Source organism: Scleropages formosus, chromosome 4 (assembly GCF_900964775.1).
Source record: "Scleropages formosus chromosome 4, fSclFor1.1, whole genome shotgun sequence".
Taxonomy (NCBI): domain Eukaryota; kingdom Metazoa; phylum Chordata; class Actinopteri; order Osteoglossiformes; family Osteoglossidae; genus Scleropages; species Scleropages formosus.
In genome coordinates, this window is record NC_041809.1 from 6389260 (window position 1) to 6460702 (window position 71443).

Below are 71443 nucleotides of genomic sequence, written 5' to 3' on the forward strand. Positions count from 1 at the left end.
CACACCCAGGACGGGATGCCAGTCCACCGCAAGGCACCCCAAGCAGGACTCGAACCCCAGACCCACCGGAAAGCAGGACCCGGTCCAACCCACTGTGCCACCGCGCCCCCTTGTTTTAAAATATCTAATGCAAAAATTAATCCATCGTGCCATTGAAAAGTCCAGCCTTCACAACGCGGTCAACATAAATTTTGACATCCAGGTTCAAAATGGTTCATAATAGTTCGAAAGCGCAAACAAAGCGATCATTTCAGAGACATCATGCAAGAGAGCGATGGAAACTCTGCCACTTGAGCACAACTGGCTTGATTTTTACGAACCCCAGTTCTTTGAAATCTAACTTTTAATCTGTGAAAGGGCTCGGTCCAGCAAGCAAAGCTGCAGAACAATGAGGGAACATCTGCTGATCTGGACCCCACTGCTGTTCTGTTAGGGAAAAAAACGGTCCACGGAGCCGACAGAGCGTCGCAGTGGCGGCCCTCAGCCGCTGGGGGGCGACAAACACAACATTTGAGCTCTCGCACAACAATAGTGCCATGAATGAGCCATTGAAGTCTCTTCAACAAGTAACAAATTATGTTGCCTTTTGACACCAACATCTGTCGCTTCCTGCTTTGTGGGCTTCTGAATTGCGGCGAAACGAGTTGATTTCAGCAATCCTTTCCACCCGAAATTTCAGGAAGAAACACGGCCGAGCGCTGCTCGACGCACCCAACAGCAATCTCAGCCTAGAAATGATTTTAGACACGCTGGGAACCGTTAATATGACGAATCCCAGGCTTCACGGTTCAGCAGTTGACCTCTGCCTGCTGGAAGCTCCATTATCAATCGCGGAGCTGAAAATCACACACAGCAGGTTGGCTGAAGGTGGGGGACCCCGCTGTGAGTGACACAGTGAAAGGGGCCGGACCAGATGGAGAGGTGTGAGAACCCAACTCCGGGTGACCGATCGAGGCCTGGATGCTGGGAGGTGGGGCGGGTGGGAAACGCCACCACCCCCCAACTGCTGAGTCACATGAGGAGCCCTTTTGTTTGGAAGCCGATGCACGCTTGGTCCTTACAGACGGACGGGCCGACCGAACGGCGGGGGCAGAGCGAAGATCGCACAGACGTCGATCTCGTTCGGTCTTTAGAGACGCCTTATCGAAAACGCCGGCGTGAACGACTCGCGACCGGCAGCGTCTTGTTTCCTGCCAGCCGACACACCAGCTGCTCTGGAACGCAAGCCCCTCCAAACCAGTCCACTCAACAGCGGCACATTATTCACAGACCCCCCCAGTCGCCCTCCAGCTGATTATCCAGCCGCCTAATCAGCGCTGCAGAGATGTCTAAATCCCACCCTCAGCGCATGGGGAGGCTCGCAAAACTATATTTACGCAATTTGCAGGGGATTAAGGGTGAACAAGGGTCCCTCTCTACGTCTCCCTTTCTGGCTGCCCCGGGCAGATAAGATCAGCTGATGACACAGAGGTGTGGGGGTCCCCGGGGGATTAGGGGTCCCGAGCCCATGATTACAGAATGCCGCCATCTGCCGCCAGGCACATTCATGCACTCAGCAGAAGGCCGCGGCATTTGTTTATTTAAATGGAGAACTTAACTTTCCCAGGACAGTATGACCCCGGCCTGCCTCCCAGGAAAAGAAATACTGTCTGCGCGCGAGGCGGTGAACCAGAAAGCCCAGGCGAATGTTAATTGCTTGTGTACGGAGACCATCTTCACATACGGACTGGAAGGTGGGCCGACGGGGCGCCCGCGAGGGTGGGTGCACGGTCCCAAGGGGAGTGACTGGGGTGGTTTGGGCTTGCAGCTGATGGGCCAAATGCTAATAAAGGGAGCAGGGACAGGGACGTGCTCGAGACGCAGGCCTGGGAGGGACGAGGTCCACGCGCTGCACAGGCCTGCCTGGTTAACATGCGTGTGCCTGCGGCCGTGCCTGCTGTCGCGCTGGTCCGGGCCATGGGAAAGTGACAAGGGCTCACGTTGTTTCGGGGGGGTGGGGGAGGGGTTGTCGGAGCATGTTCACACGGTGCTGAATCCATTGTGGCTCACATGGTGCCATCGAGCGCAAATAACCCCAAACAGCAGCACTTCGCAAATGGCACAGATGTCCACCTGGAATGCAGAAAGAGCTCAAACTTGACTCTGGATGCAGTTTAAAAAAGGTATTTACACTCATTTCAGTTCACACTGATGAGGAGAGGCTCCTTGTCTACTCTGCACCATGACACCATCATTATGCGTACGTGATACAAATACAACCCGTTTTACTCATCTGCTCTTAGGGACAAGGGAACGATGTTCATTTTGTGCCATTTCCCTGAATGTGACAGTTATATTCAGTTATACATCCTCCTTGAAATTTTGCTGTAAAGGCTAAAAGCTTTACCCTCCCGAGTCCCAGATGCTCATTTTTGTCCACTCTAGAGGATACATATTTGTTCAGTGTGTCTCACAAATCGCGCATATCGCAGTGCTTACTCATATTTCAAATTACAGAGGACATTGCATGGTTGCAAATAATACCACGCATTCGATGGTGGGATTTGAACGACTTTCTAGAAATCTAAGAAATATACCCAAAACCTTTTTTTTGCAGAGTCTCATAGACTCCTGGATTTTTTGTTCATGTTTGAAAGGACGGTCAGAGATGCACTACTATACATCTTGTTGTGGCCACAAAAATTTTAAGCGTACATTCAAATATCAAGTCTCAGTGAAGTAACCGTATCCAAGAAAACCCAAGTTTTATTTTTGCCTGATGAGTCGCGTTTGGCAGTAATGAGGTTCTCCTGTATGGAAAGACTTCGTTCGCCTAGTACCATAGTCACATTCTATAGTTTAAAAAAATCAACATGCAATTCAGTTAATATCATTAAAAGCCATTCACTCCCGTGCTAATTAAGTTCTTAACTTTTCCACATCCATAACCAGAGGAATATTGTTCTTCAGCCAAGAGCTCTGATTCATCACTTGTAGGCCTCTGTGACTCATGGCTGTGCGGGGCCCCGTCCCTTTGCGGTGGGCTGGCCGGTCGGTGGGGGGCCACGGTGGTGGTTCCATTTTCCATTTAGGAGAACCCCTGCGGAATGTGCCTGATGCGACCGCATCGAGACCCTCTCGGGCAGCGTGAAACCGCACCAACTCGTGGCCAATGCCATTTGGCCGGTGGCGGATTTAGGGCCATTTTGGCAAGGGGGGTGGGGTGTGACAGGGGTGTGCACACATGTGTGCCGCACGGCTTTTGTGTCCACTCTGACCAGCTGTCCCGGGCCGGGGCCGGCGTGAGAACGCGCACGGCACACATAACGCTTCATGCTAATCATGCACGCAAATTAGCCACAATGAAATCAGGAAATGAATGCAAATGTTCATTTGCTCTGACGACTCAAGGCTCTTTGTTGTGCTATAAAATATAAATGTACAATAGCAAATATAGTGACATGATGATCATTGTAGCCTTTATGTTTTTAGATGTTTCTTTTTGTTGAACACTTTCCTTGTCTTTTCCTTTTCAACAAATGACATAAAGTACTGAAAAGTGAAGTATTTTTTGTCTAGACTTGTAAGGCCACTTTTTACACGGACACCATGACCAATTCATTGACGGTGTTGGGCTTTGGTCAACTTAGATTTCTTTGCTTTCCCTCAAAAAGGGTCATTTTTCAAACACCTCGGCCAAAGTTTATGGTAACGGCAATCATATCACGCTGGTTTTCTTGCACAGGCTCCTCTTCCCGTCTCGGAGCAAAGCTGAAGAACGGGAATATGTGCGTGACACTCTTTCTGAAGTAAATACAGCGAGATACCTCACCAGTCTCAGGGGTAAACATATTTACTGGTTTCTAGTTGTTTCTTCAGCCTTCACCGACAGGTGATGCCGTGTAATTGTGAGGTACGAGCTAACTGCAAAGTAAACGTTATTACAAATTGCAGTAATTGGGAGGTATTAAATGGACATCATTCAGAAGAACAAGTGAGCGTCACTGTGAGGGAAAAGCCCTCTTATGTGATGAACATCGGTGCATATGGTGGAAAGAAACAAACTGTACTTAAGAATCGCACGTCTGCAGCTATGTCTTTCTCCTAATGTAATGTACAAATTATATTTTCATATGAGATGTACGTCACTTTGGAGAAAAGCGTCTGCTAAATGAATAAATGGAAATGTAAATGTAAGCCGAAATGATTAAGTGCTAGTTAGTTTTATTATGCGGTATCACATCAATCTAACTGCAAAGCAGTGTAAAGGTGACCGGAAAATTTGTGAATTTTCAACATCTAAGTTAATATCTCTGTGTGAATGGTCCCCTTCCACTGTACCACAGCTCCAGGTTGCACCGGCGACATGTTGCTTAATGAAAATTCTCCTAATTCTACCCTGTCGACCCATTGCTCTCATCCCATCAACTTCATGCCCTTAGAGGTTCTGATCCCGCGAAACACAGCGAAAGAGCAGAGACAACATGGCTGCCCGTTCCTGCGACCACTTCCTGTTACCACTTCCTGTTTCCTGTCTGTCAGCTAAGTACCTTAGATACAATATATACTTCATATTACTCACCTGTTAGCAGCTTAATCATGTGTTCATCATGTAACCCGTATCCACGTTTACAGTCTTTGACACACGTACACTGTTCTCGTGATCAAGAAATTATTTCAGAACCACATATTCACAGAATTTGCTGGTTGACCAGGAATAACACAAAATTATACCTACATTTACGTTTACACATGTAGCTGACACTTTTCCTGAAAGTGATGTACAATTTTAAGATACGTACACCGATTTACCGTTCGTACAGCTGTGAAAATGTGTTTGAGAACCTAAGGTTGGATTTTAAACTTTAGTCACTCAGTGATTCGGGTTTGAAGATCTTTAACACAAAGTTTGATTTATCCCCTCTACATACCTGTCAAACCTAAACCTACATTTTGTATTTGAACTTACGGAAAGCTGATCATTCCCATGTATTTTGGCAGAAGGATGCATCTTATTGTTGTGCTCCACATTACAAATCCCCTCCATAAATATGTGTTTGACACAAGAATTTAACTTCCACTTAAAATGTTAATGTTTGATTTGTATCCAAAATTGTGCTGTTTTCTGGAAGCTCTAGTCACCTTTTTTAGTACGTCTTAGACAGAGGAGCCTCGAAGATGACTGTAGCCTTTTGCCCTTGTGCTGTATTCACCTGTATCTTTAGGTATTTTTATATTTTCAGTGTCCTGACGTTGCTGTTGTGGCCCAACTTTGTTCTGTTCGGTTCTTTATGGAACAATAAATAAAAGCATCTTACACTTATCTGGAACTTTTCTCCAAAGCAACTTCCAGTCTTAAGGTTACAATTTTTTACTAGAGCAATGTAGGGTAAGGACCTCGCTCAACAGGGACCTTGGGATCCAAAGGCAGTAGCTCTAACCGCTACGGTACCAGCTGCCCTTATAATATATTTTAAACACTGTTCCACAGAACATCCTTCTTCAACATGAGTGACCCGCTCACCCTACATCCACAGGTAAGCTCAGACTGGTGTGATACGTTGCCCTTATGGGCCTCTTTGAATCTCTGGATCAAAACGTTGCTGGTAAAAAGCGTTGAAGGTTCGAGGAACCTAAGCTGGGTGGCCAAGCAGAACAAATGGAAGCAATTCTAGCCTGGCACTTGGAGGCTTTAAACCTGGTGTGAGGAGTAGTCCTCTCTGGAGGCACCAAATAGCCCCACTGCTGAGGCCTGAGTGTTGGCCTGGGAACCCTAAAGCAGAGAACCATTGGGGGCGGGAGAGCTGCTGTGTGAAGGGTCTAAGAGGAGATCTTGGAGGGGATTAAAAAGTGACAGTATGGAGGGTGTGCTATCAACCCTGGCTGACGTGAGGAATGCATGGGCAGACTTAGGGATAGTGATGAGGGATTTAGGAGCGTCGATAACCCTCCCTCCTTTCCCTGCCGCGCCATTTCCCGTCTCTGCTCGTCCCGCGTGCGACAAGTGGCCGCCGCCAGACGCGCAGGTGCGAACGCAGATCAGGCTACGCTTCACAGAGGAGAACAGATTGATGATTGACGGGACGTTGGCCTGCTCGCCTTGGGCCTTGCCCGTTGGCCTGGCTGTTGCTGGGGGGGGGCTCTTGGCTTGACACGTTTGTGTGTTTGAGACCATCTAAGCGAGTCCATCTGGAGGGAGGGGACTCAACACTCCAGATGCCACCAAACCTGAAAATATACAAGAGCAGACAGAGCAAAAGCAAGTGCGGGTTTTGAGGGGAGGGGGGGGGTGGGAGTGAATTATTGTAGGGGAATGAGATTTATGAGCTGGCTCAAGTAGCCCCTTCGCTGCCCCTCCTCCCGCCCCTGTCCGCCGTTGTTGTTATTGTTGTTGTTTCCCTGCCCTCCCTCCTTCCCCCACCCCTGACATCAGCAGAAGGGGGTTGCGGTTGGCGTGACGACGGGAAGGGGGTGATGGGGATGGACAAACGGGACAGCAGGGTTGTGTGAACCGATCCGAGCGGATCGATCTAAATCAGCCCGGAGGAGGACGGGGAGGTGGGGGGGGGGTCGGCCGCTTGCCCAGCTCTCCCTGAAAAGGGCCGTGCCCCACCTTTCCCGCCCCTATTCTTACTGAGCCCTTTTCCGCTCCACACAGACCTTTATAAAGGCCTCAGGCAATTCATCAAATGAACCCCCAACCTTTTCTCACACGGCGGTTTCCCTGATAAACTCTCTCCTTGCCGCACGCCTCTTAACGACCCAGGCCGCAGTGCGCGCGCACATCAGGAGCGCTCCTTTGATGGGTTATTTATAATTCGATTGCCGTTTTTGACAGGAAAGGTAGCCGAGCCCCAACCCCAGGATATCCTTTCCCAGACCGGTCCTGAGCGAACCTGCTCCGCACAGGTTCCATCGCTTCACCTCTCCCCCCTCAGCCCATTGTTTGGGGCAGATTGATCACTTAATGAACTTTTCTTTTCAGCCAGATGATGATTCATAAACATCAAAATGCTTGGAGGGCAGCAGCGCCGAAAGGGGCTGAATGCAGCGGCCATCACACACACGAGCTGATGCGGCCTCATGGCAGTGGGACGCAAACACAGAGCTTTGCTCTTGGCCCCCTGTAACCCGCCTCTTTCAAAAGTGACGTACAACTAAACGGAAGTTCATTTAGCATCAGACGAAGAGCTTCAGATACAGACACACGGTTGGGAAAGCGCAGCTTTTCTCTCGGGTGCCACTGTTTCGCTTGAGCACATCACTCAAGAAGTGAGATCCAGACAGCAAATACACAGATAGTCATAGCAGATCTATCTACGTGTTTATTTGTATGTACCTATATCTACATTTATGTGTCTGTCAGGAATTCAGGATGGGTGCAGAGAAAGACTTTTGAGACCCTTCTTGAATGCTGGAAGGGATTCAGAAGCTGTGAGGGAAAGGGGGGGTTGTTCTGTCACATCTGGGCCAATACTGATGACTGTGACAGACCTTTGATTTTGGGCGTATGAGACCACCTTCTCTGAGCTGGAGTAATACAGTGCTCTTTCTGGGCTGTGGGAAATGATCAGGTCCTGTAGGTACTGCGGTGCTAATTCTTTCAGTGTCTTACAAATTGCCTTCTAATTCCCAAACTTTGTATGAATGGCTACAGGATGGACACAACTTGTGCCACGATGTTCTGGATCATCTGGAGAAGATTGATGCGAGATGCCGGACGGCGAGACAGGAGGGAACTGCAATAGTAGGCGTCACCAGCGTGGAGTGCGCTGTGAGGAAGGGGTGGATTCTACAAATGTTGCAGAGGAGATGCTTGCTGAGATATAACGAGAAGCAGGGAATCTAACTAATATCCACTGAAGGCTTCACTGGTCAAACGTTCGTGAGAGATGGACTCCAGCAACTGCCAGTCCAAGCTGCAGACAAGATCGGGAAGATCTCAAGTGTCCTCAGTTTCAGCGTCAGAGGGACCTTGGGAAGGAAGGTACTGTCCGGTGGGGGTTGCCTTCGCAACCAGGACTCACTCTCTCTGCCCCATCCCCCCACCGTGCTACCAGCAAGGTGCTAATTCCTATGAAACGACCCTAAAGAAATGGGTTTTGATGTGTGGTGGTGGTGTGGAGTGGTGGTGGGGTAACAGTGCTGGAATGCTGCCCCATCTCCTCTAATGTTACCCCCCATCAGTGGTCAGGCTGTATCTGTTATCTTTCTACCCCAGATGGGGGGGTGTTAAGGCTGACGGGCTCCAGTGAACTTTCTCAGCTACCGTGTGGACGTCCATGGTCCTCCATCTCCGGTCGGAGTCCTGCGTGCCAGTGACGGGTTTGGTGGGGGCTTAGGAAAATATATCCCTCCTTTTTCATATAACAGCCTTATCATTCTGTACAAGAGCATTTTTCCCTTTTAGATGATCATTTAATTTCCTCATCGGACATTTTATTCTGTACAACAGCATCGCTGCTTGTATCAGATGCTCTGGGACAGAGATACACACTCTGTGTCTCAAACCCAGTAGGTTTCTGTCCCTCAGCGGGGTCAGTCTGGCTGTTTTCCAGCTAAATCCAGTGTACAAACCTTTACATTGCTCTGGAAATGATGACTGCCAGAGTCAATAAAGCGTGAGATCAGATGAAGATCTTCTATGCAATTCAATTCAGTTCAATTGAATTTATTTTTATAGAGCGCGCTTCTCACGCAACGACAAAGAGCGCTTTAACACAGGCATAAGGCAAGGAAAACAAGTACATCAGAACAAAGAAACGAAGAAGACAGTTGACTAGAGACTATGCTTTTATAGAGCTATAAGTACGTCTACTAGCCACACTGGCCTTCTGGTCTTCTAGAGTCAGATCATCTATTAGATCAACCACAGAAAAAAAGATCATCTATTTATTAGTAACGCTGTGCAGTGTTTCTAATTGCACAGACTCCATGTGCTTTGCAGAATGAAAGACACGGGCAGTGATCTTTGGAACCTTACACCTGTACTATGAACACACAGTCTGAGATGAAGCAGTCTAATCCCCCTCTTATTATTATATTGCTATTATATCTCTTTGTAATCAGGATTTACTAATACTTTAGCATAAAGATTTAAAATGGATTATTTTTCAGTTTGTTCAGAACTATTTTATTTTGTCTAATTTTTTAATTTTTGATTTAAATAAAAGCAGTTTTATATTTCTCTGCCTTTGTAGGCTTTCCGGCTACTTTTAGCTCTCCCTTTTCAACCTTGTTAGGGGTTATTTTGATCATCTGGCCCATGGATGTTTATGATATTACGAGTTTGCTCTTGCACTGGCTTTATCATCTGGTCTCAGTCCTCAGAGCTCTCCCAGGTCTGCCATGCAATACGTACGATCACGACCCACATATGAAAACCAACACACGCCGTGCACCGGGTCCAATCTGTCTGCAGGAAACACACCTTTTTTTTCTACTCTACAATATGAGCCATTGGGAACAGAAGCAAAATTCCTTGTATGGAATCGGATCATGATTCTGATTCTGATCCTCCCGACCCTGGATTGTAACTACACTGCTGAACTTCCGCTTTGCAGCAAACTGTTTGGAAGTTATGCCATTATGCAAAATGGCTTCAAAACTAACCTCATTTCCCAAATGATCTCTCTGAAAAATAAACACATGTAACTCTATCATCCACCCCTGTACATAGGCAGACTTTGATTTTTTTATTTTTTTAAAAAAAACAACATTCAAGAAAATCTTGCATGTTATGCAAAATGAAAAATAATCTTGAGTTAATCTCTATGAGAAGGACCTTGCACATTTTCCTCTTTCAGTGAGGAAAAATGTTTGAGCACTTAGTCTCCCCCCCCCAGCTGAATGTAACAGATTTTTCAAGTTTCCCTCCAGACTGATGGACACCTGGACAGGTGGTGATGGACTCAGGACTCGATGCAGTTGCGCTGCTCGACCACCAGGGGGCGCAGGGCATCAATGACAGCACCTCCCTGCGCCCAACAAACAGGGAACCTGAAATGTTTCCAAGTCAGTCCCATCCATTCAGAAGGGTTTTAAGCAGATGCAAAAGACGTGAGTCCATGAATGGCTGTTTACTGTGCCCTCTCTTTATCTTTCTCTCTCTCTCCTTCCCTCACTCCTTTTTTACATCTGATTGCTATGGTGTAAAATTGAATTACTCTTTACAATGTGCGCCATGAGCTATGAGCCCGGCAGCCTTTCCCACAGCAGCGACGGCAGAGACATGTCGAATGCGTGCAGCGGTCAGCAGCTTGTGGGAAAAGGAGATATAATTCAATCAGAAGCCCAAATGAGCAATTTGATTTCTCTTCAAGCATGGCCATGGTCCTGGGTAAATTCAAAGTAGGAAATGGATTAAACAAAAAGGAAGTGGATGAATAGTTCATTGAGTTATCCAACAAGAGGGATGAGGTGTGACCAACAATCAAATAAAGAACCAAAGATTTAAAAAATAAAAAAAAAAAAAATCAACATGCATGACGCAGGAGATGAAATCATTTGCTGTCATCCTTTTTTGTTTAATACAAAAGCACAAGCAACATGAGCAGATTATGTTGTAATAGATAAATAGAGGAAATCATGGAGAATGCATTAGGGTCTTCTCCTTGCACCAATGCTGAGCAATGCGAAAAGGCCTGCACGGGTGCGAGAGGGACAGTGATGAAGCCAAGGCTGTAATTAACAGCAGGTATAATCCATCCCTCTCGCACAGATCAACTGACACCATGTTATCAGCCACAGACACAGGTCATTATGAGCTCAGGATCCTCAGCACTCGACCTGAGGTGACGGAGCAAGTGATACACTTATCAGCGGAGGAAAAGACGGCGGCAGCGAGAGAAGAAGGGTCCGTGTCTAAAAACAGAGCTCAATCAAGTGATCTGAGATAGTGACAAACCGACTCGTACACTGACAAACGTCCAGGGCCTCTGACAGCGACCACTCCTGTCCCCTCCACTCGGGTTTGGTACCAATACATCATAATATTATTTATTATTTATAACCACAGTATTATTTACTATTCTTCGTTCAGCTGATGCCTTCGTAACGGGTGATTTGAAATATTGGATGTGCATCTTTACAGCAATTAACCCATTTATACAGCAAAGCATTTTTACAGTATCAATTTAGGGTACCTTCACTGAGGGTACAACTTTAGGATTCAAACTTGTTATCTTCTGATTGCTAAGAGTCAGCACTATCCACTCCTGGGACAGCAGGTTGCATGTTCCAATCAAACCACCTGCTGTGGTATCACTGAGCAAGGTATGAGCCCTAAAATTACACTAGTAAATTTACCCAGCTGTATAAATGGGTAAATCACTGTAAGCCACCTTGGAGAAAAGTATCAAGTAAATGAATACGTATAAATGTACCACGCCTACTCCTGCTGGAATCACATCCATTTTAAAATGGATAATTTAACATAACTATCGGATTGACACTACTGGATGTCCTCAGTACTGTAGGCATTCATTCATTCATTCATTCATTCAATCCTTTGATTATTATGGCACTGCTTTTCTCACCTTAATAAAAAAAGCAAGAGGGAACGCTTCACTTCTGAAAGAAAACATTTCTATTCAATGTCATTGTGGAGGCGTTACCATGTCATACGTGACCCTGAATTAGAATGAATCAGTGCTCGTTTGTGCTGCTGATCATCAGAGGGTGAAAAGACCAGCGCCAAGAACACGGATCCTGTGAGGGTCCCAGTCCACATCCTTCCTCCTCTGGCAAAGTGATCAGCCATTTGGTCAAATGTGTAGATCCTTAACTGTTATAACCACCTGCCTCTCGGTTCTCAAAAGCAGTATGCATGTGAGGCCAGGAGTCTGAGAAGCCTAAGAACAGCCTCAAATCCAAATCCTACTTCCGAGTGAAGGCCAATCATACGGTATCATCGATCACCAAGTATCAGTCCAGCGAAGACGGAACCCAAAGTCCAGTTGCTGACGATCAGATATACAGATTTACAAATATAAAGGCAGACTACTGCAGAAAAGTCAGAACAGTCAGGACAAGAGCAGTGCCCCTGACAGAATGGGGTACCACCCCTCTACCATCCAGCCTGTATTGCGGAGGTGCTGCTTTGGCTCCTTTTCTTCCCCGGCTCCGAGGAAGTGACAACTCAGCAAGGTCTTTACACCCCAGCGAAGATCCAGGGTAAGAATCGAACTTATTTGCACCATGGTGCGAGCGCAGATCTGGTCTCAGAACATCCCCCTCACACACACGCCTATTACCCCTGGTGTGCTTCATTAGAGCTATCTGGCAATAAAGACAACGGCCACGACCCGGCGCCTGCCAGCGAAAGTGACGAGAGTGACAGCAGGATGCAGTTTGGCACGGCCTTGTGAAAGGGGAAGCTGCTCTCCCTATCAAAGACGTGACATCTTGTCACGTACCTGTCCATTGGCTCAGAGTCCGTTTACTGCTCAATTACCTGCCTCATGGAGCGACGCCTCTGAGGGGCCCTGGATTGGGGATGCCACGCCGCCATCAGCAGGGTAAAGCAGCAAAACGTGCAGCTAGGTAGCTTGGATTTCACAGTTACACTACACATTAAATGAAGACACAGAGGGAAGAACAATCGATTTTCACTTTTTGAAGACATTTAGGAATTGCTGCCACCTAGTTAATGACACCGAACCACATAACACTAGAGTAAAATGGAATAACGATCAACGTCTACGTATTTAGCAGGCAGCGTAAACGCAGCCCAGGATGAAAGAACGATCAGAGTTCATAGGGTAACAAGGAAGCGATCAGTTTATTGGTGTTTTCAATAATGCGCACGGTCATGAGTGAAGTTATAAAATTCTAGCAAAGGTGGGATATTTTGATAGATGACCAAATTTGAATAAAGCCAATGACACCGCTACCATGCATGGAGAGGATTAAGTTGTAAGAGTTACTTCATCATCGTCTGACACCCATTTCTAGTGCTTTGCCATAAAAAAAATGAAAGTGGATTTTTCTTGAAATTAATGTTTATGGACCTTGATCGTTCTTCCCTCTGCGTCTTCAAAATGTGTGAAGAGTTTTAAAAAATCACACCAGTTACGGCAGAGTAACGTCAAGAGCCTGATTCTGAAACAAAGGTGTTTTAACCTGCCACTGATTCTATGCGCAACATCACCATGTTGCTGCGTTGATTCTCCCGAGACCCAGCCGTTAATTTTTTCCCATTCTAATCATAGAAAGAAAGAGAACAGAAATTTGTGCTGAATATTGAAGTTGCTCAGCTGCCCGTGAAAAGACGCCAGGGCTGTGTGTTTCGCCGACTGCATACTTCTCACCTTGCGGCTTCCCCGGCCCCTGGAGATCAGGGCAACACCTCCCTTTGTGAGACTGGTCCCAGTAAAAGCTCTGACAATGTGAAGCACAGGGTATTTATTGCAGCCCTAGCTGGAAAAAAGGGAGGACAAGGTTCTCATAGCAGGAGCTGAAGGATCAAAGGGGTAACTCTTTGAAATGATGGCAGCAGGTTCCAGGTGAGTTCACACAGAGGATCCGTGCATTTCCTTCGGATTCTGCCCTGGGCATCGTACCCCTTCAACCTCTAACCTGTGACCCGGAGCCTCCCTTTAACCCTATCCCTATGTTCAAGAGTCATGCGTGTGAAGGACGCCGAGTCAGCAGGAAGCACATGGGGAAATCAACCACTACTCACGTGGGGGTCAACAAGTGAGAACAAGGGTGTATGGACACAGGGAATCAGGGCTGCAGTGCTCTGTCTCCCATCGGTCCATCTCCCATCCTTCTACCTGCTCATCGTGCTCAGGATGTAGTTGACCATCACAGGATTTTCTCCAGAAAATAGCAGAATCTCTCCAAACGTGGAACAAAATAAGACTCGGAGGTCTAAAAATATTATATATACTACATTGATACGTTAAAGGCAAAGAAGCTACCATTTCCCAATTGGAGAAACCTTTAGATGAATGAATGTAGAACTAAGTGTAATCAAATCAGTTTTAGAGGAGGAAGGAGACATGGGCTGGGCAACAAGTTCAAGGAGGCGAAGAAGACGTATGTTGAGGCCAACAAGCTGCTGGGTGACCTTATCAAAGTGAGATGGAAGATTGCCTGTTTTTTGTGCAGTTTCCTCCAAGATCACTCAAGGTTTTATGTTTGTCTGTCTGTCTGCCTATCCATCTGTCAGCAACTGTGAGGAAAAAGTATGTGAACCCTTATATGTAGAGGAACTTCTTTTATGAATCTCAAACAAATCTTTCTGTATCGGCTGCTCAGACCTGCGCAGTGGTAGATATTCTGGACAATTTTTCTGTGCAGAAATATTTCAATTTGTGTTTTTTTTTTTAAAAATAGCTTTCTTTGTGTCACGCTATAGTATTTCAACGGAACTGAGGTCTGGACTCAACTTGGCCATTCCAAAATACAGAATTTATTCTTTTCTCCCCACTCTTTTGTGGATTTCTCCTGTGTCCTGGATCATTGTCAGATTGCATGACTAAACTTTTCAGTTTTAAATCACAGACACAGACACCATGACCTTCTGCTGTAGAATTTCATGATACAGCTTGGTCTCTCGATTATTGCAAAACATCCAGACCCAGAGACAGCAAAGCAGCCCCACAGCATTTTACTCCCTCCGCCATGCGTCACGGTTGATATGAGGTTTTCATGTTAGTACATAGAGTTTTATTTTCCCCAATCATACACACATGCAATGTCTACAACCGCTTGTCCCAAGCGGGGTCGTGGCAAACTGGAGCCTAACCTAGCAACACAGGGCGCAAGCCTGAAGGGGGAGGGGACACACCCAGGATGGGACGCCAGTCTGCAGCAAGGCACCCCAAGCAACACTTGAACCCCAGACCCGCCACACAATGAACCCTGCCCAAACCTGCTGTGCCACTACGCCCCCTCCCAAATCATATTGCTATGTAAATTCACTAAAAAGTTCACCTTTTGTCTCACCTGTCGGCAGAACATCATTCCAGAAGGGCTGTGGAACATTCGGGTGGTCGGTAGCAAACTAGATATGTCTAAAACGTCTTTTGGAGAGCAATGTTCTCCTTTGTGCTAACCTTCTATGAGCACCACTTTGTTCAGTTTTTTATGATAGACTCATGAACACAGAAGTCATCAAATACAAAAGATTCCCGGAGATCCTTAACTGTGACCCGAAGGTTCTTATTTGTTATCATAACTTAGAAGATGTGATCACATTTTAAGAATGATTTATTTAGAAATCCAGATAACCCCACAAACTCCAAAGGTTTCACAAACGTTTCCTCACAACGGTTACATACCTTGGACATATCTACAACTCATCCTTTTACCCAAAGGTTATAATATCCTTTCTCTGTGTGGCTATTGCCTGCCACTGAGGGAACTCAATAGACCAGGTGAGTTATGGGTTCAACCACCAGTTGCATCTCTCTGGGTCCTGCCCTGCGGATGAACGAGTGGTTAGGAGGAGCTCAAGCAGCAGAGTCGAGCTTGGGCCAACAGTGCTGTGGAAGGATGCAATTTATAAACAGATGCGGCTAAAAATAGCGAGACGGACAAGACTTTGCCCAAGCCTTCCGGTCAGGAATCAAGCCCTTTTAACATCGCGGTGCAGGAGAGGAACTGGCCATTACTGCACGCCCAAGGGGGGGAGAAAAGGGTTTGACTGTCTAATGGCAAGCATGCGGACACATAATGAAAGGTTTTACATCACATTCTGCAAAATAAACCCCTGTTTCGCATCAACGTGGCCTTTTCCTCCTTTGTTTCACCATCTTATTATTGCTCGATTGATTTATTTGAACGTTTGGCTCATGTGGTGCTGCTCTGCTGAATGCGGAGAAACAACTGGCTTGGATTTGTTTGCTACGAAAAGGACGAGGCCCAGGAAGGGTTGGGCTGGGCTGGGTTGGGTTGGGTTGGGGTGGAGGGGGTATGGGGTGGGGGTTGGCCTTGTGTGATCTCGCACTGTTGCTCTTTTTCTTTTGTTTTTCCACGGGAGGCTCTATGGCTGTGACTGGACTCTCAGGCTCCAGTAAATCACATCTTTACGAGACTTAATTCTTAGCTTGTCTGGGGACATGCGCCGGCAATTGTGGCTGCTTGCTAACGGCTTTCAGGCAGGAGGGGCCTCTCTTCGGGACACAAACATACACTTACGCCGCACCATTATACAGAAGATATTTTTAAAGCTTTGCCAAAAAAAGTCTAATTTGTTTCTGTATCCCTTGGCATTGATAATCTTGAAAGTTATTTTGAAAGTTCTATTTTTACCTGCAGACGCCTTGTGTAACGCGGTACAATGGAGCGCAGCGCTCCCTGATTAGAGGGGCCGAGCGCATTGTCCTCAGCTCGCCATTGCACTGCTTGTGGCATCACCCCACACGATCGTTGCCACATCGGGCTTACCGCCGCAAGCCTGCTTCCTCCGTGACCCAGCAGAGCGGGTTGCTGCAGGTGTGAACCCCTTGTGTTCCAGGGATGGAGGAAGCCGAGGGCTTCCTTCTTTACGGCAATGGCAGGCAAACGAAGACACGCGACTCACCCGGACTGCTCCGCTCGGTGCTGCGCCTGATGGCGCCCACTCCAGGATATTCCCTCCCCATTTTTTCACTGGGGGGACTGGGGGAGGGGGAGACCGTGGGTACGTGCACGAGCTGTCTCCGTCCTGCGGCATCCTGGACTCACGCACTTGGTTTCGACTTGCCAGCCGGTCTGCGGGCGGGCAAACTGACGCGTCTGTTTAGCCTCAGCGGCGACCACATTTAGGCAGGGTGATGCCACAGCCGCAGAGCCATGCGCACGGATGGAATCCTATCCGGCAGTCGGCTGGGGGCCGCACACACTGCACGGTCCTGATATGTGAGAACTTGCTATCATGCAAATGGCAGTTTCCTACCAATACTGAAGCTATTCTAAATATACAGCATATGCCAGACGCGAAAAAGGCTGGGAAGAAGGATGTAATGGAGCCAGATGCAGGATAAAGGAGGCTCCCACTCAGATCAACTTGCCACATGAAGCCTATTGCACTTTCACCCTTACCTCTGCAGCAGTTGCATTTTTTTTTTTTTTTTTTTTGTGATTTATAGCACTATTAGACACAGAATAACGGAATAACGTACCATTTGGACTAGTTTGTACAACTGGGTGATTTAAGCAAAGTTATCTGGGTTAAGTTCTTTCTTGAAGTGTAAAATAGCACATTACATCTTGGGGAATGAACCAAGAACCTTCAGGTCACAAGTCTATAAACTTAAACTCTGCACTTTCTCATCCAACCAGCGTCAACAACCACTTGTCCCAAGCGGGGTCGCGGCGAGCCGGAGCCTAACCCGGCAACGCAGAGCGCAAGGCCGAGGGGACACACCCAGGGCGGGATGCCAGTCTGTCGTAAGGCACCCCAAGCAGGATTCGAACCCCAGACCCGCCACACAGCGGGCACCAGCCAAGCCCCCCCACTTTCTCATCTACTGTTTTCGTTTAGCTGACACTTTCCTCCAAAAATGACTTACAGTTAATTACTGGTTAATATCAGCTTTCTCAAGGCTACTACAGCAAGGGGTGGGATTTGAACCTGGGTCCAATGAGTTCAAAGGCAGTAGCTGTAACTACTATAGTACTTGCTGCCCCTAGTAAAATAACTATTGATTTTGATTTTGCATTTACTCACTGAAATTTACACCGAGTTAGAACCGTTTCAGAAAGTAAAATTACGAAGGCAGTGAATGCCAGTAAATTATCCGGAAAGGCAATTATTTGGAGAGTTAAGTCACAGATATATTTTGGATTATTCCATCTGCTGTCCAGTTGTTGTTATATTTTGCCTTAGTTATTAAATAAAAGTGAATCAAAGTTGAAAAGCTTGACACTCATCCCAGCCTTGTTCAGATCTCATCGTCATGGCAAACAAAAAGCAAAGTGTAGCACTTAGAAGCCTGAGAGACTAATGGGATTTTAATGGCCTGGCCGAGCGTTACAAGATATCCTCAAACACGCAGAATCAACAACAGGCAGTTCGGACAAACAGAGGGGGGGTTGGTTAGGCTGAACTCCAAGGGCTGTCCAGCTGGGTCACGCCCGCACACGCCGAAGGGAAGTGCACTCCCTCTTCCCTTTGTCTTCTCACGGCTTCACGTTCCGACCCGGACCCCCGGGCCCCTGGATCTTCCACTGCTCTGGGCCCGAGAGGTGCCCCCGGGTCCGCCTGCAAGGCCTTAGGTGTCAATTACCCCGATTAGTTTGCACCTTGTTTTTGCCAAAAAAATTAAAAAAATAAAAAACCTCAGAGGCTGCCGCCCTGCCGGCCTCTTCCACCAGCTTCTTCTCTTAATTGCTCACTACATCCTTGTCATTAAGAGGGGGGGAGAAAAAAAAAAAACATGAAAACATGCGAAACCACATACCGCAACACAGTCCGTAATCGCCATGGGCGGGACGCTGTTTGCATTCCCATCAAAGCGTTTATCACTGCAGCCTCTGCAAACAGCGTGGTGGCATTTGAGGTTCTTAACGCGAAGACCAACACAAGGGTGAGAATTTTCTATCGCGCTTGCTCGATGACAAATGGACGCAAAGGGAATGGCAGCAGACATCTACCAACAAATGCGCAGCCCAGAAAGATGGCCAAAAAGCAAGTGCTGTTAATCTCATGTGAACTCGGGTGACAGCCTCCTTCCTGTCTGCACCGAAGGCCTGGAGAAGCAGCAGGCTGGGTGTTAACCTCTGGCCCGTTTGGCTCGAGTCATCTCATCTGAGGGTCTCTTCTGTGGAGGCCAGCAGAACGATGTAGCCACTGCCGGGATCCGAGCAGGGAGGTGTGTGCAGCAGTGGATACAGCCCTGTCACTCAAACCATATCTACCCATGTTATGGTCCAAAGGTCACACATTCAACACCTCTACAAGTCATATATATATATATATATATATATCTGTATCTACTTTGTATTGGTTTAATCTAATAAAAATCAAGCATAATGTAAAATTTATAACACGGCAAAGGTTTGCAAGCATAAATTCAATTTATTGTTATAGAGCTCTTTTCTCACGCAGTGACAGAGCATAAAGCAAAGAAACAAATACATTAGACATAAAATAAATCTTAACATGAAAGTGAGGAAAAGCAAATGACATTTACTTTGAAAGGGAAAAGTGAAACCACATTTTTTTTAACCGAATTTAACTCAAGATTTATGCCTGTACAATTGGAAAAGATAGAAAATGGTAATAAAATCAGGTGATAGCACAGCCCTTGCCAACGCAAGTTTGATCGGTTTGAGGCGCCCCAGGGTGTCACATTCAGCAAACATAGAAGTAATTCTTACATTGTCAGTTGGCTGTTACTCTGATGCTCATTTTTCCAAGTGTGGTTATTAATTTGGCAAATGGGGGTGGCCAGGCTCCGGCCTACCATACACCCATACAGGTAACGTACTTCATCGACACGGGTCCAACAGGTAAATCTGAATCTCACAAAACTCCTCGGTGCCCACAAGCCTCAACTGAAATCATGGGCCACTGGCTGTCAGCATTGATCATGTTTTTCTTCCTAAATCCAGTTATCCCACAGTTCCCAATATAGTCCTGTGTTGCAAGTACGCTGCGCCAAAATACTACACTGGCAAAATGTGGACAGTCTTATAAAAGTCTTATGAAAACAGCCCAGCGAGCCAGGGACTGCAGCGCTGCCAGCTCCTGGGAACGTACATCGTTTTCGCAACGTAACTCAAAATTGAGTGCCAGTCAGTTTCAAAATCTGATGCCAGTTCCAAAAATGGTTTCTTCCGCTTTTTTTTTTTTTTTTTTTTAAATCCTTCTTCGGAGGCAGCTGTTCTGGGACGTTACTAAAAAAAACTATTCCAATAACCTCAAGTCGACTCTTGTGACATGCTGTGCAGCAGCGTAACTGTTTCGCTCTAAGAAGGAAATTAAATATAATTGGCAGTTAGATCCCCTCCCCAGAGACACGCAGAGAGTAGAACACAGGAATAAAAGTGACCGAGTGCCATATGGGCATCACAAGTGGGGGTGGGTGTGGGGGGTGGAGGGAGTCACAGGTAGTCCTTAAATCTTTTTACTTTCCCTTTGAATGCGATGTCAGTTAGTTACAGTTGGCTTTTGAAGACACACCTCGACCAACTGACTGCAGTCTCACGTTTCCCGACGCCTCGATTCTTTCTGCGCCCCTTTGTGTTTTCTGTCCTCCCTCTTTGCGTATCGCTTTCCCCGGACGCGTGCGGTTACCAGCCCCTTGGAAATCAGACACCGTGCGCCAGCTCAACGGCACCACCCCGACAAAGAGCTCCTTCCCCTAAAGCAAAGATACCCAAATCGAGGAAGGTGCAAAAAAACAAAATAATGATAAAAATTAGGAGGATGAAAAATAACCACCCAAGGAATATATATGGTACACTGCATCAAAGCTACTATACAACCCCATAAAAAGTGTTTTCTGTGAGATGTAGTCACTGGTTAAGATGCTTGGCTCTCCAAAATCAAACTGGAAAAACATATTATTATTATTATTATTTACTGTTTGATCATTTATTCTTGTAGCGCAACAGTCCCCCTCTTGAGACACAAACAACTTGCAACCTGTTTGACAGTCCTTCAGTTCCTTGCCCCATTACGACCTTGTGACAACCAGAGGCCTGCAGTGTTTACGGCACTGAAGAGCCGCACCACAGCACCTGCCCTTCTCACGGGTTCGTCTGAGGGACCAGAGATAGTTCCAGCTGTCGGAAAGTTTGCGCGGCACTTTCGCGCTGCAGCATCAACTCAAATGACTGGTCTCGGTTTAGACCACCGTGACACAAAAATCACAGCACTGCTTTGGATTCTGGACTAGTAAAGCTAAAAAAAAAAAAATAGCCCATTATCAAATAGCATGCATGCATCAAGCTGTGTCAATGAATTGTGCGTTTGCTCATGGGGGGGATGGTGTATCTTCTGGCAAGGAATTCCATTTGTACCCATCCTCCCCGAAAGCAAAAGCTTCTAAAAGATGTGTGTGACCATAAAATTAAAAAAGAACACTGGAAAGGGTGTAAAAAGAGGAAATACTGTCATAAAAAAGCCCTTCAAACGCCTGTGACTGTTTCCACTGGGATGCTAACACTAAAGATGGACTTCTAGAAGAGGAAAAAGTGGTGGTGTCACCCCGTCAAACACATAGGTGGACGGGCAGAGACACGCATTACACACGTTCCACCCCCCAAAAAAAAAAAAAAAAAAAAACAAAACAAAGAAGCTGGAGTAGGAAATGTTTGCGGGGCCCTTGCATTGAAAGGCTTGTTGCCGCGGCAACGGGAACACTCCGCAAGTTCAGCGAACAGATGGAGTCTGTGCAACAGGCAGCATATGTTCCAATAAGCTGCCGGGACACGGGCGCAGATGGAGGGTGCGAAGGCAAGCGAACGCTGAAACATAACCTGACATTTCCTCCTTGCTCGGCGCTCGCAACGCGCCACAACGGGACATTAGCCAGGAGGGACACAAACAACTTTGAAGGGCAGATTACCAGGACCCCGTTGGGTCCCTAGTCTTCTAGCACAAGTTAACCAAACTGAGCTGCGGCTGTGTGCCATTCAGTGTGTAGAGGAAGGGAGGATGCCCAGGATGCCTTTATGCCTTTATTCAAAGTAAAAAACATTTGCCCATAACTTCAGTCTCCAGGAGTTTGACAGCATTGTGCTTTATGGCAGATGAGATTTGCAGGACTTCACACATCAGACGTACGGAACACCGCAACAAAGTTTAAACTCTGGATCGGGATTTCTTTCTGTATTGGAAAAATGCGAAACCCGCATCCAAAAAGTGCAGCACCCAGACGGAGATGGGGACGAGCGAACACCTTCGTTTAGATGAGTCCAACCATCAAATGCAAGAGGAGACCTTCTGGGACCTCATGCGTGGGGAGGTGACCAGAGCTCTTGTTTCCTGCAAAGTCCTGCGTCACTTTGGCAAACTTTCTTTCTCTGTTGTTGCGAGGTGGCGGCTCGACGGGTGCGCGGAGGGTTGGCGGGGGGGATGCAGCGGGATTAGCCGCCCCGGGGGCCCTCGGCCTGCAGCCCACTCCTGGCACTCGATCAGCATGCAAAGTGTGTTTATGCTGTGTGACGGAGGGGCATGCAGGCCTGCTGGGGGTCTGCTGGGGGGTGTGCCGGTGGCGTGATGCCATTGGCCAGGGCTGCCGCACTGCTTGTTTGCATTCGCACGCATCAACCTCACAGCCCCTGTTCCAGGCCTTGCTTGAGCCATGTTCCTGCATTCTGGAGGAGGGGCTTAACTCTCATATGAAAAATGTGTGTATGTTGGGGTGGGTGGGCTGGCTACGTATCACTGAACTCTCATCAGCGATGAGAAACAGGGTGGATGGGGGTGGGCTAATGGCTCCTTGCTTCACCCCCCACCCCACCAAGGAATCCATTGCACATGGAATCTCTAAGGGATACACATAAATGTGACTTGTTAACGGACGAGCCATACAACACCAGTCCCGTTTCCTTGATTCACGGTCTCCCCACCACTAGACAATGCTCTGAAAATTTTTCACATGGTAGAAATAGAGTTCGATCCCACAACGGCGCACACACAACATGCCATTAAGAGTCACCATTTCACCCAAAACATGCAAGACGCGTCGCCTTTGTCGCCCCCGCTGGGAACGTACCAACACGGAGGGATGAAATAAGATGATACAGGTGAGCCAGGTGAGCGGTTCCGGCCCGACTCCCGGCGCCACCCCACCGCCGCGTGTCTGCACGGACGGGAATTCGCGGGTCCCGATCACGTACGCGTCCCTCGGGCCAACTACCACTTTATTTTCTGCATTGGTTTTTCACTCTTGGATGTTTTGAACAAGTTCATCCGCAATTGCAGCAAGTATAAATCTGGAACCGGTTCCTGAAACAAACCGTTGAAAGCGTATTTATAGCCAAGCGCTGGCACGACAGCTATTCTGGGTCCCTATGATTCAAGGTTAAGTTATTTATTTTCATTTTTTGTGTCCCTCCAGCAACTCACCATTAGACATGTAATATTTACAATATATAGTCTGCTCTTATTTTAGAGTTTGGAAATAATTTCAGATTTAGCATATGTGGAAACACACTTTCTGAAGTATATTTTCGTGGAGGGGCCTTTTTTTATGGTCCCTCGGTTCAATTCTCTTTAAGCTTAAGTGTTTTCTGAGCGTCCAGAAAAAAGTGAGGTTTTACTTTGCTCTATGACATGTTAGGTTTTATTCAATGAAAAGCATATGGATGTTAGTATTTAAAACCACAAGAATGAAAATTAATGACACAAAGAAAGTATAACAACTGCTGCAAACAGCAAACCTCCCCTCGCGTCTGCTGGCACATGTAAGCATTCGTCTGTGTGGACCACCACCCCCACCCCGCCCCCTCAGACCTCTTCCCACATCCAACTTTGCGGAACACAAACCCCAAACTCAAAGCAGTGGCCCTGCGGGATTCTTGGAGAAAGATCTGCAGAGCCGTCGGCTCCACTGCGCCGGCCCCACCCGCCCGCCCGCCGCCGCCGCTGCCGCTGCCGCTCTGCCGAGAAAACGAGAGAGGACAAGCGGCCAAAGCTCTGCCCGCTGCCCTCGCCGGACCGTCTTCCCTAGAGCTCTCGCCACGGCCTGCCAAACAACAAACACATGGCCCACCGCCCCTTCCGCCATCCCGGCACTCTGCCTGCGTGTGATGGGCACGACGGCCTTTTCGCAGCACCTCCAGCTTGGTCGCGCTCAGGCCTGACCGCAGCGCCTCCAGGCAGCTGCTATATATACCATTAGCACACAAGAAACTGCACCATAATTAAACGTGTGATGGAGGGCTTCTAAACTTAATTTTGGGAGGATGTGTTGTTGTGTTTCTCTCTTTTCTCATTTTTAATCAGCACATTGCCAATCCAGGCTTTGGGGCCCAGGCTACCCCCCAACACCCGCCCACCCCACCACCTCCCAACCCCCACAAAAGATCCAAAACAGAGACAGATGATGGCGTTTCCCTCAGCCTGATGTGGCAAAGAAACCTCTGTGGCACTCGTCAGCCAGCCGGGAACGAACTGTGGCAGGCGTGAGTCCCCAGCCCCCACCCCCAGCGCTGTCCTCTTAAGTGCAAATCACATTTCATACCCCCTCAATACGTCACTCGCCAGCTAAAACTGGCCAGTCACAGCTGTTTAAAGTCGATCCCCTCGGCAGTCGCGTTTGAAGGCGGTAATGCAGAAGCATGCTGGCAATCAGAAAACACGTTAAACTTTACGTCAGTCAAAATTTAAATGTGCTTCAAATCATTAATTCTGTCATTGATTTTGTGGATGATCTATTAAAAGCTTTCAGTCTACTGCAACTACAACTAACCCCCAGTCATGAGTAATATTAGAGAAAATGAAGTATTTCCATCCACATGGACACTTTTGCTGAATTGTACTATGAAGTATATGCATTATTGAAAGTGAGGTCAATTAAATAGTGTATCTCTTTTAACTTTCAGTCTATGAAGACAGCACACATGAAAATCCACACTGAAACAGAGCCCCTGGTGCCCATTCACCCCTTCTGGGTATCCAGGGTATCTTGCTGAGCTAGCTTGCTCTCTCACAATGGCTGCATTAACAATGAGGTTTAAAAAAGTCATTGGGGTCTAAATGCCCCTGTACTTCCTGTGCGGCCTCTACGCAGCGATGCTGCCAAGGTTAAGTCATCTGTTTGCATAGCTTTTGTTTTTAGTTCCAGGGTGCGTTAGGATTGTTGCCGATAAGGGAAGAGAAGGGAGGTTGGAACACTCGAGCCGTGGAACTTTCTCCGTGGCCTATTTCCTCTCCGGGATGCTTTATGGTGCTCGGGCCGAGAGGATGCGGTTCAGTCTCGCCAGCAAGCAGAAAGTGAAAAAAAAAAAAGAAAGTCCGCTCCATTGTGAATGAAAAATTGTTCCAGTGGATCAGAAGGAGATGCCCGAGTGTGGTGCTTACTTGATTATATGTTGCCTGTCCACCTATAAGGATAAGTCTAAGTCCTCCTCTAAATAATTTATGCAGTAAATCTGACAGAGTATGTGATTTGGAGAGAGGACACCGATTTGGCTGCGAGGTTAGCCAACGTGACGCCATGTTGCTTCTGCAAGGTTTCTGAGACCTTCAAAGAGCTCAGGCTGCAGGTCTCTCAAAGCACGCCCATCGGAAGTCAAACCTCTGAACCACAGATTCCTGAACTGCAGACCGTCAACTTTTTCACACGAGGAACATCAAACCCTCCATTACACCCCAGCTCCATCTTACTCCACTATCAACTGTTGTTGTTAAGGGGGCTGTTGTCTTTCATTTTTTCAGATGAAGCTCGACTAACACCTTTATTACCGATTTTGTTTGCTGACGTTAGGTCTAAAGCTGCATACCACTCTGTTAAACTGGGTCTAGTCAAGCCACATGAGTTGAAAGATAAGAGATCACACACACACACACACACACACACACACATTTTCAGAACCGCTTGTCCCATACGGGGTCGCGGGGAACCGAAGCCTACCCGGCAACACAGGGCGTAAGGCCGGAGGGGGAGGGGACACACCCAGGACGGGACGCCAGTCCGTCGCAAGGCACCCCAAGCGGGACTCGAACCCCAGACCCACCGAAGAGCAGGACCTGGTCCAACCCACTGCGCCACCGCACCCCCGATAAGAGATCATCTGGGACTAATTAGAGCATCTGGTGGACAGCCAGCCCCGCGTGGCCTGTCATTCCTTTCCGAGAGCTTCCCTTTTACTGTTGTTGCTTCCCACATAAAAACCAATAGCCTGAAATACTCTTGGAGAAAAGAGATCCATGAATAGCTGATACAATGGAGCCCTTTGACTGACATTGGGTCCCAAATGATTTTCTGAGCCCTGGCAGGTTGAGAAAGCTCAGAAGTAGACAAAAGCAGCCTTTGATCAGCACTTCGAACAGGTGTTTTCCCTAACACAGGATGGGTGGCGAAGTTAGTGCCCCACACAACTGCACTTTCACTGCCACACTAACAAAGACCCTCCAGGGGCCCCCGGTAATCTGCAACACAACGCTGTGTAGGAGCAACAGGTCTTAGCAGCTTTGCTAGCTTAAAATGCAGAAATGCAAAAAAAAAAAAAAAAAAAATCACTAAGTGTGAAGGGAGGTGTTGGGTGTTCAAACAACAACATTATGGGAACTTTTGAAATCTTTTGATTTCTAGAAATCTTTAAGATCTAGCAATACACCATGCAGAAAAAAACAGAACCAACCAGAATACAGGGTAACTCAAGCTACACTCTGTATCCCAATGTCCCCCTTCTCATTTTGATATGTTTCAAGCACCAGTTTCTTGCAGACTTTGGACACAAGTAAGACAAACTCCAGTCATACTGGTGCTTGCTTCAACTGTTATAATTCCTTTTGATGATCTATTACTGTCTCCTTCCTGCCTCTCAGACTGATACCCAGCTCAGCTCTGCTGTTTCATCTTTCAAGAAGGGAACCGAGGCATGTGATGACTCTCAGCATCGCTGCAATGCTATTGGAGGCCACAAATGTCCGTCAGCAAAAAACCAATCCTCAGAGCAGACTCCCTGGCCCGCAGGGTGTGTGTGTGTCTTTTTCCTTCTTTCTTGTGAGAAGCTCACCACAAGAAGCGGCAAGCTAAACCGGTGGTGGACGGGAGGGAGGCGAGACCAGGCGACGGCAGCTGTCGTTCCTCCGCATACGGCTCCCGGAGCTCATCCCCAGGACCTCTGCGGTGGGCCTTTCTTCTCAATCCGAGGATGCATGTCAGGGGCAATTGGGATGGGGATTCTGATGCTGGAGCCAGCTGCAATTAGGCAAAACCAAGGACAGAGGGAAGAAAACGACTGAAGAATTCCTTGACTTTTGGCAAAAACCGAAGAGCGGCATCTTTTCACGGGGAAACGACAGGCAAGAATTCTGGCACTGGCGTCTGTGTAGAACATCATGGATTTCAGAGAATCATCTGCCAGGAACACAAAGGGTCCCTTGTGGGACTGACAAGCAGGAGAAACTAGAGACTACATCTACAATGCCAGTCAGTTGTCTGCACTTTGAGCAGGCAAACGGCGGCTTGCTACCACGTTAACTAGTGCGCTAACCTTGTAGCAGCAGCCAGTGAATGCAGCCCTGACTGAAGACAGCCATGCAACACCATGTCACGTGCTAAGACCCTGTGAAGAGCCTGGAATGCAATTCAGTCAGTAGGTTACTTAATTTCGCTAAAGGCTATAGAATTAGGTCCCCCGGTGGCCCACATTTACCGTTTCAGTTTGCTTTGTGTTGTTTTAGGTGGTCAAACTAGCTTTACTCATTGTTCTGCTCATGCTCTCCATTTCCGCCCAATAAAAGCAGCCAGCGGACTAAGCTACATGACTTCCTGTTCCCTTATTGCTACCCAACACACTGGCCTGTGAGACTTTGGCACAAAAATAAACACAGGCATAATAACAAAAAGTACTCAAAATAAATCAATTTGTCAGAGTTTCAGTTATAGAGTTTCGTGGCTTTAGAAGGTAAAGATATGCATGCAGAACTAAAAGACTATGGCCTAAAATCCTAATTAGGATACAATTCTAGAAAGGCACTGAGATCTAAGCCCTGGAAGCACCTCAGAAAGGTCCATGTATTCATGGAAAGCCCAGAAAAATGTGTGTAATGAGAAGGATGACAGAGGAGCTTATAGTTTTCATGTTCAGTCAGTAGTGACAAATGTGAGGAAAAAACCCGAAAGGTCTTGGTTACATGAAAGTGAAGAGTGTTTCTCGGTCAAACCCACCGAGGAGCAAGGCGATACCGCTGCCGGTTTGGATGTCTTGACCGGCTGCCAAAGCCTGTAGCAGAACACAGAGCAGTTAATGGTAAATAAGTTACTAACAGTTCATTCAATTCACTCCCCTATTCTGTCATATTAATTTTCATTTTGAACCGCATAAAAGTGGTGTGGATCCACATAAAAAAAGACAAATGTAAAGTTATGCGTAAACAACTTTAGATCCCAATGATTTGAAAATACTACTGTGGAACTGTAGATAAAATACTCAGACTGCACTGTGAGTATGAGACTGTAACAGAGTTTTCTATGTAAATAAAACTCCAACCACCATTATCAATAACTGCTCATCCATTGTAGGGTTGCGGTGGCCCAGATCCTATCCCAGAATCACAGGGTGCGAGACAGAGCACACCCACCAGTAAATCGCATATGAAAAAACATTCCTACATAAAACATTCAAGTAAAACTCTGCATCACAAAGTTAACAACCAACTGCACACTGACTGCTGCGAAACTCTCCTTGTCTCCTTCTTCAACTAGCTGAACATGGTCTTGGTACCAAGACAGTGCTCACTTTGCAGCCACGGTAAATTACCCAGGATGCACTTCTCATTTTCTTATACTTGTTCCTTGAAGAGGCAGTTCTTGTTAAGCAGGGGGCACGTGCTAGTGGTTAAAAACCCGATTTTTATCACAAAGGGTTTGCCAGCATGTAAATGTCCTTCCTGGTACACTTTCATTATTACCCTGTGATTCGCACACCTAGCATATAACTACCATGATCCCTCCTCCCCTTGGGAGGCATGACGTACTGCTGACTTTCAGCACAAACTACAAATAAAGCTTAGACCTTTCCATTTCTAATTTATCATTTGCAGAAATGTCAAACTGGGCAAATGACTGGGTTCACCAAGTCATTAAGACTGTAGGTTGGAAAAAAAACCAGCAAACATGTGGCCCTTTATAACTGGTGCTGAGCAAATGCTGGACTTCCCTGCCACAGCCCCACATTTCGCTGCACTTTTACCCCCACATTTAGCGGGTTTTCCATTCTCTCTCTTGATTACAAGCTCCAGGACCTGCTCATTCTGTCAGGCTGAGCAAGGTGAGCGCTGTCGTGACCCGCTGACTCATCGGTAGCCACCAAGATTGAAAGCAACCCAGTTCACAAGGTTGCCTCTGGGCAGTGTATCAAAAACCCGGTCAGTATCCGAACTTTTAATGGCACTCGGAAATTGGCTCCATGCTTTCTATGTTTTTCTACTTTTTACATCAATTCAATTTAGTGTTATAAAGCGCTCTTCTCTCACAGTGACACAGAGCGATGAACAAAGGGTATTTTGACTATTATTCTACAGAAACCATTGGGGGATAGGCTTGGGACTACCACCACCCTGTAGAGCACAACCAATTGATCAAAACAGGGTAAAGAAAAATTGCTAAGGTAAATGATCATTGATGCAAAGTGATGGATTAATCAAGTGCTTTTTGTACAAATTTGTATAAATTCTTGTATAAATGCCAGGTCTTTGACAGAAGCGGGAGTCAAAGGCTCTTGAAAGGCATGTTTCACGCCAGCTGGGTGGTTTCGACACGCAGCCATTGTCTAAAGTTGTTTGACGGAGCGTGCTGCTTCTTTCCATTTCAGAAAATTTACAAGCCTTCGCAGTGGGGGCCCTGGCTGTCGGAATTCATTTATTGTTGTTACGTGGTTGATTACTTCTGTCAGCCCCTGTCATGTTTGTTCAGACACTAGGCCCGCCCACTTCCTCCCCCCCTCCAGCCAATCGGCGACCCGCTCTTTTCCAGCCTCCAGCCAATCGGGAGGCCCTGCTGGTGGTACCTTGCCCGCGGACTCTGGTGCCTCTCATCTGGGGCCAGTTGTTTTGTGGAGGAGAACAATTCTGCCCAGCACTTTTCATGAGCTGGGGTCTTCTGACTCCGGCACCCGTTGGTTTCCCCAGGGACGCTTCAAATATTCAAATGCAGTTTTAATTACATGGTCAGAATGTTTCTTCAGTATAAATATTCACTGCTAGGCAGAAACTTGAGGAAGCATCCAAAACGCCAACCATGCAATTCCCTGCACCCCAGAGCGCCACCGCTATCTCCCCACAGCACTGGAGCAATGATTACTAGTCAAGCCTGGGACGTAAATTAAAGACATACCTTTTTATATGTCTACTGTGAGCACAGGAGGAGTGGCATATTCAAACTGCTGTGTATGAAATTTCATAAGCTGAAATTCCCCAGTCAAGGGGAAAACAACTGAAATAAATGTCTGCTCTGTTACATGGGTATCGGAAACACGGATGTACACACGCAAACCCAACCCACATGCATTACTTGTTTCTGTACCTCATAACTGAAGTCACTGTGGTACTGTTACCGCTTTCTTTCATCATTCTTTCTACTTACAGTAGTGAAGATGCTTGCTGTTCAATACATACCATGCTCTCCTGCTGAATAACAGGGTATCAGCAATTTTACATCGTTTTATTTTTGTTCCCCATATGTCATTCTGAGATAACCATAACCATTTGGATTTTGAACTTACAACTGTCATGGCCACTTTAAGATCCCTCAGAGTGTGATACAGTATTTGCGCTTTTAACTATTCAACTGGTGTTAATGCAGTTATTCGGTTTGATCTGTTGCTCCCAAATCACTTCATTAGGTGGGATAACCTGCAATAGTATCATTCAGAAACACTGAGAACAAGCGAGAGGTGCACAGAACTCATCAATCACCCCTGCAAGCAAACGACACTAGCGCTACAAATGAATGAGCAGGAGAACAAGAAGAGAGGAAAGGCTGTACCCAGAACAGAAACAGAGCACAGCTCGTGTGTTGCTTGACGGCGAGAGAACAAACACATGGATGCAATTTCTGTTGAGCTTTTTTCCTAATTGACAAAAGAACCGCAGGCGCTGGATACCAGTTTTGGTGGTGGTTGTGGGGGTGGGGGGTTTGCAACAACCCCCACATTATAATTTTGTTGTCTTGTTATGTTACTTAATATAGATCGAATCCTATAAAAGGAAACCCAGAATTATTCTCGTTATGACAAAGCATCCTGGATATCCCGAATTATGTACAACCGGAACACTGAAGGGAGCCCAGCGCCGAGGCTCAGATGGACTCCAGATTGCTAGATAGTTTTTCCCCCCGCAAGGGGCACCCTCAGTCCCGCACGGTGCGGTGCATATCCTCCACTCTGATTCCTCCTTTTATTTATAGCATATGGATAATAGTAATAATAACAGGCTTGCATTTACGAGCCTCGGCTATCAAGGAAAACAGAGGCTGGTCTTTGAAGAAACCCTTCCTGAGTTTCAGGCCAGACTAAACACAACTTCTCTTTCAACAGCAGAATGAGCAAACAACGGCAAATATCGGCGCGGGAGGAACAGCGGGGTTGTCAGTGAATGGTAACAGTCCTTGTCTAACTGTCTCTGTCTGAGATCAGGCCAAACACCGGACCCTGTTACAGATTTCACGTTAGCGGAGCTGGAGACGATGGTTTGTGTTTACAAATATGGGAAATAAAAACATATAAAACAACACAGCTCCTTCTTAAAAGCCACACTTCAAGTGGTAGAAACGTGTGCTCTCACCAGCTACAGCTGCCTCGGCCCTGGGTGGGATGACTTTGCCTCGTCGCATGCAAACCCCCAAAACTACCTCCCTCAGATGCTGGAAGAGTGATAACTGGGATGCCTGGAAGGAAGATGAAGAAAGGAACGCCAGCATGATGAAAATCCTCACCCACCTGAGGAAAGCCCCACATTACCTGCCCCCTGCCAGGCCAGCCACTTACGTCGCCTTCAAGCAGCTCCTCTTCTGGACTACCGGAGTGGGCGAGCAAGTACTTGGAATGGAAGAGCACGCCGTCAAAGGTCTTCCATGGCATCAGATCATCCATCAGAAAGGGGTAGCCACAGGCACTGTTGGCTGTAGCAAGGACGCTCAGCCCCCGCACGAATAGGGACCCAAGCTGGACAGCTCTGGAGTCCACATAGCTGACCTACAGCGGGGGGGACAGTGTGAAAACTCAGCCAAGGACCATCACCTGACCTGATCTTGGTGTGAGCTGGGTAGGGGGGTCCTCAATGAGCCTGTCAATAGACTCCTCCCACCCAGAGGTGGGTATTTCACATACGAGGGGTCACCAACAACCTGCAAGAAGGAAGTAGATGGAGCTGCTCGAGTTACCAGCGAGGCAGATGTTCCCTGTGTTTACTCTCAGGGCCTCACCTGGGAGGCCAGCTGCCAGCTGATAAGAGCATGTGATAAGGCCTCTCCACCTGCTCTGCACTCAAAAAATGCTGAACCAAAACAAACAGAGCTGCTGAAGACCAGGCTATGATAAGGTTGCCCTTAGTTCATGCCCTTGAGCCAAACAGCTTCAAACAACGCATTCTACTCACATTTTACTAGGTATGTGTTCTCAAACAGTACAGGAACGTTTTATTGACATGGCTTATGGTAGCAGCTGCTGCACTACGGGAGCTGGTAAATAATCAATATGGATTCACCTGCCTGCTGTTCGTGGGGATAAATGAGAAAGAGGGCAGGCAGACGCTCATCTGTGATTCACTAATTAATCACAATGTCATTATTTGCTAATGCATCTTGTCCATAATGAAGGAAATATGTTAAATACATTTTCTGACATGGAATCCCGGTCAGTAGCACTTGGGAAAAGAACAGTGTCTCTGGTGGTCCCAGCGAGAGAGTACGGACCAGCTGCTACTCAAAGGCACTTTAAGGCACCCTTACGGCCCCCTCCTCATCCAAACACCAACCACCCCACCAACCAGATTCCTGCACAGTCGGCATGTGTCTGTTTTTGGGGAACGCCACCCCTCTCTTTTCATTGGCCACTGAGATGCAGAGGTGTGCAAGACCAACTCAACCACTATGTCAGTTATTCACCGTTCCTCTCCAAACATCATACGGGCATCTCCCCTTCACAGCTGCAGTTCCAGCTGCTGCCACAAAGATCTTCTCCCCAGCTGCCCTGGACAACAACAGGCAACACAGGCTTGACAGGGAACGCCTACTCATTTGGCCAGCATTCGGTGCCTTTCAAATAATGAACTAGACCATTTAAGTTATATTATAGTATTACAACATATTCACAGCACGTGTTTACAAACACAATTTTCATCTTTTAATTGGGCATTTTTGTCTTATTTGTTTGTTATTTACAATTAATTTTTAAATTTCAGTTTCCCATGAATTTTTATAGGTAAACTGCAGAGCTCTGGTGCTGATAAAATAATCAGATCCAGGAATCATTACAGGCATAAAGTTAATACATCATTTCTTTTTTGATTACAAATCTGGATGTAACTAGTTTGGGTGTCAATTTTTACCCACCTATGAAATGTCAAGAAAAGTCACTATGATCAAATGGCACAGAATTACACTAGTGGGATTTTCTCAAAATATTTTCAATTTAATAATTTAATATACTCAGGTATTTATTAGGAGTATTTTTTATGTCATGCTTGGCTCATTTTTAAGATTAGTTTGAAAACTGCACAGCAGAGGCGGTCTTTAAATGGTTTAATGTGGACCAGCCTAAGCCACCTAGAGCTGTCCCATTCACGACTCTTATTGTCCCGTGGATTTGCTATCTGAGACTAAGAGGCGCTATTATCCCTGAGCAGAAGGCCGGTGCTGCGCTCCTTTATGCAACGGCATCCTCTGGCCGGACCGGGGAGGGCATTCTCTCACTCTGAGAAGCCCTGCGGGGGGAGATTAGGGAGAGGTATCAGGCAGGCCCCTCGAGAGTCTGTGCCATCTGTCCCCTTCTCTTCCCCCCAACCCCCACACACTCCTTCTCTTCTGAGATTTCAGGCAGATGTGACAGTATCACCCCTGATGGGGTGCAACAATAGCCCCGGTGACAGGTGCGTGTGCCCCCCCCCGACACTCCCGCCCACCACAGCCATCCCCGAGGCAGATGAGAGACTAGTTGGCCTTGTGTACTTTCATCTGTCCAACAGCGGGGCCATCGTTCTCCATCCCAGCCTCCCTTACTCACCCCCCTCAAGGCCCCACCTCCCTGCCCAACTCCCCCCAGAGTCCACCCATTCAACACCTGCTGCTGCTGTGCGCTGGCTGCACACACAAACAAACGCTGTACGAGCACATGTGTTAGAGCACGTCGCGCTACTTACTAATGACACACACTCACGCGCGCTTTGTGGAGACTTTCGGTGGCCCACTTCAAAACTTTTTTAGCAACCTAAATGAACGTTTCTTTTTTCACTTTTTAGGGAAATTTCTAGAATGTTCACTCCTTCAAGGTTTTGTATCCTTATCCTTGGTTATACTGGAAATACTTGGAAAACGGGAGCCTGCACACACGAGCATACCCGCTTACTCAAGCAAGACACACAGCTACAAACGATGAATAATTACTAGTCAAACAAGACCATTCATACACTGTCAACACCACTAGAGAAGAATTCACAGACAAAAAAAACTGTTAAAAATACATTAATGGGGGGCTACGGTCTACAAGGGGCAAAGATGAAAAATCCTTCAACTTCCCACCTGCCAACTTCTTTAAGTGGGATTCCATGTCAGCCTTCAGAGCCTTGATCACAGAAGGTATAATGGAGCAGAGGGCTGCTGATGAGTGCATTCTGGAGCGGAATTAACTGATCTCTCTCTTCTGGTACCTTTCTACAGGTTGCTGTTAGCTAGTCTAGGAAGGTGCTCACAACACTGAACCTGACTTGTGGCTGACATGCAGCACTGCCTACTTGAACTGCCAGCCTGGCCCCACACCTCACAGCACCCGCAGAGGGCTCACCCCAAGTGTACAACTGGAAGATGTTCCAGGTGCAGTAAATCAGAGGCCTGTTTCCTGTATGTCACCCCCAAGGCTCTAATTTGTGCCCCTCTCCTTGCTATCAGCGATTATCTCGTCCAGGGGAAGCGCTATCAGTAAGGAAGGAGGAAAACCACAGGCCATCCTCGGCCACTGGAGCCCGGAACAAAAGGCGGGATGGGTTTCAATTAGGGCGGGAGCACTAGTGGCGTTGTGGTCGCTAGCGGGAGGGGACGGCACAAGGCACATTGCCGCAACCTGGGTCTCTGCTTCAGGCCAGAGCGGGAGCAGCTGACAGAGGGAATGTCACAAAAATGCCCAAGTGTCCACGCACTGTGCCATTTCCCTTCACAACAAGAAACAATTTCTCTTGGGGACCTGCTGTTTTGGAGGGAAATGCTCTCCTTCCATGTAAGAGTCTCCAACATCTTGCTCAAGCTCTCGCAGGATTAAAAACGCAGCATTCCAGAAAAATTTGGGTTATTCTCTTTGCTTTGTTAGTTTCTCTTCTGTGTTTATCCATTTAATGTTTTTAATGTTTCTTAACATGTAATACTCTTGATAGAAGAGAATTTATGAAACAAAATTAAAATGACTGAAGGCAAATATGCCAGAGTACTGTCATTATATTCATGTATTCAGCTTATGCCTTTCTCCAAAGCGATTTGATGGCTGCTTGGTGATCCCACACACGAGAGGTCCAAAATCAAAAGCTAAAAGATTCTGGGTTCTGGCTTGACAGTGATTGAATGATCTCCTTCTGTCCCTCAGAATTGCTGAATCCCTCTCAATGTTCACAAAGAGTCTCAAAAAACATCTCTCAGACTTACTTCTCACCGGATCTCCTACCACCTCCATAAATTTACATTATATCATTTGTCAAAAATACCTTTGTACTTTCTACCAATTCCATATGCAGCATCCACTGTAATGTATGATGGTTTGAACGATGACATCAGACAAACTAACTATACTACATTCAGATGTCTTTATCTGTATCACTGTCTGTTGGTGAAATCCACTTTTGCTTTCTCTGGATTGTATGTTGCCTTGGGAAAAAGAATCAGTTGAATGAATAAATGTAAGATGTAAGCGTTAAGTTATTTACAATTTTTTACTCATTCATACAGCAAGGTAATTTTTTGCTAGAGTAATTCAGGGTAGTAACCTTGCTCAAGGGTCCTTTGATAGGAAAGAGCTTGTTGTGACCAGTATGCAATCTTCTGTCTCTAGAATTACCAGATGTAAATAAAAAAATTAAAAGACAGGAATTAAAAACATGTTACAATAAACATGAGTCTCTCCATACTGGTCTAAAGGAAGAATTTTGGGAAAGCAATGATCGCAAGAGATTAGATATGAAAACACACAGAGGTGGACCACCTATGCAGTAATCCAGATGACCTTTCTGCTCAGTGCGAATGGTCAGATAAAGGAGATAAAACGGGTGTGAAAAAGGCACACAGGCCAGAAAGCATTTTGTGACAATCGCGACCAGTGACCAAAGAGGCTGGGAATGCAGGGAATGCCAGTTCAGCCTATCACAGCACGCACAGAAGAGGACAGAGAGGATGGGTACAAGTCACCAGCTACAATGCATTTAATGTCACCGTCAAGGATGTTAGAAGGTACCGCTGCAAACACAGATGGAGATGCCCTGCAGATACCTGATCCCCCTGGGCTGTTTATTCATACACATCTCCAAAAGCAGGCACTGACACCACAGTAGTACACTGCCTTCGACTGTGCCAACAGCTGCACTAAATTAAGGCAGAAATTAACTAAAATAGACTGACACATTAAAGCAAATTGCCACTTCTCTTTTCAGTCTTGTAGTTCTTTTCTTTTAACCCTCCAGAGAAGTTATTGCAATGCCAGTCCCTTGTATAAACTCAAGCAGGTGCCATGCTTGTGGAGCTTAACTGCTGAGCACAGGCAGCCAAGAATAGTAAAATAAACCTGGCCAAAATAAATCTAGGTGGGTTCAACAAACTACCTCATTTTATTTGTTCCTCGGTAGAAAAAGAGGGGGGCAAATGTGAAGAGAGAACAGTCACGTAAAAGTGAAGGGTGTACTCATGGCTCACATTAGTACGGAGCAGCTCAGCGTCTGTCTTGAATCCGAGGCAGACCGCCTGGCTCAGGAAAGCATCCACATCTTCCAAACAAAGGTGACTGTCCTGCAAAACAGCAAAGAGTCCATTCAAGAAAACAATAATAAATACAATAATAATCTTTATTTTTAAAGTATCATTTGTAGCAAAGAGCAGCTCAAAGTGCCTTTAAAAAAGAAAACAAAATAAATATGGATAAAAAAGAACGGAGGAAAAAAGAATACATTACAATAAAAGTATCTGAAATAAAATCACAAGAAATCAATTTAAATAAATTAACAGGAAAAACTGATACACAAAAAAAAAAAAATCCATTCATCCATCCACTCATCCTGTCTAAAACAGGGTCACAGTGAACCGGAGACATAGGGTGCGAGGTAGGGTACAGCCGGGATGGCATGTCAGTCCATCACAAAACAATCACACGCCTGATACATGTCTTTGCATTGTGGGAGCATCGAGAAAAAACCTATATGAATACAGGGCAAACACGCAAACTCCACACATGCTGGATTTAAACATGTCTGGATTCACACCAAAATAATTAAGCAAACAATCTTCCAGAGAGAAACAAAACACCGTGTCAAAGCTGTAATTTTCCCTACTTGTAAGGCAAGATATGTGACAAGGCAAACAACGGCTATCAGTGGCGGATCCAAGCGGTCGCCAGTCTCAGCCAAGTCCTGCAGGTCAAAGATGGCCAGGAATGTGGACATGCGAAGACCTTTCACGTCTGGCTTTGTCCCAAACCACAGGACTTTCAGATCTGGATGTCCTCCTAGGGGACAGAGGACGCCAAACACACCCTCATTCTCATGAAAAAGTTTATTATACCACCAAAACCTACTAGGAGGAAAACACTGATATGGTAACAAGAATGCATGAAATGCCCTCATTTGCTGTAACAGGAAAGGATGATAGATTGGTGAAATAGGTAATAATGGATGCAGTAAAAACAACCCTACTGCACAAATGGTTAAATCCCTCGAAGTAGCTTCATACAAAAAGCTAATAGGAGTTCACTTTGGAGAAAAGTAATAGTTAGATTAATAAATTATAAGAAATGTGCATAGAATGTGATGTTATGGCTAATTCAAGTACAGGATGTTAAATGAGGACATGATGACCTCAAAACATAATTATGACTGACATGGCACTTTGACTTAAAACAATACCTGGTAGACTGAGAGAGCATGGAGACACTCTATCTGGCTCTTGCAATGGATTCATGGGGGAGACAAACCATTCTTTGACCACGGGGGGTGTGAATCCACTACCTGGTAAACACAGAAACACACATATAAAGACACACGAACACCTGTGAGGAGAGGGGTCTGGTGAAAACGTTTCAAGCTTTAACTTACTGGAAAAGCAACATGAACATTTCAAACAGCCACACACTGTATACAGGACTTTGGGGACGTGGCCAAGGTTAACAGAAAAATAGACACTCACTTCCTTGTGTTTGCACTGGCAGCAGGATGCCGTAGATGCGTTCTCTCGCTGGTCGGTACAGCATGGCTTGGGGTGGGAGCTCTGCATCTTTTGCATCCTCCAGGGTATTACTGCACTCCACAACGCCGTCGTGCAGCACATTATAAACCATGAAGCTCTCACAGTTTATGTGCTTCTCCTTGGAAGCCTGTGAAATGCAGTGGAGAAAATGATAATCATGAGACAGAAACTACACTTACTGATGGTACTTTCCTAAGCTTCTTCACGGTTCTTAAAAGTTTACAAGTGACAAGAGCAGTGACTGCTAGGAGTTATGGCCTAGCTGGCCTATTTAAGCAGTAATGTCATACTGACATACAAATGGCTTTCCGATGTTAACACATTACCTTCAGTATATCCGCATCCAAGTACCTCTCAAACAGAAAGGATGAGGTAGAGCAGGGGAGGTCATGGTTCACCCAGGGTGACTCCTGACCTGGAAGCACATAGGACTGGACTCCATCTTCCAGAATAGCTCGGTCTTCATCTGAGAGAGGAAGCAGGGCAATCCCTTGGGACCCCTGCTTGAGGATGTGGGAACGATGCTGCCGGACAAACTCTGCCACAGCGAACACCTTATCAGCTTGAGGGAAAGACCCTGAAGAAGTCCTACAGTACTCTGCTATGCAGTCCCTGCGCAATCGCTGCAGCCGGTGCTCTGGAACCACGTCGTTACCCAGCATGCACGCCAGCAGTGGAAGGTCACTGATGTGGAGCCGCAGCGTACTGCAAAGCCTCTCCCTGGAAAACAGTATAGTGGTCATCCTGCTGAGCTGCAGCTTGGCAATGGACAGGTAGGGAGCACTGTCAAAGATCAGGAAGTCAGTGTCCTGTCCCAGGATGCCCATGCAACCGTGGTGATGGGCATAGCTGGCTACCTCATAGTCAGCCTCACACACTGTTGTCCAGGTCTCCTGGCCCAGGGACTTGAGGGCCACACGGGAGAAGGTGGCCAGCCCTGGGGGGAGGCAAAACATCTCCCTGCCTGGCTGTCGCCCATGGTCTCGGATGTGGCGGAAGACAGCAGCAATCTCATCGTTGACCCTCAGCCGCCGCTTCACCCACTCAGCCCGCTTTCTCTCCTCCACAACCCCATCGAAGAAGAAGACCAAGCGGATGCCTGTTGCAGTGAACACGCCCACAAACTCACGCAGGTGCTGCAGGTACTCCCTCCACTGGCCACCATGCACCCAAGCCTGGCACTTGTACCAGTGTCTCAGACAGGCCATGCCATCCACTGCCAGCGTGGGGGGCATGCTGTGGCCAGCCTGCCGGTAATTCGTCGCCATCTCCTGCAGGTCCACCGGCACGCAGACATCTGGGCAGCAGTTCTCCACAAAGCCCTGAAGACCTTTCACTCCCATCTCTGCAGTTCACGGATAAACATTAAGCTGCTACAAGCTCCACCTGAATGATCTCCACCTGGAGGAGAAGATACAATCACATACTGCCAGCAGTGAGAGAGCATCCTGTGAACCTCTACAGTCATTAGAGTAGCTTTAAAGACCGTAGGGGGGCACGTTGGTGCAGTGGGTTTGGCCGAGTCCCGCTTGGGGTGCCTTGTGATGGACTGGTGTCCCGTCCTGGGTGTGTCCCCTTCCCCTCCAGCCTTATGCCCTGTGTTGCCAGGTTGGGCTCCGGTTCACCGCGACCCTGCTTGGGACTAGCGGTTTCAGACAATGTATGTGTGTGTAAAGACTGTAGTTTATTAATACATTTTACGTTTAGAAAGTGACCTACAATGAGTCACTCATCCATACAACAGTGAAACACACTGTCTCGGTTTCACACTCTAAAATCTGGGTGATTTTAGGGTCATCAATGCAGTTGAACAGTGTGTCTTTCGACAGCAGGAGGAAACCCACGCAAATATTCAAACACCAAACAGGCTGAGCGGTGATCGAACCTACATCCTCGCCCATCACCCAGGCGCTGTGAGACAACAACACTACTCGCTGTGCCACCGCGCCGTCTGAGAGCATGACGCTATCATCAGACTGGCTGTTAATGTATTGAAGGGTGTCTGACAAAGTTCTGTTATTTTAGCAACTGTTGCACTTTGGACAGGAAGTGATTGCAGAAAACATGTTTTAAAAAGGAAAAGGACTTGGCCAAAGACTGCGGCATAGTGAGCAATGAGTATTCTTTACTGGACTTAAGTTGAGGCAACATTTGGTTCTGTAGATTGTTTTATTTTTTGTGTCGTTTCAATATGGCATAACCTGTGCTGCTGATTCAGTGAGGAAAAAAGTCGTCACACACAGACGTGTATTCTGTATTTATACAAAACTGTGACTGGTTCATTTGGTGAAATATGACACGTGGGCTGCACTCAGTCATGTGTCTGCATCCAAAACGCTCCTTCTGTTGATGTAAATCGGCAAAAAAACAGTTTTTTGTATTGTTCTCTAACGTGACGTGACGTTTTAGCTACTGTCTGTGCTAGCTAAATCATGAGTAAATGTTACTTCTTTTTCTACCAGGCTTCTATTCCGCCAAACGTCAATCTAAGCACAACTTTGAATGATTAACAAGGTTCCATAAGCATAGACTGCAAAGCAGATATTCAGGTGGAAACGTGAAAAGGACTCGGCAGATCGTTTGTTTACAAAGCGAACTTGGACCTACCTATAAGACAGGAAGTAAGTCCACAGCCGAGTGACTGCAGGAGCGCGGAGTGGAGCAACACGCGGCTACTGAATGCGCGCACGCCATTGGGGCTCCACCGGCACGTGACAAGAAGGACTTCCGCTTCCGGCATGAGAGCGATTGTCTTGTTCGCGGAGGAACTGCAGCGGAGCAATGAATTATTATTATTATTTTAATTATTAGTTGTTGTTGTGTCGATGGTGCTTTTTATTCAGATTGGCATAATATTTGGCTCATTTGTACAGCAGCGTATTTTAGTCCAAGTGAACGAGAGTGGCACCAACTCACTCCATAACGCCGGCTTTTTCCTGCTGGCCGATATTCGTGCATACTAGTGATTCAGCAGCTTCTTACACCTAAATTTTCAGTTCTGCAAAATACATGTTATTTTAAACACTTCAACCTTCCTGCGTTGGTTTAACTTGAGTTCAGTGTAACTTAATTCAACCAGCATGTAACTCTTTTAGCCCGTAAATAAATATCCTGCTTAAGCCTTTATTTGTTTTCCTCATTCACACAGATTTCAGCCGAAATAACAACATACGTTTTAGAAAACTAAAAAAAAAATAAGCTCTGGAGCCATAAAATGCATCTGGTTTAACCTTACGGGAAAGTCACAGCCCCTCTGTGTCACGCGTCAGGCGCGAGACTCACGCATTCAGGCAGCGTGTCACGCATCGGGGGCGAGACTCACGCATTCGGAGCGGCTGTCACGCTCGCGCATAACTATGGGGCTTCTAAGCCATCCAAGAGAAAGCTCTGGACGGGTGTGCCTCTAAAACTGTGGGGTTTCCGGCAGGTAATGCCAGATTCACCCCTTCACACCCACAGCAGCAGCTGGACCCTCCAGATGCGCGTGTCTCACAGCCGACAACACACACATCTGGGGGCACCTCTTTTCAGTTTACTCACTGAAGTTCGGTTTTCAAACCTCGGGCTCTGTACACCTTTAGAACTGTACTGTTTTAATGCCACTCACTTGGGCACTAGTCTATTATCGCACAAAACAGAAATGATGAATTATTGTCTGTGCTGATCTGTAACCAGGGAAACTCTGAAACAGCCAGTTGTGGAGCTGCTCCCATTTTTTCACTGATGAAAAGGGCCATAACAGCACATGCCTCCACCCTGCCCCCACCTCGTCCCCGAGAGTTAAGACGAATATATTTGGTTACTTTGTGCGCACAAAACCCATTCACTGCGACCGTGTCTTGCGACGTGTGAATAGGAGGAACATATGTGCCCCGTTACTGCAGGTGCCTGCATCTGTTCATCTGTGGCCAGATGCTCGCAGGGACAAGGGAAGTCACTTTAAAGGGACATCGCCTCCGTTTCAACTCCCCCTTTCACAATTTCGCAGTCCCACGATCGCTCAGAATGCAGCCTCATTAAAAGAAATTACTTTGGCATTAATCCGGAAATGGGTAAATAAGTGTCACTGCACTCAGGTTCTATTTTCTACTCTAACTTCCAATTAATATGTTGAATCTTAATTAACACCGGTATACCCATTTAATTGACATATCATAATATGTTCTACTGTTAATATTATCTAACTGAGAATTAGTTATCAGAAATAGTCAGTTGAGAAACTGTGTAAAATTAGACTGAATTTACATGACCAACAGGTTACGAAGGGTAATCAGTGTAAGCATAAATGTTATTCTCCAAATCTTTCATATATATATATATAATATCGTGTATTAAAAAAATACAATATATGTGTGTGATGTTTTTTTCTGTCCTGAACAGATGAGATTTGCACTGCAGACACGTTATGAAGTTTACGTTGTTATTAAACTGCGCGCTATTCTAAAGCGTGGTCGAACCGAGGACCCTATAATTCTTGCCTCTCGGTGGGGACTTGCGCCTGATGTCGCTGGCAATCTGTTGGTCCGTGGACGTGCGCAGCCCCCCATTGTCCCCTTTCTTTCCCTTCCTGTTATAGGGCGGCCTTTCTGTGCGTCTCCCTGCAATCGCACTGAAACTGCACCGCCCCGGGGTGGGGGTGACGGGGGGGGGTTGGAAAGAGGCAGATGTTCTTTGGAAGACATCGGCACGCGACTGCCCCTCAACCCAGCAGAAGCATTCAACTGAATCACAGCATCAGCCCACCCCACGGGCCCCTCCACCCTCTGCGTGCACCGACCACACCCAAACAGCATCACCCCCACCCCCCAATCGTTTCGCCGCCTGACCCCGGTGCATGGCCACTCCTTTCCAGATTGGTCCTTACTACCCCCACACACACCCCCTAGAGCAGCTGGCCAAAGTAATCTGACCTGGGGGACAATAGGAAGCCCGCACTCTCCCAGGATCACAGGTAAACACACTGACATTATCATGAAAATGAGGATAGGGGCCGGTCGGGAGCAGATGATTTGCGCTTGGTTTTTTTTTTCCCCCTCCCTTCCTTTTACAGGGAAGAGATGCGGACCTGCCGCTTATCCATCATCTGCCACACATGTGAGCGGGCTGAGCCACGCGACACGCCCTTTATCATTATAATGAGCACATGCCTTTGCAGCATCACACATGATCGGGCCACAAACGCCTTTATCCTCTCTTTATTCTAGTTATGTTCAGTCCAGGAGAAGAAAGAATACGTCCTTCTTCTAAACCCAAATCTACATCCTTCATAAGACTGAAAGAAAGTGTCAGGGAAAGGAAGGGAAGGATCCTCCTTTCCGACGCTAATATGGACCGAAGAGCGCGTCTTTATAGCGAAATTACTGGGACGGAGGAATACACTCCCTACCTCTCCCACCTGCCCATTCGTGCCATTATAAACCCTGTGTTTATAGACGCCTATTTATGCAGCGCGACTCAGTTGCAACACCCGGAGTCATGAAATATCGTCATAAAAATTATTTCATTTTATTTTACACAGAAATATGTCATGATGAATTTAAAAAAAAAAAGAAAACCTCTCTCGAAGTTTTAATGTTTTCATACTTGAACCAATAAAGTAAATTGGTATGGTTTTCGCGTCATTCCAGCTGACTGGATCTGCACCACGTGACGCAATATTCTAAATTATACGATGGGTATTAAACGCGGAGCCCTGAAGCGGTCGCCACGCCGCCAGCACGAGCGCTGCGGTGTGATGCGTGCCGCGCGCACGTTCCCACGAGCGGTCGACGCGCAGAAGCGAGAAGTTGCGGCTTCCCTCACCATATGGCGGAGACCATACCGTTGCAGGTTCTTTAACATGCTTCCAGTCCAATTTGGATGAAGACTCTGTACGCGTAAGAGAAACAGTAGAGACATGCAGTTGGATGTTGGAAAAAAAAACGCCATTTGGTTGGGAGCAGATGGTTGGCTTGGGGGGGGGAGACGGAGAGGGGGGGCGGGCCGCGTCTAAAGGCGTGTCGTGCCCCTTCAGATAGAATCCCCAAGGGTCCCCCCCTTGTATTCAAAATCAATGAAAATTAAAGCGCAAAGAAAAGATGAATAGTTAGACCTCGAGTCCCTTCTTTGTTCCGTGCAGCTACTGGTGGGCAGGAGTTAAACTACAACAGCCCCCTATAGAAACACTTAAGTTAAACAGTCTCTCCACAGTCCACCTTCTGAAAGAAAGAGGGAGCAAGAAAAAGGGGCTTTCTGCTTGATTTAACCAAGACAGAATCGCGTGGCATAAATTAAGTTTGAAAAGAATAAGTGTACTGGGCAAGATCCTGCAGGATTTCACCATGCCTTTCAGTTACGCTTTGCTGCAGTAATGGAGAAATGTGTGCCACGTCAGTTTAATAAATACCTGATGGGTTATGTTGGAGAAATGACCGGTCCATTGTATTTTTTTTTCCTTCTTCTTCTTCTCCGATCTTTTTGCGCGTGTAACTTTTACGCAACTCGAAATGATGCGGTTAAAAATAGAGCACACCATAATACCATATCGGCATGAATAAAGAGGATGCTCTATATTAAGGGAGATAATGAGCAGCAGAAGACCATCGGAGAACAAACAAAGCTGCGCACGTCACATCCAGGGAACGACGAGAACCGCCTTGATCATATTTAATCGAGATGTGATCTGTGTTTTGGAGGTAATCATCGCGCGCGACGGGAACGCGGATCTGGAGACTGTCGCGCGAAACTCTGCGATGCAGTCGCGAGGCGACGCAACGAAAAGCGTCGTTTTGTCGCCGCGGAACTTGCCGGCGCGCGTCGAGCTGACAGCAGTCTCTTCTGCGGCAGAGGCGCGCGCACAGGTACGTGTGACGTAGCGCGTCGCGCACTCCTGCCTCCCAAAATGACGCCACAGCGAGAAAAATACCTTTAGAGGGAGCGCAGATTTCTCCTCTTTTGTTATGTAACACATCCTAGAAAAGTAAAAGGCCACTCCCATCCCCAAAATTAAATTCCCGTTTCAATTAACGTCCTAATTAAGTAACCAACCCCCCCCAACCCGCACAAACTGCGCGCACACAAACACACCCCCCAAATCCCCCCCCCCCCCCCACACACACACACACACACACACACACACACACAGAGTTCTTCTGACACAACAGAGTAAAGCACATTGACAAATCAAACAACTTCCACGTTAGATCGTTCACTTTAATTAAAGCTCCCAATCGCTCGGGATTCTCACTCCTGGGAAGAAAAGAGGGGAAAGGAAACAAAACAACAAACAAAACAAAACAAGGCGGAGAAACAAACAAGTGTCCTTGTGTCTCATAGTCGAAATAATGAGATGACGGTTGGTGGGTTATTTTTTTTCCTCGATGGAAGGGCAACTTTTTTTTTTAAAGTTGTGCACACAGTTGTGTGTGTGTGTGGGGGGGGGACGGGGTACAGCAGCGCGCGCCGGGGGGAGCTCTTTCTTCCTGTTATATTGAAGGGAGAGCAGGTGCTGCCCGGATTACCATACAGCTGAGAGCACAAAGAACAAACTTATTCTCCCCCCCACGAGCCCCCACTCCCCTCCCCCCCCAACCCCCTACCCCCCCCACTCCCCCACACAATAACAAAGTGCCTTAATGACAGCCACGCGAGCGACACACACCAACCCACTTTTTTACTGCGCAGCTTAAAGGCTGTAAGGGGAAAATCTGTACTTGTACAAACTTAACAAAACCTTTACACAGTCCTAAAAAGTGCTCGCCCTCACAGGAGGAAAAGTTTTCACAACTGATAAAGTTGTGCGTGATGGGGGGGGGGGGGGCACGAAGCCGTGCGTGCAATGCTGTGGTGGTGAAATCGGGGTGTAAAAACGAAAATAAACCACGGGAAAAGGTCTCGTCTGAGTCCAGATGTTGTTCTTAATTATTTGTTTTATTTATTTATTCACTTATTTTTTAAGATTTTTTTTCTACTGGACAGATCGTAGCAGGAAAAAAGTACACATCCTTACAGATATATCATATTCGGTATCTTCAAATCTGTCATTCGAGGGTTGCGCATGTGACATATTCATCTGACATCTACCTGTCTACTTTATATAGAAATAACCCAAATTTATAAAGATGTTTAGAGAAAAAGCAAAATTTTACATATATTTAATGTACATAATGTTTATATTTTAGTTTGTGGTCTATATCATAAGAAGTAACAGATACACATTGTACATTCAGCTGAACTGGTTGAACTGGTGTCACTTTAGTGCTGATGTAGAGGTATTTATGAAGGTTGTGTATTGAAGAGTGCGCAGTTTTCCCTTCATGCTGGAGGGGGGGGGGGGGGGTGGCGGATATGGTTTTCTGATGGAAAATCCGCCGCATTTTACTGCAGGGCCACTCACTCACTCGACTCGTCCTCCCGTTCGGAGGAATATTCCATTAATATTCCATATCTGACACCTGAGGAGCGGAGCGCGCTGCACTTGAAGAATCCGCGTCCTGGAAGCATGCAACGGATTCTTATGCTTCGGTTTTTTGGTGCGATGTAAATGAGAGCGCTTTGTGTCATGGGGTAGGGTTGCACATTTTACAGCTCAGTGACCATTTGGCGATCTTTTGAGAGGGTTTTTTTTTTTTTTTTTTTTTTTTTGAAAAGTGTCCCTTTGTGACAGCTCGAGCCAGATTGGGGGGCAGCTCATTTGCATCTCATTACCCAGGCAGCCAGTGGTCTGTATAAAACCGGCGGCAGGCGGACCAGAACATCAGACACCACCACAGTTTCATGTCCTGCAAAGATCGAGTGGGAAGGCAGGAGGGACAGTGTTTCTGGAACGGTACCACCAGGGCTCCTAACAGACCAGAGGGGGAAACACACCACGACCACCTCCGTACAACTTTGTTTTTTCCTTTTTTTTCTTTTTTTTTTTTTAACCTCCCCTTTGCACCTACAAGTCAGAATCTGTGCTCAACTGCAAAATTTAATTTCACCATTGGAATTATCGCCTTGGCAAGGAATTTCGAGTTCTTTCCCCAAAAAAAAAAAATCCATCCTGGGGGGTCCCGTTCCACTCTCTCGCGCTCTGCTGGGGATTTACTTTTTTGTGTCTTTTTTTTTTTTTTTTTTACTTTCCAAGTGAAGAAATCTCTACATGGCTGATGCAAGAAGATAGAAGCAAGACGCTTTGAGTCAAGAGAAAAGAAGCTCCATCCCCAGAGAAGACCTTGCTCTGCGTTTAGCGTTCATCAGAATAGGGCGGATCTGAGGAAAGGAGGAAAAACTTTTCATTTCAATTTATTTTTGAGCTGGGACGTACGAGAGTAGCCCAGACTCTGAGACTGGTTATTTTATAGAAGACCTTCTCCAAAATGGGACGTCAGTGGTTTATGATAGTTGCCATCCTGTGTGCCTTCATATGCCAGGTAATGACAATGTTGCTGGATTTGTGCATGACGTTTTTATAGAAACTGAGCTGAACGGTCATAGAGGTTGAGCTGGAATGTGTGTGCAAGTTAAGCTGATGATGGTACATGAGAAAGGGTGCAGAACTGAAAGTGCTCATGATCTCTCAACAGGGGTTGGGATCCGGCGTCTTCGAGCTGAAGTTACAAGAGTTTCTCAATAAGAAAGGGGTCTTGGGGAACACGAACTGCTGCAAGGGGGGTACGGGCTCCGGGTTCCAGCAGTGCGAATGCAAAACGTTTTTCAGGATCTGCCTCAAGCACTACCAGGCAAACGTGTCGCCCGAGCCCCCCTGCACCTACGGCGGAGCCGTGACCCCCGTCCTGGGCTCCAACTCCTTCCAAGTGCCCGAAACGACGTCGGACAACTCTTTCAGCAACCCCATAAAATTCCCCTTCGGATTCACATGGCCCGTGAGTATTTCATCATCTCCTTTCCATTGCCTTTCGGTGATGCGCTAGATCAGCTGCGCATCTCCCCGAAACAGACACGCGTTCCTAAGATCATGACCAGTTGAGGGGAAAAGAAGTTGTAAGAGAGGGGCTCTTCCATAAAGCTTCAAAAAGAAAGAAAGAAACGTGGTGCGTTGTAAATTTCACGTCCTCGAGATGGCAAAGTGAGCTGGCAGCTCGGCGTGAAATTCTGAAACCTCCCATTAAGCGCAAGATCAGAGGTGCGGAAATTCGGCATGTAGATACGTCTGTGAAAGCAGATGAACAGCAGATCACTGTTAATCTCCTCTGATCACCATTACCTCGCGCTGCATGTATGACGATGATAGATAGATTATAGATAGATGGATAGATAGATAGATAGATAGATAGACAGACTTGTTGATCCCGAAGGGAAATGGCACACGTGATAGTTTACATTATCTTCATACTCCATTATTCAAGCAAAGTTGTGAAACTGGGACTTTTCATGTTCGCGCAGGGGACCTTCTCGCTCATCATCGAAGCGCTGCACACCGATTCCAGCGACGACCTTTCAACAGGTAGGAGTGGTAAAACTTTCACGTCTATGGTGCCATTTCAGTGCTTCCACTGATCAACTGGCTGAATGAATCTCTGATGCAGCGACGGGTTAAGATGTTCATGCATGTATTTCATAAACTGTCCGCTTTAGAGAATCCAGAGCGTCTGATCAGTCGCATCACGACCCAGAGGCACCTCACGGTGGGAGAAGAGTGGTCCCAGGACCTGCAGACCGGGGGGAGGACCGAGCTCAAGTACTCGTACCGCTTCACGTGCGACGAGCACTACTACGGTGACGGCTGCTCCGTGTTTTGCCGGCCGCGCGACGACGCTTTCGGCCACTTCACGTGCGGCGAGCGTGGCGAGATCGTGTGCAACGCGGGCTGGAAGGGCCAGTACTGCACTGAGCGTAAGTGAAACGTCCATAAATCAAATCATTTCACATTGCGTTACGATAAAATTAGGAAAAAAAAAAAAAAAAAAAAAACAACAATAAATTATATCAAAGACAGAAAAAATCGGTTTGGTTTCACTGCGACTGGAGGAATAACTAGTAAACATCATTAATAATTAATCTAATACAGAACGGCAACCCCCCCAAACCTCTTCTCTTACCGCACCCCCCTCCCTCCGCGCACCCCCCTCTCCTTTTTCTGAAGAATTCAAATTAGAAAAGTTTGTGGAATAATCACACGCGTGCCACAGATTAAATTCAAAGGCCGATTGGCTGCTGGGGTGAGCGCTCGCCGCTGATTGGTCCAGCCCAATGAGGTATTGTTGGAGGCCGGCAGCTGCTGATCGAGGGTAGACAATGGGGCAGCTGTCCTGCAGTGGAGCCATGCACACCAGCTGTCCACTCTTATCTGCACAGACTCGGGGATACTAAGGGGAGGAGCTGTGTGCACAGAATGAGAAAAGGGAGTCTTCTGACCCACAGTGCGGAGAAAAAAGGGGGCTTTTGTCTGGCTCCCCTTTTGTCTACGGGCAACTGTGTTTAGCAGAAAAGTTCTTCCCTGGTGATGGGGAGGGCACATTTCCTGGGCAGTAGTTAATGGGGCCACCAGCTCTTTGAAATAAATTAGCCAGGATTTATTGATAATGCCCTTCCTGAGATACAGCGTAAACAAGGAGAAACATATGCCCGCGTGATGCGCGTTCCCATGTGTTTTATGCGCTTGTTTGTCCCGTTGCAGCAATCTGCCTCCCGGGGTGTGATGAGGAGCATGGGTTTTGCGACAGGCCTGGCGAATGCAAGTGAGTTCCCTCCCCGTCCGGATGAACAGTACTTTTAAATAAACCACACGAAGCAATTCCCCGCCGTAATCCGGGTGGTAAAAATAATGGCGAATGCGAGACTTCGATTTGTTCCTAACCTGAGTGGTGTGTTTGCGCCCCAGGTGCCGTGTAGGTTTCAGCGGACGCTACTGCGACGACTGCATCCGTTACCCCGGCTGCCTCCACGGCACCTGTCAACAACCGTGGCAGTGCAACTGCCAGGAGGGCTGGGGCGGTCTCTTCTGCAACCAAGGTGCGTCCCATTTTCGCTCTTTTCCACCAGAGAAACAAAGTTTCCTTTCAGTATCGATTTTTCCTCCTGATGCTGTGATTTCTTCAACTGCACTTCCAGCCCATACACCAACACTGGTCATTTTTGGGATTGTTTCACAGATGTAGCCGAAATGGGAAGAAAGGGGACAGGACTGGTGTTTTGTAGTGCAGAGCTTATCCCACCTGCTCCTCTGGCTAATAAAAAAAAAAAAAAAAAAAAGGGGGTGGGGGTGCAAAGAAGCAGCATGATGTCACAGGAGTTTAAGCCACATGTGTCTTTGTGTGCGTTTCAGATCTCAATTACTGCACCCACCACAAACCCTGCATGAATGGAGCCACTTGTACCAACACTGGCCAGGGAAGCTACACCTGCTCTTGCAGGCCGGGCTTCACGGGTGCCAGCTGCGAGATCGAGGTCAACGAATGCTCTGACAACCCCTGTAGGAATGGAGGAAGCTGCACTGTAAGTACTATTCCCACGTCGCCTTGTTCCCATTCCCGCTCGCAGCCCTTGGCCGGTACGACCGGTGGCCTCTCAGTCCTTGCAGGCCTTCCCGAATCATTCATGGCTCATCGAAAGCATTGTGTCTCCTGTGAGGTTGTGGACTTACGTTGGCTCGTGTTGGATTTCCTAAGTTTGGTTATGCTCTCTGCTCTGACAGGATCTGGAGAACACCTACAGCTGTGCGTGCCCCCCTGGTTTCTATGGGATGAACTGCGAGCTAAGTGCCATGACGTGCGCCGACGGTCCGTGCTTCAACGAGGGACGCTGCGTCGATAATCCGGATGGCGGATACTACTGCCAGTGCCCCTCAGGCTATGCCGGCTTTAACTGCGAGAAGAAGATTGACCACTGCAGCTCGAACCCGTGTGCTAACGGTACGTGTGCTCACGCTACTCGCTGGCTAACTCTCGACAGCGACAAGGATGTCTCTGATGGAAACATAGATATCTAACAGCTGATAGGTACCGAAGAGTCTCCTGTTGTTCTTGTAGGTGCCCAATGCGTGGACCACGTCAACTCTTACCTGTGCCAGTGTCCAGAGGGTTTCATGGGAAAGAACTGTGACAACAACATTGATGAATGTGCCAACTATCCCTGCCAGAATGGCGGCACATGCCAGGATGGAATCAGTGACTACTCTTGCACGTGCCCTCCGGGATACCTGGGCAAAAACTGCACTGTCCCCGTGAGCAGGTGTGAGCATAACCCGTGTCACAACGGAGCCACCTGCCACGAGCGGGACGGGCGCTACGTGTGCGCTTGCTCACAGGGCTATGGTGGGAAGAACTGCCAGTTTCTGCTGCCTGAGCACCCTGGCAGCCAACCGGCCATCAAGGCCCCGGGCAAGAGGTACTCCGAGGCAGGCGAATTTCCCTGGACGGCGGTGTGCGCAGGGATCATCCTGGTTCTGCTGCTTCTCCTCGGCTGCGCTCTGCTGGCCGTGTACCTCCGCATGAAGGTGCAGAGCGGCAGCCAGATGCCTGACGGCCACGGCGAGAGCGAGACCATGAATAACCTGACCAACAACTGCCACCGGGAGAAGGACCTCTCGGTCAGCATCATTGGCGCAGCCCAGATCAAGAACACCAACAAGAAGGTGGACTTCCACTGCGACAACAGCAGCGGGGAGAAAAACGGCTACAAGGCCCGCAACCCGTCCGTGGATTACAATCTTGTGCACGAACTGAAGCACGAGGAGTTGCCCGTGGCCAAAGAGGACCACGAAAGAAGCGAAGTCAAGTGCGAAGCCCTGGACTGCGAGCTGGAAGAGAAGCACAGGAAGCGTCTAAAGAGGTGAGCTCGCCGTTGGTCGACCGACTTCCGGACAGAATGAGTGAGTTTGCAGCAGTGGGCCGAATGTGGCGCTTGAACTCAACGCCTTTGCTTTCCCTTCTTCTCACAGCGACCCTTCGGAAAGGAGGCGTGCGGAGTCGATGGGCAAAGACACAAAGTACCAGTCGGTGTACGTGATATCGGAGGAGAAAGATGAATGTATCATTGCAACTGAGGTGAGCGCAGCCGGCAGTGTGCGCGGCGGCTTCGACGCAGGGTCTTCACGCTTGTCCTGGAACGAGCTCGTGGCTCCCAGACTCAACGCCCTCTCTCCTCTTGCTTCTCTCGCCCAGGTCTGACGGCACACCAGGGGGTGTTCCTGGTCTGCTCCACGGGAGGATTTACTCCGTCGAATGCTGCTCAAACCAGAGGGAAGGTTTCCTTAGCATGACTGCTGCTGTGGGACTGAGACGTCGAAACTGATATTCAGAATGAGCTGGTTCTCAACTGAAGTAAGCACAGTGACTGCATAAGCGGAAGTTGGACCATACTGGCCCGCGCTCTCAAGAAAAAGTTTAGTTTCCCAGGAACGTGCGTAATGACCTTGTTGCACTGCCTGTGAGGACAGTTTTTTGTTTTTTTTTTTTAACCTCATTGCACTATGGACAGTTGCTTTTAAAAGACGTATTTAACACGAAAATGAAGATGACTTGATCACTGTGTGTAAGAAACTTGCGATGACTGCAGTGTGCGTTTCAAAGTCTTCTCATCCACTTGTGATTTGTTTTGAAGCAAAAAAAAGAAAAAGAGGAAAAAAGAAAAAAAAAACACTGCCGTCAAAACACGTTCAAATACTGTGGCTTTTTTTTTTTTTGTGATTTGTATTCCTTAATTTAATTGTATTATTTGTGTTCGATTTGTGAATTTATGTATTTTGTGCAGTTCATTTTGATATAATTTAAGTTCCTTTTTTTTTTTTTTTTTTTTTTTTGCAAATGTGTATAAAGGCACTTCTAGTCAATGTGACTGTTTTCCAGCAAATGTATTTAAGAAGCTTTGTACAGAATTTATTTGAATTGTTTAATTACTGTTTTGTTAATTAAGAAAATCATTAAATATTTTTCCAAATAAATAATGTTATACAAAGGGAACTCGGGTACCTCCTTGGGGAAATCCAGGCTCAGACAACAGCCCGGAAAAAATTGGTGCTTTTGCTTAAAAGACCAGGCTTTGTTCATCCGGGGACGCGAGCAGTTTTCTGCGTCCCGTAATCATTTTCTCGGAGCTCCAGCTACCCCGCGCTGCTGGAGAATTCCCAGCCTGTGTCGGTCCGCATTCCCGGACATACCATTTCCAGACAGATGCAACCAACAACTGTCTCCCTGGCACCTCTTTAATGAGACAACGGCCTAGTTCAAATCCAAGGGCCGACCCACCCGGTAATCACAAATTATACCCGTAAACTCCACGGAAGGTTATTTCTTTAAGAGGACAGAATCACAGACGAGAAGTGGGTGGCTGCATGTTACGGACCTGTCTGAGCCTTAGTCCACGTTTGAAATGCGGGGCGGGCGATGGCTTGACATACCCAAGCAGACCTGAGCTCAACGCTGCTCGACTGAACGTGACCACAGGACAGATCAGAGAAGAACCGTCAGCAGCGAATCAAGATCGACCATCTTCATTATACAGCACCATAAATAAAAAGCTTTAAATCTTAGCTTCGGGCACAAAACTTAAAAGATATTCTAAAGGTTTTATCATTAAATATAATTTTTCCTGCCATAAATGTGACACTAGAAAGTGCCTCGATGGGATTGTTTGCGTTAGTGACCATGACCAGGATTTCCTGCTGCTCAAAATATTAGAGAATCTCAACAATACTGAAGTTTGCATCATTGGTGGAGCAGTTTAGCTCAAAGCACTATAAAAAACATTTGAAATAACTGCGTTGTCTGTTGTTAAATATCCTAAAATACAAATAAACCAGTAGAAAATGAAACGGAAAACTTGACGTGTGATGAATTGATGGTTATGAGCGACGCCCGGTAAAAGCATGGTGAAGTATCGACTGCAGCCTTCGAGCAGTGTGAGGAGCGCTCCGCCCGCTTGTTCCTCCATCCTCGCTCAGTCTCAAAGGGGGCAGCGGTTGTTCCGTCTTTCCCAAAGGGCCAGGACAGCTGAACACCCTCCCCACCGGCCCCCGCACCCAGATTAACACACTCTGGCGCAGCTGTCCAGATGGTGACGAGCTGCACTCAAAAGTGCGGGGCCGGGCCCTTGGGGATCGAATCAAAGGAGACGTGGTGGCTGCGGGCTGCCAGAGGAGGCCGGAGTCAGCTGCGTCCGTGCTAATGCGCCCTTACGTAGGGTAGCCATCGCTTTCCGGGATCTACCGTCTCTTCAGAGCTCTGCTTGGCTTGGCCATGGCAATGCTGGGGAGCCAGGGTACTAAACACTCTTTACCTGTTGGTCGTTGTTCGCGCACCTCTTGCTTACCAGGTCACGCAGCCTTTGAGTAATATTTTCTGTCGTTTCATGGCAATGGTGTTCCTGCGAAAGATCTCGAAGTGTGCGGAAGGGAACGTCTACCTGCCCGCCACCGCAGCACATCATAGAGCACGTGATGGAGCTGAGCGTCTGGCTCCGGTGCCTCGTCCCTCTCGCATTTCCCACGCAGGGATCCTGCTCCGGTGCTGGAGCCCTCGACCCCGATCTTGTTACTCCCTGGGAAAGCGGACGGTGTGCCGTGCCTGGGTAGCGCAGGTGGCGAGGGAAACCGTACTCCCGGAGTCACCTCTGCCACGGCTCTGCGCCCTGGATTGCATCCACCTGGATGCAAAACAGAGGAAAAAGACAGAGTGCGACAGGTAACTGCTTTCTTGCTCACTTCACTAAGCCACACACCGCAGTACCCCACTGCACATTCACCTTCAGCGCCAGAAACACTATCCTCCTCTGACACCATTGCTAATTTCAGGTATGACTGTCCTTCGTTTGCTCGGACGCGGAGGAAAAACGTCCCGAATTGCCCGTGATGTTCAGATCGCTAGGTCTTATTTTATTCTCGGGAAGAAAGGAACAAACCTAAAGTAAAATATTAATACAATTAAAATTTGACTTTTGAAAACATATGTGTATCACAGGCGGACCCCGTCAGTTCAATTCGCGATATGTCGTGGAGCGACGGGGGTTGGGGGTGTCCCTGAATGATGAACAGCCGGACAAGGTGGCTTCATCCTGACCGTTTCTCCACATCCAAATGGCCCCCACATGTTCCACGGTGGCTGGGGGATAAGCTCCCCTGATCCCGGCGCAGCCGAGACGCGGTCCGTGTCCCGTGGCCAGAGTGCCCCCCCTCCCCCGACCCCCCTCCTCCAGCTGCGGGACTGTTATCGGGTTACCCGGCCAAATGATAAACACGCTCTCTGAATGCAAACAGGTGCTCGAGGGCTCCTTAACCAATCACCCGTCTGTAGCGCAGCGGGTCCAGGCATATCCGCGGAAGGACGGCATCGTGTCACGATGATGCTGAACAGCAAGTGTTCACAAATGGGCACTGATTTCTGTCAGCACCTGTTGCTTTTTTTTCTTCTTCTTTTTTTTTTTTTTTTTAAACCCCATAAGCAGGTTTTCGTGATATTGTGCATTTATGTGTGAGAGGATCCGGGGCTTGGGAGGGGGGGGGTTGGCTTGGAAGGGGGTTGGTAGACGTTCGACTCAGAATCGACACACTTGATAGACTGCAAACAACAAAGAAAGGCGTTTAAATTTAAGACGCATCTCCAAAGAACATTTATCGCATGACAAGGAAGTCGGGGAAGTCAAAGCGAACATTAGACGTAATTATTCTTCTTATGCAAGGAGCTCCGAAAGAGAGGAGAGACATCATCCATCCCGTGATTTCTTGAAACTGATCCTCAGCATGAGATTAGTTTATTTCTTTGTTTGTTTGTGTGATTTTTTTAGATTTTTTTTCGCCCCGGAACCCCGCTCACTCTGTCCTCGGGCCCAACGGCCGGAGCGACACACAATGCGGAGGCTCGGATAGGAAGCAGTGAAAAGCGTCCGCCTGTATTACACAACTGATGGAGCAGTTGTTTTCACATACCACGCTAAGCTTTCAACTTGACTTTTTTCAGCCGCACAATGGCTTTTTCGCTGAGTTGGAAAATATCAGGAGACAGGCCTAAAGCAGTTCTTTTGTGGCTTCATTCTCTGCAGTAATGTTCCGCCGCTCAGCACCTGATGGCCGATATCTTTAACAAAACAGGACTTTTTTTATTCTTCCTTTTCTGCTACGTGTTAAAAATGGATCGTTGCAGCTCAGGAGCGATGCGTGACGTCCCTTTTTTGTTTGTTTAGTAAGGAGTTTCCAATGTCTGAATTTCGGTAAATTGGAAAACATTTTTTTTCAGCCCGAGGATGGTTTCGGTGTGTAGTTCTCAGCAACAGATTTGCTGTATTTCATTTACTCTGAACGGACTGCGATCAGTTATATATACAAAAAAAAACCAAATTCCAGCTGTAGTAAATTGGTGTTTCTAGTATTATGACAGTAATATGCTTCTTATTTAATATTTAAATTAATCAGTTTCCCGCTCGGAGTCCGAGTGACAAATGTCTTAGTTTGTAAGGATGGAAAACAAGAGGCACAAATTCCCATAGTTTAGCTTTAAAATAGTAGACAATTTTCAAATGTTGACTTTAATATTAAGCTGCGACTTTCTCAGAGCTTCTCGTTCAGGATTTTTTTGGATGCAAAAAAATGAGTGCATTTCTGCAGCATGAAGCCACTTGTTCATCCCTGATTGAACTGATATTTTTTTAATGAAAAAACTCTTTGTGAACTTTAAAAATGCACATAAGCAGCAGAGGATGCAACTTGCGGAGTTAAGGAATAAGCGCTTCCCTGTTACCTCCCGCAAGTGCCGACATAGTGTGACAGCAGGGTATCATGCAGGTAGTCCTGCTATTTACTACACCCTAGATATTCAAAAAGCAGATGTTCTCCACCGTGTTCAGGAATGTCCCACTCCCAAAGGAAGGCAAACCCGCTGGTTTCCAGCAAGACCTTTTCCACAGCTCCACATTTTCCACCTCCTTCCTTAAAATGATGTGCCCAGCCAACTGGTTTACCGGATTTTGTTGTTTTATCGCACACTATTGTTGTTGTCTCATCTGCAAAGGCAATCACTTTCACCTAGATGCCTGCTGAACTATTTTTCCCAATAACTTTATTGAATGAATGCACCGTGCAACTATGTTGGTCGATTCTCTCAGCATCATCTGGGAAGACGGGAGTAGCGCTGCACAGATCTGTGAGAGCGTGACAAGAGGGGCATGGTGCCGCAGTTGCCGTAGGACGTAGGCTTGCTGAAGTCAAGCCACAGTTTCAGGCCGGAGGGCTGATTATTTTTAATCTTGTTACCGTGTTTTTTTTTCTTTTTTCCTCCTCCACTTCTGCTCTGTTTCCTATTCTTTTCTCTCCATCTTTGGGGAACGGGGACAGAACAGCTGCTGCGCCGCCTTCAGGTCACTCCTTGTCATGTGCCCTCTTCCTTCTGCCTGGGTTAGTCTTTATAAAGCTGCTTTCTGCTACCAAGCCCCTCAATGGTGAGTTCAACTTTCGACAGATTGCGGGGAGCGGGGGAAACACGGGTGCGGGCAAAGGGATCTGGCTCTGGCGATGACCCACCCTTTGTTCCCACGTAGTGGTCACCTGTCACTCCCACAATGGTAGGCGGTCCCTCCCCCCTCCCCCCTCCACGCCTTTTCAGTCAAGGCAACCTGGGCCCTCAGAACTCACCCCCCGCAGAGGAAGTCAGGATTTAGCGTACTGCCAGGGATGCTTTGCGAAACAAAACTGCTTCGTGCGGAAACAGTTGCGAAAGGGCGCAACAGGGGATGCGAGAACGCGAGTGCGTTGTCATTCGGTCACACGCCCCCCCAACAAAGAAGGCTGCTGTTGACACAGCGCTCTCCGCCAGCATTTACGCCATCTATGGCAAAAAATTTGTGTCGCCGCTCCACACAAAGGATTCCTTGCATATAAATGTCAAACAGGCAGGCTTCATAGACAACTTGAGCTCACAGTGAACAGAAGTTATATCTGACTCTACAATGAAATAATGGCTCCATTAATGCTCTGAACACTGTGAATGAAAAAAGCAGGCTTGTAACCAGTGCCATTTTACATCACAATTAAAGTACTTTTCTAGTTATAGGCATAGACTTTAACGCCCTCAGTTTTTAGCTCTGCCCAGAGAGACATATTGGATGTAAACACACAGGTCCCCTGTTACCACATAGAATGCCCAGGAGGGGTGGGCAGCCGGTGCTACTTGAACCCCCAAATGTTTGTTTTTCTCTCCTGTTTCTTGTTGGGAGTTTTTGTGTTTTCCTTTCCTCAGCTGCCAATTGGATTATCTAATAGCTGATGATATCTTTTGCTATAGTGAACAAAAATGCTCAATCTTGGATATTTGTGGTGTATTTTTAGAACTTTGTTCAGTTCTCTGTGTCACTCCAGTAAGGACAGTTCTGTATAAAGACGACTTGAATTGAATTTAGTTATAAACAGTAAAACAAATCAAAGAGAAAATTTCCTTAAATACTGGGACCTGGACTCATACTAGAGTCAGGATGAATAGAAAATTTGGGTGTATTTCTGGTAATCGAACTAGCAAAGCCATGAAACAGAAAACCAGTATAGTTTTGTATTCTTGAGCATCAAAATGGGAAATGTCACTGTGCGGAATTGGAGGGAATGGTGAACAACTCCATGAGTGGCTTACAAGGCACAGTGCCATTCACAGCCCATGTGATGGAGGGACTCGGCCAATGAAATGCCGCTAAGAAGCATTGCAGACCAATGGGATCCCACACGATGCAACAAGAGGGAACCTTTGTGGAAAAACACCAGCCGGTGGATCGCCAACCTGAGGCTTCTCCAAACCCGAAGCACCACCCAGCATTTGATCAGGGCCGTCGTACAATGAGCTCACTGTCACCCCAGCTTTTGACCATCTGCCATTACTTCTTTTGACCATGACTCTCCAGTGACTGCCATCCTTGGACATGTCCACTCTGTCCAGAACTTGGTCTATGATGTTGTCCATGGAGTGCAACAATCTGCAGCCGTGTGTTTGCGTGGACAATTAGCCAACGGCCTGTCTGACCGAAGGTCGGTGGCAATCCATTGGCTCCCAAGCTGTCTCGTTTGTTCGTCGAACAGGTAGATTAAAGGAAGGTCGTAACAATCTCCCTCCAGCAAGACTGGAATTACCCCGTTGAGTGTGGCACCGAGGGACCACCCAGATAGGGGCCGATTGAGCTCCCAAGCTCATCAATCATGTGACTCCTTGACTTCTGAGAGACCTCAACATGTCTCGACATATATAAATCTCGTTGTGATTCTAATGGTTGCTTATGGCTGTGATCTCATCTCAGTCATTGATCCTGTGAGTGCGTCACTCTCTTTAGTGGTCTGACCTGATGCTTGGGGACCGAGACCTTCAAACTCCCCAGTCAAAAGGGGTTGCTTTTGAGAAAGCCCGTTATTACCCAAGTGTCTTGAAAACATAAATCAACACATCTATGGAACTTGAAAGCTGGTGAGCTGAAATTGACTTCGTTAAAACTAAAAGAGTCTTTTTTTCCTCCCACCAGAGGAATTCTAATAACATCTGTCTCCATTTAAAATGCTGATTGCTGCTTCTGTTCGAGCATGGAGCAAAGTGCAAGAGCAGAATTCTGCAAGAGTTTTTCCAGCACAAACCCCATTTCGCCCCTGGCGTCAAAAAATTGCGAACACTGATGGACGTTCAAAAGTTAGACGTGCTTCAAAATCACTTTGCCTGCTGTTCACGTCTTCCGGTAGAGCCCAAGAAATGCTCAGCAAAATGAGGGGAAATCGCGAAAGGCTGATGGACTCCTTCGACAGATGAACGTTTCCTTCGTTTGAAATCATACACGCGAAAACTTGTTCCTCTGGCCGGCATTCGCGTTTTGCTCATGTTTAAATCTCACCGCAGATTTTGCGCCGAGAGGTTTTGACCAGCTTCTGCGTATTTCTCCTCGCCGCGAACGTCATCCGAGAGGCAAAGGCACGAAAAATCTATCACGAGCGCAAACGCTGGCCCGAGAGCAGAAGGCGTCCCCACGAGTGTGGCCTTGCTATTAGGGGCAGTGTCCTTTGTGGTGTGAAAGGGGTATTATGCAAAGGCTTCTCCCGTGCGCCCACAGCTTGTCGGCTTCGCTCTCTGCACGAGCTGAAGTGGCCGGCGGCCGCCTTGACGAGGGACGAGGAACAAAGTCCATCAGTGACATCTGCTGTGTCGTCCCTGACCCGCCCCATGGTGGGCCATTCTGTACCCACACTGCGGACATTGTCAAAGCGGGGCCCCCAGGGACCCATGGCTCCTTGTGCTTGCGTCGCCTGGGAGGGGCCCTTGGAAACCGCACCGGCGTGACAGACGCACAAGGGGAGGTGACAGCCGGGGACGCGGCTGGCCCCCGGAGGACCCGGACAGAACAGCCGCTCTGGACAATGGAGAGAAGGGAGGAGCCGTTCAATCATTTACAACATCGTTACGAGGTCTGTGCGCTCCGCTTCTCGAAAAAAGCCGCCGCTCATTTCGCGCAGGTTTAACAATTCGTGTAGCTGTGCTGAATCCGCGCGGTTTAAATTCACTTGAACGTCCGCGTCCTCTGCGGCAGTTTGCTCGGTCGCCGCAAGGGTCGCCTGTTGCTAAAACTCAAGGTGCGGCCTTCGGGCTCTTAGTTTGCGGGGCGGAAATTTCAGCCGGAGGATGGTAGAGGGTCCCTGAGCGTGGCAATAACTCGCCTTTGCATCGTGGGAACTGGCCCCAGCAGACAATGATGGGATTGACAATGGTGCACACAAAGGCCACCTTTGGGAGAAACCGTATCCCTCAGCATGCTGGGAAAGGAGACCAATAGCAGCAGATGTTGTCAGTGCTATAAGCAACAGATGCCTCCTGGCCAGCATTCAGTCTGCACAGGACCCAGCGAACAGGGCTGCCTAGGGGTGAGAATGAAGGAGTAGGCACATACATGCACACACACACACACACACACACACAGAGGGAGTTTTTTAGTCCCGGGGAGTGATAGAATGCGATGATCTCAGGATGAGCGTTTCTCAATCTTAACAGACATAATGAGTTCTCGTTCCTTTTGCATATCTTTTAATGTCATTTCAGGAATACTAAGTGCAAAACGAGGATTTTTTGGACCGTTCGTTTTTTTCCTTGAGCCAAAAGTCACCTCCGTCAGGAACGAAACACACGAATTACAATGGCAACGGCGCAGCTGAAGTGAAAAAATTCCGCTATGAACGTAGTGGAGAAAGTAGTTTAAATGAGGACTCAAGAATTATAATTTGAATCCCCCATAAGGACAAAAAGAGGCCGATACAACTGATATAAAGTTTATACTGAAACTGACAGGTGAACGTGAGATGACGGCCCTGATTAGGTTGACCGGCGCTACAGTAATTATTTTTCCCCATACAGATTCAACAGGCTGTTGTGCGATGCTCAGCATACGTCAATCCTATGGAAGTGACCGATGAGTGGAAGAATATAGACGGTGACACCTGTGAGTTTCGCACGTGAGGTTACCAAGTCATCCACGGATTGCAAAATAGGTAAATATTACCCAGCTGAACACAGACACAAAGATATAAACGTTGCCGTGGACAACGGTTGCTTAGCAATCTCAATGGATGCGACTTTTTTCAGTGCTGCATTTATGCTTTGAGATGTGCTTCTGTCAGGCTCACTTGCGGCCCGCTTACGCCGCGTTGCCTTCGGCGTAATAACCCTCAGATTATCAAAAAGCTCGCGAGAGCTATCGGAGATCTCCCGAATATGGAGGACTTCGGAAAAGTGAAGTGACACCACTGTCATCCAGGCCTCAGAAGTGTCAAAAACAGTAAAGGGCATCACGATAAAATAAATATTAATTCCACGAATGATTCTTTTCTTCCGCAGCAGGTAAACAGGTGTCTGCGAGCGTGGTTTATATCGAACGCCGCGCTGGGCAGCCGCGTCTCTTGTCGAAGAGAGGGGACGGTGGAGTCCTTTGAGTCCACAGGGTGTGGGAATGGCTGGGCAGACTGACACGTGATTAATGATCGCCAGCACTGAAAGCTCCATTCTCTTGAAATGATAATCGTTTTGGAATGGCAGATGGGGAAAGTTGAGGTTGGTCACAGCCGCAACAGAGAATAAAAAATCCCTTAGGTGGACAAAGGGGTGAAGGGAAAAAGGATCCCACATCCCGAAATATCCCAGCCGTGCGCTTCGGACCCATTGTGTTGGAACAAAAGTACGACCCTGGACATTTGCCGTTTATTGCTATATTGAAACGCGCTAACTTGAGCTAATACCACGATATTTACACGTAGGCCGATTTTTGCATGAATTTATTACATGAAAATATGTTGATGAATCTTACGACGCTATGAAATGACTGCCTGAACTTACTAGTCAAGGATGTGCCGTTTCAACAGGCACAAGTCTTGCCTTCTGAGAAAGAGCTGTGTGGGATTTTGGCCTTTAGGAATGTTGTTCATTGTGTCGCAAAAGCAGAACTGTGATTTAAATTTCTTTCAGTATGAGTTTCTACAAATGATAAAGAATACCTCCTTCTAGGTGTGTGTGTTGTCCACAAGTGTTTTGCATGATGACTTGTGCCACTGGAATTCAGTCTACGGTGACATAATAAACTTTTACAGTTGTCGCCGTGATTCTGAGAGGGCCTCCGGACACTCCTTACCGCGGTAAAACCAGGAACTGGAGCAGCGATACGCTGACCCCTATTTCTTTGAGCCTCCCTATCCCCCTGTGTTTGAGACTTGTGGCTCCCCATTGCACTGCTTCAGGAGCGGGCCCATGAGAGCGCACACTCACACACCCACAAACACACGCATGCACGTGCACATAAACACGAGGCCAAAAGGGCCGAGCGCTTTCCGCCGGAGCGCGACTGCGGTGTGCGGTTGCCGAAGGGAAACGTAGATTAGAGCAAGAGGACTGGCTTCCTGCTGCCCAGTCTTTCTACCCCCTGCCCCCTCCGCACACCCCCCGCCCCGCCCCGCCCCAGCCTCGCCCCCCTAGCTCTGGACGCTTTGTACCCCGGGTCTGGATGACTCCGGTGCCCCCCGGCCCAGCAGCCAGGGGCATTCTGGGGGCCGCGGGGCTGCGGCTCCAGTCTGCCTGCAATATGGCGGCTGCACTCGCCGCTGCGATGGACAGATGGCAGGCACCGCCCACACCGGGGACCAACAGCATTGCTCGGGGCCCTGTCCCTGGTAACTGGTAACCACCAGCCTGTGCTGGCATTTTCTCATCCCCAGCCCTCGGTGGCCCTGCCAAAACCTCGCCTGCCTCTCGCCTTGTCCAAATATGTAAATAAACCAGACAGAGTTGGTTTGCTTTCATCTGAATATGAATAGGAGAAGATGGAGGCCAAGAGAGAGAAAGAGGAAAAAAAGCAAAAAAAAAAACCCCCCCACCCCCCCCACCGCCTTCCTTTCCCTTCATTCTAAAAACAAAACTCAGACAGGACACAATCAACCCGATTAAAACAATGAGGTTTTCCTCAAATGTTTTCCGCACTTTTTGTTTTTTGACGTTATGTTTAGCCGAGCTAACGGAATGGCAACCATAACAATAATACATGCGATTTTAAAGCTGCCTTCCAAGCCCATCAGCGGGGCTGGGGTTACGGCCAGGGAAGTGGCCAGTTTGTTTGTAAAGATCCGACGGAAGTAACAGCGAATTCGGTCTTCCATCCTTGGACGTGAACATCTTCAGTGGTCAAGAGCTGTCATGCATCGCTTGCTGCCCTGCCCCCGAACGAGGAGTCAGCTATTCATCGGAATCCCGGAGTGTCCGAGCGAAGCAATGACGCATCAGTGAATCACACTGATTGTCAGGTTTTTGCTCGAAGGTTCGCCCGATACGGCGGTCACCTTCTGCCTCGACAACAGCTGTAGCCGACGCTCTGAAGAAGTGTGTCGGCGATCCAGCGCAGCGCTGGGAACCTGCTCTCTGCCCCCCGGCTGCCTCCGGTACGCCTCCATATGTCGGTGCTGAACATGAATGGACCCGTGCTCTTATCAGAAGGTCCAAACCCAGCCCAGCCCAGCCCAAAGGTCATCCCTGCCTTGTAAATAATATTTTTCTATGAATCACTTTCCTGCGAAGTGTGAATGTGCCGCTAAACAAAAGCTCGGCCGCATTTTTCGTGCTTAAGTTCCAAAGCGACAGGAGGACCAGCTTTGGAAAATCCATTTGTATCTATGCCAACCCCTTGCAATAAAAAAAAAAAAAAGAGCTGCGGCGCAGTTCAAACCGAAGCGCAGTCCACAGACCTGAGGCTCGGATCAGCCCTTTAAGGCAAACAAGGATGCTTCCTCTGCTGGTGGAATAACAGAGAGTTGCTGATTAAGAAAGTGTTGGTGGAGGAGGGATCAGAGCCTGCCGCCCTGTCTCCAGCAGGAAACTCTGCCTGCTTCCTCCCAGGAGCCCCCTGCAATGGAGCGAAAACAAGGAATAGATCATGACCCAGATTAGGAGACGATCCTTCTCCGAACGGCGTTTGGTGGGGCTGTTTCAGCTGCGGCACGCTGTCCTCCAGTCCTCCGACGGCTGTCCCGTTTGCGCCGGCGCCACGGAGATGATGATCTAACGGAGCGCCCGTTCGGAGCAGGTGTCGTTCGGAGGCCGATGAGGAGTGCCCGAACACGGCCGGTGGACGCAAACCGGTTGCAGCAACAGAAACGGTTGAAATGGGCTTTATCTGGTAACCAACTCACGTTTGCTTACAAGTGCTCTATAAACCACGGGTGTGTTTACAAAGATGACTAAGCTATTTAATAATGTTCAATACATTTATTTGCAGGTGCTGAAATGAATTGTTTAACGTGTGATGAGTCCGTCACAAATGATGAAAGTATATTGTAAACTATGTATGAAAGTAAATATCAGAGTTGGAGAGTTACAGTCAGTTCCTGAAACAATAATCGATGAGGGAATTCACCTCTGTGAATATTTGACTGAAATGAACAGCATTTCTCAGAAATGCAAGATATGAGATGATATTTCCAATGTATGTGTCAAGTGGTGGCACCCACCTATTTATTCAGTGTCTTGCCTCTCCAGTAAAATTCTTAACAGAGAAGAAACGAATCGGATTACAGCTCCGAAAAGAAAACAGCCACACTCGCACCCAAAGCGGAAAAAAAGCAAAACTTGGGATTCACTTATTTTTCACCGTCTCCAGAAGTTCTGGGCAGCTGCCATGTGCAATTCTGGGTTACGCTTAAATAAATCATTAGAAGAATGTGCCTCATCACACTGTTTTCGAAATAATCGGAACAATCATAGCACTGAATAGCCCAAACAACCGCTCAAATGCACTTTCTGGAGAGGTATCTGTTCCAGCAGAAGCAGGAGTGAGCTGTACAGTGGTCTCGGCGATGGGGCCGTGACGGGTTTGCCCAGTGCTACTGAGTCGCTTCGTGGCCTCCAGCCTAATGGGCGCCTGATCTGGCAGCTTTTTCTAAGCGTGTTCTGCCTCTGAGTACCGCCTGCTCAGTTGCGAGATCTGATTTGTCCAAGAAGGGGGCGAGATGTGGGGGGGGTGGAGGTCAGAGGTCGGCCGGTTGGAGGGCCAACCTGCTGACAGGTTGACCGTCTCGCAGGGGGCTAATGAGAGCGCTCCGCCAAGCGAGCGGAACAAAGGCAGACGGATTACCCGGGACTCGCTTGTTGACGGGAATCGATAACGCCCGTCCGTCTGCCGGACTCCCGGGTTCGGTGGTCCGAGGAAGGGGGGACGTAAGGCTGCTTTAGCGGGAACAGGGGATGGGATGTCACGAGCGGTCTCGTCTGTGGGTGTGTTGGGCCATGTGACCAGCGGGCATCATTGATTTTGTGTCGCTTCCCGTTCCTTTCATGTTTTCAGCCTTGTGGTTGGCGCACAAGGACTCACTTTCCCAATGGAGGGCTTTTCTCCTTGGCTCCCGGGGTTCAGGGACAGATGTGAAGCGAAGAGTTGAGAAAAATGCATGTCACCGTGCATGCGACTCGAGCAGAACAAAGGCAGAGAAAACCTCATAGAGGCATTCCAAAGTCACCGTCGACTATAATTAAGATAATGGCAGGAGCAGTTACTATACATCAACTTAGCTACCTGCTGATTATGGAAAGGCCTGCATTTTGAAAAGTTCATAAAAGCAGGTGGCTAAACCACATGAACAGGCAGTTTTTATATAACTTTGTAATTTAGATGATGATTTTACGCTCTTAAGAAACTCTTTTTTTTTTTTGCTGTTTTAAACAAAGGAACAAGTGAGGTTAGGTGCGATGCTGCGCTAAAGCAATGCCCTTGCAGGCTTCTTTGTCAGCAAAGCTTCAGGTTACAAGCCTGCGTCCTTAAAACATTTGGCCGCGCAGCCTCATTTTGTTACGTAAATCGAGTTTCCACGCTTCAGAGAAAGCCGGGCAAGCTGAACTCTGTCTTTGTTGGCTCCTTCTCCTGACAAGTCGTATCTTAATTATGGAGCGAAGGTCGACGCAGGACTGGCACTCGAGAGAAATTCCTCACCAGCCGTGAAAACGCTATGTCCTGTGCCGCGCGGGTCGCGTTTCGGCCATCCCGCAGGTTCAGCTGGGGAGCTTGTTGTGCTGCTCGTTGCGATGATGAGGTCCGGGCAACAGCTTGAATCAGGAAACGCATTGGGGGCTCGAGGAAATCCTCGATAAAACACTAAGGAAAACAAGAGCCGCGGAGCAAACCATTCCATTGTACCTTGCACAATAACCCCCTAGTAGCGTACCTCGCACAAAATATGCTACACAATGTGTTCCTCTCACTGCGCCCCACGAAATTTATCCTACGCAATTTAGCCCCGAACCAATACACCCCATGAGTTTGCCGCACAAAATGTGCCTTGTACATCACCCTAAACGCAGATGCGGTTCGAAACTCGGAAAAGGCCGCAGCCAAGTGTGGCAACCGTGAGGGAAAAAAAAAAAAAAGAAAACATGGTATTTGTGTTCCTGTTCATCACAGTAATGTGTAAGACAGAAGGATTTAATTAGCTATGTGAATCCCAGCAGGGGGTCCTCCAGCCCAGGAACCTGATGGAGTTGCCAGCTCTGTCGGAAAACATCCCAAATGTGCTTCTTCTGCTTTTTTTTAATTATTCTTTTTTGGTTTTCTTTGCAGAGAGAAGAGGAGATGAGGACTGGGTGAGGGGAACAGGTCTGTTCAGCCGAGAAGAAAATCCCTCGATATCATACAGTCATTGTTATAGCGGCTACGTTAGCTACCTAGCAGGATAGCAAGTTGAGCTTAGCTTGAAACCACAAGTGATTTCTTTCTATAAGCCTCACGTTTACAGGGTTCGCTGTGGAGGAAGACCCTCTGAGGTTTTGCGCCTCGCAGCTGAAATGACACAACCAGGCCGCTTCATCTTTGCACCCATTAGCCCTCCGCTCACCCCAGATACGAGTGTTTGTGCAAGAGCGCAGCGGCTAACGGAGGCTATAAATCTTCAAGCATTGCTATCGGGTCAAAATGGGGAAGTGTTTCAAAAGTAAACAAAATGCCTGCAATACATCAACGTGTGGCTCTTGTAAAACTGAATCTACAGATTATGTGTGACGCCAAACTCCACCAGGAGCGCGAGTCACGGCAGTTGGGGATTTTTCTAGGTCTAAGGCCATGATTTGAAAATGGTACTATGAGCATTAGGCCAGCTGCATCTCTTGTTCGGATCAAGGGTCTAGGAGGCATAAGGTAACAGAGAAGATCAAGATCAACTGGGTATTAACATACAGTAGGAAACTTTTCCTGACTCAGGTAGTATGATGACTCTTGAAGAATACTAACATACCAGAGCACCTCAGTGCTGGACAGTTAAGGTGTAATAAGTTACTAGAAAGGGGTGACCGCATAAGTAAATGAGCTTCTCTTACAAGGTCTGCATGAAACTCACTATAAACCGCCACCAGAGGGAAAAAATAATAAAATCAGTATGAATTTTACATTTATTTTCTAAAAGCTGAATCGCATCCTAGGGGTGCGGTGGCGCAGTGGGTTGGACCGCAGTCCTGCTGTCCGGTGGGTCTGGGGTTCGAGTCCCGCTTGGGGTACCTTGCGACGGACTGGCGTCCCGTCCTGGGTGTGTCCCCTTCCCCCTCAGGCCTTACGCCCTGTGTTGCCGGGTAGGCTCCGGTTCCCCGTGACCCCGTACGGGACAAGCGGTTCTGAAAATGTGTGTGTGTGTGTGTGAATCGTATCCCTCCCCAGGTGATTGACCCAGCATACTTTAAAATCAATGTGAATTCCACATGGAACACATGTACATGTTTTAAGAAAAGACATTAAAAGCTGCGTATAAGATGGAACATCAGTGCAGTCAAACGCACAGTTTAGGAGAGTACGGTACCTATAACAGTGGATCTTTCAAAAGCAGTGTCCGGAGCACAGCGATCTGGGCTCAGTGCACAAACTCTTCAGCGTCAACAAGAACCAGGTCCTGGCCATGGTCAGGGGGTCCCGTAGGATCGTGCCTGAGAGTATAACTATGAGCACTGAGAAGAGCCAGGAATGTGACAACAGATGCCGACACCTGTAGAGTATACCGGACAGCAGCATGGAGTGAAACACCTAAGTAAAACTGCAACTAGTGTCACGGCTATACAGCTGCAGTCTTCGGGGGGTCAGCGTATCTGGGCTTTTGTTCCAAGTGAGAGAATCACCTGATTCGACCAACTGTCTTGACCAAACCCATTCAACTCTGAAACAATGAGCTGAACATAGTGCTCCAGAGTGGAATAGTCCTGGTCTTTGAGGCTTTAACCACCCAGAAATTTGGCCATAGGATAAAATCATGAGTTGGCCTCCATGCACGATTAAGTTACCAACATCTAGTTTTGTACCTCTTTTTGATACAAGTCTTATTATGGGAAGGAAGACATTGTGGTTCGCAAAGACTACTGTCATGAGGATAAATGGAGCTTCCACACAACTACATTGCAAGGTGATGTGACCTTACTTGCAACTGAACTTGGATAACTGCTGTGGGGAATCGATGCTGGGAAGGTACCTATTAAAATGGAATTCCAGCCTTCGGAAAGAGAGGAGGACAGGTAGCAATGCAGCACAGCGGAGACTTTTTACATTTTGACTACACTAAAACTTCCCTCTGCATTTTACGTTTTACAAAGGTATCCTCCACCCTTTGTGCACTACACCTGCCTGGTACCCTTTTTACCACGATGTCACAGCAAAAAGAGATAACAGTGTAGCGGAGCTTGGACAGCTCTCGAAAGGAGCACACTCACGCACCAAAACCCCTAGCTAAACCAGTGATTTTCCAGCTGATTTTCTGATCATTTGTGGACCAGTTACCACTGATGGACAGAACAGCTAAATTTAGGCCTCAGTCCGTCCTGGAACGATCCTTTTCAAGCTCAACACTTTCTAGTAAAGATTAAGACACTTCAAATTTATTCATGTTGCCGAGGCTTTTCTCCAAAGCAGCTCACAATGGTAAGCTACTTACACAGCTGGGCAATTTTACCACATTAATACCGGGTAAGTACATTGCTCAAGCGTACTACAGCAGAAGGTGGGACTTGAACCTGGAAGTTCTAAGTTGGGCGCAGCGGGCTTGGCCGGGTCCTGCTCTCTGGGCGGTCTGGGTTCGAGTCCTGCTTGGGGTGCCTTGCAATGGACTGGCATCCTGCCCTGGGTGTGTCCCCTCCCCCTCCAGCCTTGCGCCCTGTGTTGCCAGGTTAGGCTCCGGTTCACCGCGACCCTGCTTGGGACAAGCGGTTGTAGACGTTGTGTGCGTGTGTGTGTGTGGGTTCTAAGTTGAAGGTAATAGCTCTAACAACTACTCCACCTGTTGCCCTGACACCACAACAACTGCCAGCCTTTCAGCACTAAAGCTCAACTGAATGTTGATACTTCTGATAGGAGAGCTGTTGAAAGAAGGCCTGTGGTGTAAAATTCAGTTTAACCACCACTGGTGTTTACTGGCTGATGCAGGGGAACGAAGAATCCGCCCCCCTCTGGGATTCCCCGTTCTCAGTGTGGTGTCCAGGGTGGACGGCCGCGGCGTGTCGGGGAGAGAGCCCGACCGCAGGGCCGAGCGTGCCGGGGGCCCGTGATTAGCCAGGAACACGCCGGTTTCCTTGGAATCTGTGCCCATTTCCTATCCGAGCGAGCAGAGAGAGAGCCTTTCCTCGCTCCGGCTGCTTCCCTCCCATATCCTGAGCCCACCCTTCCCAGCCCCTGCTCAGACCCCTGCTTAACCGTTTCAACACCCCGCAGGAAACGGAGTGGAAACGGCGGCCGCCTCCTGGTGGGTCGCTTCCTAAACCCCACCCCCCGCTTGCTTGATCAGCAAATTTTCAACACGGTCATTCCACGCAGACAGGTCGCTGGCGTTCGTCCTCTGGTTCGTATTTTTTGCTCGCCGCTTGGGCACGGATCTATTTGTATTTCATCCGCATCCGAAGCGTCCGAACGCGCATTCGCCACCGCATCCGCGTCCGAGGCACTGCGGGCACGTCCACCCGCACGTGCGGATGCATGCCGGTGTCCTCCACGGCAGGCCCGCGATACCAACCCACGTCTCGCACGCTCAAGTCCCGGAGCAGAGGATCGGACCAAGACCCCAGCCATCTAAAGGCTCCTCTGTGCATTAGACGTCGGGCTGCTTTCAGGGTTTCTATCACGGTGCGGGCAGCAATAGTGTCCCGCCCAGGCTCGCAGGAAGAGAGCTGCGCCAGGAGTTACTGTCCAGCATGCACACATGTCATCACATCATTCGGATGCAGTGTTTTTTTCTTTTTTTTTTTTTTTTAAAGACCGGCCCATTGTGAATCAACACACTTTTTTTTTTTTTTCTTTTCGAATTGACAGCCCATCGCAGATTAACGCACTTTATCGGCTCCTGTACTAAGAGCCCTTCTTTGAACGTCGCCTGTAGGACAGCGTGAATGAAGGGGTCCTCGACAGCTACGGAGGGCTCCATTTAAAAGGGAGATGACGCACACCGGGAAGGGGGGGAGGCAGGCTCGGCAAACTCTTGGCTCTGTGCCACTTCAGGGGCACCGTGAGGAAGGTGGAGTCTGCCTCCCTCGCTTCCTTTTCTCGAATTCCCCGTCATCGAGATAAACTCACACTCATCCCGCTTTTGATGCATTGCTGCGACAGGAAAAAGAAAAGGCTGGCGATCGTCACCCCGGGGGGAACAAATGACCCAAAACGCCAATGGACCGAGCACATGCGTCCTACAGCAGGGGCTTTTAAAGACATTCATCCCCCTCCCCGTGCCTCTACGCGTTAGGACCTCCGGAAATCTCGTCCGCGTTTTCCAGCAAGCTCCGTTTGCGCAGGGATCCGAAACAAAC

The 71443-nt window shown here is 47.7% G+C and overlaps 2 protein-coding genes across 3 annotated transcripts; one reads left to right on the forward strand and one right to left on the reverse strand.

Moving 5' to 3' along the window:
- Window positions 1-26072: 26072 nt before the first annotated feature.
- On the reverse strand, window positions 26073-40921 carry fam120b (family with sequence similarity 120 member B). The gene is made up of 11 exons (XM_018749516.2): window positions 40851-40921; window positions 38570-39644; window positions 38184-38370; window positions 37904-38005; window positions 37334-37506; window positions 36702-36794; window positions 31585-31791; window positions 31382-31484; window positions 29608-29733; window positions 27768-27822; window positions 26073-26795 (listed from the first exon to the last, which is right to left on the reverse strand). Exons 2-11 carry the CDS (start codon window positions 39584-39586, stop codon window positions 26756-26758), a joined length of 2103 nt encoding a protein of 700 aa, XP_018605032.1. The 5' UTR covers window positions 39587-39644; window positions 40851-40921; the 3' UTR covers window positions 26073-26755.
- A 2967-nt stretch (window positions 40922-43888) lies between these two features.
- On the forward strand, window positions 43889-52818 carry dldh (dihydrolipoamide dehydrogenase). Of its 2 annotated transcripts, none has more exons than XM_029251003.1 (11): window positions 43889-45082; window positions 47789-48088; window positions 48609-48669; window positions 48801-49058; window positions 49843-49903; window positions 50047-50177; window positions 50491-50660; window positions 50860-51076; window positions 51194-51995; window positions 52105-52210; window positions 52328-52818. In XM_029251003.1, the coding sequence occupies exons 1-11, from the start codon at window positions 44807-44809 to the stop codon at window positions 52331-52333; spliced, it is 2388 nt and encodes a 795-aa protein (XP_029106836.1). In that variant the 5' UTR covers window positions 43889-44806; the 3' UTR covers window positions 52334-52818. The 2 variants fall into 2 exon arrangements, with proteins under 2 accessions (XP_029106836.1, XP_029106837.1); XM_029251004.1 differs by lacking the exon at window positions 43889-45082 and adding an exon at window positions 47413-47635.
- Window positions 52819-71443: the final 18625 nt, after the last annotated feature.

Excerpts from the sequence above, each read along its gene's own strand:
- dldh (XM_029251003.1), top strand. The coding sequence starts at position 44,807 with ATGAGCAGCAGAAGACCATCGGAGAACAAACAAAGCTGCGCACGTCAC. Across the intron at positions 45,083-47,788 it reads CGGCAGAGGCGCGCGCACAG|GGGTTGGGATCCGGCGTCTT; the intron begins GTACGTGTGACG and ends ATCTCTCAACAG. Across the intron at positions 49,904-50,046 it reads GACAGGCCTGGCGAATGCAA|GTGCCGTGTAGGTTTCAGCG; the intron begins GTGAGTTCCCTC and ends TTTGCGCCCCAG.
- fam120b (XM_018749516.2), bottom strand. The coding sequence starts at position 39,586 with ATGGGAGTGAAAGGTCTTCAGGGCTTTGTGGAGAACTGCTGCCCAGAT. Across the intron at positions 31,485-31,584 it reads AGGAGCTGCTTGAAGGCGAC|GCATCCCAGTTATCACTCTT; the intron begins GTAAGTGGCTGG and ends TCTTCCTTCCAG. Across the intron at positions 29,734-31,381 it reads GGCCGAGGCAGCTGTAGCTG|CGTCCCTGGGGAAACCAACG; the intron begins GTGAGAGCACAC and ends GAATATTTGAAG.